The following is a 72,089-nucleotide window of genomic DNA, read 5'->3' as shown; positions in this document are numbered from 1 at the left end:
GCAAGGAGTTTAAGGTTCGAGGCATGGCGTGCACAATTGTATGTTTATTTTGCTGCTTGAGCTGGAGAGGTGTTGGAACTGGACTGGAACTCTGTGGTTGAATTGGTCATAAGTATTTGAATTGAATTTGAATGGGGAGTTGGAGAAAATTCAGTGGAGTGTTTGAAGGATTTTGAAATGGGAGAAGTTGGAGCCGATTGGGGGGAGTTTTGTTTAGGAAAATTCGGCTAGGGAGTGCATTGGGTGCATTTTTCGGCAATTACTTTCTTTTATACCAATTTGTTTTTTTTCTCTTCTATCTATAGTGCCAAATATTGCCATAGACATTATTTTTTGTGTTTTTCCCGTTTCAATTTTTTTTATTCTCTTCTCCATGTTTCCTATTCTTCTTAATGTGAGTCGAATTCAACCTTACTCATTTTCTTTCTCTGCCTTCATTCTTTTTCCCTTCTGTATCGATCAAACGTTTCGACCTACAAGCGTTCTGGCGAATCATTTCTCCAGCCTCTGAAGTGCCGAATCTGTTCTTCTCTTGTGGGTTGATTGAGTTCAATTTATCTGGTTGGCCGATTGTTAGGGATAAACCACAAGGAGGTGATATTGATTCATAATCAAACGGCTTAGGAAGTATAAGCCGATTCAATCAAGGTTCTACGCTCATGGGCTATTGCATTTCTCTCCATCGAGGTGTGTACACACCCTGATCTGACTGTAACACGGTAAAAGCCGAAAAGCCAAAAATACAGCGATTGAGGCCACATGGGCGTGCGAACACTCGTGTGGTGAACCGAGCCCACGAAACATGGTGTTAGACTGTAGAAGCCACCACGAACGATCTCATGCTCTTAGGCCGTTATGGGCCTCGTTGGGCTGAAATGGGTCGTGTGGGCCCAATAGGCTTGTGGGCCCCACACGGATAAAGTCCACGTTAAGTGGCAAATACTGGACTGGGCTATAATGTTCGCATAACCGTGACTGAATTTGGCCTAAATGGGCCACACGAGCATGTGGGCCCACTTGGGCCAAATATGGGCCTTGGGCTCATTTCTACCTTTATGACCATTTAGGTTATCTGTGTTACTTGAGGCGACTGTAGACCTTCGAAAGAGTTGTTAAATGACCAAATTACCCTCGAAAGGTAAAATGACCAAAATACCCCTGAAAGGTAAAATGACCAAATTACCCCCTGTAGGGGATAAATGACCGTAATACCCCTATAGGGTAAAATAACTAAAATACCCCTGTAAGGTAAAATAAGCGTAATGCCCTTGGAGGGTAAATGACTATTTTGCCCTGCGAGGTTAAATGATTGATTTATCCGTGATGTAAATGACTGATTTATCTGTGATTTGAATGACTGATTTATATTTGCTAGAAATAGAACACGATTTTCCAAAATAATAACTATTTTTTTAATACTACGTTTCCGCAACTCAAATTTTAAATATCATGTTTTCGTAAATCATTTACTTTAAATTAAGCTTCCGTAACAATAAGGTTTTGAAGGTAATAAATTTTTAAAAGGGAATAGCTTTTTAAACCACGATAGGAAATAAAAAAAACGCAAACTGAGGTTTTGTACAAGTGTTAAATGGCAAGAAGTTTGAAATTTCAAGAAGGGTTTTCGATGAAAACATGGTTTTCGAAAAACACTTCAATGTGACACGCCAGATTCGGTAATAACGTATAGGCTGGGTTTTGGGTGTTACACTTTACTTTGGATTCTTTAGAGTAGAAGTAAAACGCCTTTGTTGCAACTAAGATTAATGTAGAAGTATGGCACAAAAGGCTTGGACATTTCAATCATGCTGCTATAATAAACTTATAAAAGAATAATAGTTCAGGGGCTATCTCACCTTGAAGCTAATATAACTAATTGCAGAACTTGTCAATTTGGTAAGCTAGCAAGGCTTCTTTTCAAAAAAAGAAACCTAGAGAGATACTGAAAAACTGAAATTAGTCCACATAAACCTAGCTAGACTTCAAAAAAACCTGTCACTTAAAGGGAGTACGTATCACATATTTTTCATTAATGACTATACTAGGATGTGTTGGATTTATTTCCACAAATTCAAGTCAGAGGTTGCTAGTGTGTTCTGGAAATTCAAGCATTGGGTTGAAGCTAAAAGTGGTTGTACGATCCAAGATTTAAGGTCTGATAATGGTGAGTACACATCTGATCAACTAAAATTGTTTTGTGAAGTTGGGATTGAACACCAACTCACTACTCCATATACTTTACCATGGAATGAAGTTAGTAAGAGGGAAGAATCATAAAATAAAGGAAACGAATAGATGTTTTTTGTTTAAGAAGTTCTTGACAAAAGAGTACTGAGCTTAAGCTATACATACTACAGTCTTTTTACTCAACAGACATCCAACAAAAGCAGTGGAAAGAAAGACATCGTTTGAAGTTTGGTATGGTTATAAACTTTTTTTTTTAAATCTCAAAGTGTTTGGACGCTTGTGTTTTATTTATGTGACACAGATCAAAACACAATAATGGAACATCTAAACACAATAACGGAATAGAGTCTTACCTTAAACCCTAAAGTTAGGTGCTGGGTTCTTGTTGTCTTAGAACTTGGTATCAAAATAATCATTGAAGAATTTAAAAGATTTGACTTTTTAAAAAAATATGAAATTTAATTAAATGAGCTTAATTTATAGGCTCTAAGTGTTTCAATGCTCTTAGGATACTCTAAACGTAGTAAAAGTAGGAAAGAGTTGTGTGCGCGAGTGGTGTTCTAAAAGAAAAAAAGTCAACTTCCTAATTCTTGTATAATTGTTCCTTAGCTATTCCTTCCTTGAATTTTGGCCTAAAAGAAAAATCATAGTTCGCTTGGCCCACTTGGCAACCCCAGCTCGCCAAGACCACTAGCGTGCCCTACTTTGTCAAACCTATTGGCATACTTAGCTTACCCAACTTACTGGCGAACCCTGCTTGACACATTTTTGGTGTACCCTATTTGCCATGCCTGCTGGTGACCTTTGCTTACCAAGCCTTTTGGTGGACACTAGTCTGCTAAACCTTCTTGTGAACTCCAATTGGTTAGACCCAAACTCTTAGACCCCTTTTTGGGATGTTACATCTATCAACTAGTACAAAGTTAGACTTGTTGTAAAAGGGTACACTCAAATATTTGGTATCATTTTTTTTATACTTTTGCTCATGTTGATATATTAGAAACCATTAGGTTATTACTAGCTATAGCTACATAGAAGGGTTGGAAAGTGTTTTAACTGGACATTAAATTTGCATTCTTAAATGACTTTCAATCAAAAGGCATAAAGATAAAGTGTATCAGCTTAAGAAAGCTTTGTATGGACTAAAGTAGGCGCCTAGAGCTTAGTACATCAAATTGATGAGCATCTGTTGCAACTGGGTATTTGAAAGAGCCTCGGTAAAGATATTCTCTATATTAAAGGTAACGAAATCAATTTTATTATTATTTCACTATATGTAGATGAATTGCTAGCTACTGGAAGCAATGATGAATTTGTTAATAAGTTCAATGAGATATGCAACATACTTTCGAGATGACAAACTTGGGAGAAATGGTTTATGTTCTAGGAATGAAAATCAAGCAAAAGAAAAATGAAATGCTCATCTATCAAAGAAATATGCAAGCGAGATTTTGAAAGGTTCAGAATGAATAATTGCAAAGAAACAACTACTCTAGTGTGTCAGAAGGAAAAGTTGAGCAAGAATGATGAAACTAAAAGAATGGATGAGACTCTTTCAAAATGGATGGTTGGCTCTCTCATGTATCTTACTACTACTAGACTTGGAATTTTACACACTATAAGTCTTCTATCTAGATTCACTAATTGTGCAACTAACACCCATCTTAGAACAATTAAAAGGGTGATGAGATATGTTAAAGGAACGCTAAATTTCAAAATCAAGTTCTATACAAGTCAAAAGTATATGCTACAAGGATATTCTAATTGTGATTGGGTTGGTTCGTCAGATGATATGAAGAGCAGTTCTGGTTATTGTTTTAATATTCGCTTAGGGGTATTTTCTTAGTGTTCTAAAAAGCAAGAAATTGTGGCACAATTTATAGCTGAAGTTGAGTTTATTGCAGCAACAACTATTGCAAATCAAACCTTATGGCTTAGAAAAATGTTAGTTGATCTGAATTTAAAGTAGGAAAAGTGTATATAAATGTTTATAGATAATCAAGCAACTATTTCTATCTTAAGAATCTCATTTTTCATGGGAAAACCAAGCATTTCAATATCAAATTATTCTTTCTCAAAGATATGCAAAACGAAGGCTTAGTTAAATTAATGTACTGCAATACTGATCTTCAATTAGCAAATATATTTATCAAAGATTTCCCTAAAAGAAATTTTGAATCTTTCAAAGAAATGCTTAGAATTTACAGTAGCTGAAGTAAGGAGGAGTGTAAAAGGTTTGCCTCAGCTACTTGAGTCAAATTAATTTAGCTATTTTAGCCATTTTCAATTTGTTGTTGATTTTTAAAGATTTATTGGTTATGAATCTTTTAGTTGCTTATTTTTAGTCATTGGTTGTTGAATTTACTCCTCGAGAAAGGATTGTATGAAACAGTGATGCCGCGTCATCTATATCTCTTTCCAATCATTTACTGACATGTAAGTTAATTTTTACATGTCATTTACACCTCATTTAATTAATTTTTAATCATAAATCCCTAAAATCCCAATTAAAAATTAATCAACCCTAATTAAAATATCCTTTTCATATCTCTGCAACCCCTGCTGCTACTTTTTTTTCGACAACTGCTTTGCTATTCAATTGCTACCTCTTCACGTCTCTGCAACCCCTTGCTGCAATTATCTTTTTTCCAGCAACTACTTCGCTATTCAATTGATGCCTTTTCACGTCTCTGCAACTGCTCATTGCTGCTATTTTTTTTTTTTTTGACAATCAGTGGCTGCTGCAATTGATTTTCATTTGTTTGGGATGCTATTAATATTATACTATCTTTACAGGTGAAGGTTTTTTTTCTCTTAGCAAAATGGAATTTATTGAAAAGATGATTTTAATCACTAGTAAAGAAACCTATTAGGGATTTGATTTTTATTTTAATGGGATTTGAATATTTGTATCCTAGAATTTCCTTAGTAGTTCAATTAAAACATTCGTAATTCGTTAATATCGTTTCCTATAATATTTTCTATGCACTAATAAGCCAATAAAGTAGGATTAGTAGCTTTCCACATGCTAGGGGAGAAGCAACTCTAGTATTATCAAATGAAATTGGAGGGGCGAATTGGTTAGGGTTTCATAATTATTTCTCTTTTACTTAGAAGATTTGGTTAGTCTAAAATATATAGGAACAATAGAGATCTATTAATATTTTTAGACAAAATTAGTGAACTCTAGCCATTATGCTCGACTGGATCAACTTGTTAGGTTCAACGTGTTAGGTTATTCTTTCCTGGGTCAATCTTGATCAGCAGCCAAGGATAGCAATACTCCTAATGTATCAAGCTTGGCAATAGGTGTAAAAGTTTCTTGATAATCGACTCCATAAGACTGTGTATATCTTTTTGCAACTAATCGTTCTTTGAACCTTCCAACCGTTCCATCTGCTTTATGTTTAACAATAAATATCCATCTACACCCCACTATTCTTTTTCCACAAGGAAGAGGCACCAAGTACCAAGTAGCATTTTTTTCTAGTGCTTCCATTTCTTCTACCATAGCTTGGGTCTACCTTGTGGCTCCTAAGGCTTCCTGTAATTTACTAGGAATAAAGATAGATGCTAATTGCAATACATAAGATGCATATAACTTTGATAAATAATAATAAGAAACATGATTAGCAATGGGATATTTTGTTTTGGTTTTAATATCAGGTTATCATAGTTAGCACGAGCTAGAATATGGTATTTAGAAGTTACCTCTGGTGAAGATTGACATGGTCGGTTTGGTGGTGTAGGAGGATCATTAATATCTATGAGAAGTTCATCTTTTAATTCATCACATCCACCCAGCTCAGTGTTTTCATTTTTATCACCTCTCTATACTTTCCAGATTAATATTTTCATTACCTCTCTCTGTAAGTTCTGGAATATGTGGTTGCGCTCTTAGTGCAGTATTTTTATCAGTACTCTTTTCATGCAATGGGAGAAATTCTTGCACTACATCATCAAGATTAATCACTTCATTATGTTTCTCCCCCTAAAGTGAAGAATCTATAGAGTAGAAAAACTCATTTTCATAGAAGACAACATCTATAGTGACAAGAAGCCTCTTAGAGGAAGGATCGTAGCATTTATACCCCTTTTGATAATTGTCATATCCCACAAAAATGCATTTTACAGCTCAAGGTGAAAGCGTATTTCTCTGATGAGGATACAAATGAACGTAAACAACACATCTAAAAATTTTGGGAGGCAGATGAACAACAGGTGGAAGACTGTAATGGTCAGACAATACATCTAGAGGTCATCAATAATCAAGAGTACTTGAAGGATTACGATTAATCATAAATTGCAGAACTTAAGGCTTCACCTCATAAGTAATATGGAACATGTCCTTCAATTAAAAAGGATCGAGTGACCTCTAAGAGCTGTCTATTTTTTCATTCTGTAACGCCATTTTACTGCGGTGTGTAAGGGCATGTCATTTGATGAATCATGCCAACAGAGCCCATGAATTATTTTAGTTCTTGGTTCAGCTATTCCCTTCCATTATATGATCTAAAACCCTTTATTGGCATACCAAATTAAGTTAAAATCATTTGATGAAAAAGGAAAACTATATAACTTACATCACTTTTCTTTTTTATTAGATAAATCCAAGTCATCTTAGTGCAATCATCAACAAAGGAAATATACCATTTCATTCCATTAAGAGTTGAAATGGGTGTTGGCCCCCAAACATCCGAGTGAACCAAGGAAAATGTCATACTTATTTTGTTTTCACTTAAAGGAAAGTGAGCACGATGACCTTTTGCTAGGGCACAAGTTTTATAAGAAAAACTTGAAACACTAAAACCAAAAAATATGAAGGAAATAATATTTTTAAATAGAAGAAAGATGGATGTCCCAAACATTTATGCCATAACCAGATCTATTCTTTTTTCTTGTCAACTGAATTCTCTTGTACCACATAAGCCTACCCTTTGCTGAAATATTGAAAACCATCTTCCAGATAGTATAACCCTCCTCTTTGATAGTGCAACCCTCCCTTTTCTCTACCACTGCAATCTTTACCTTGGTGTGAAGGTCTTGAAAAATACAGTGATTGGGAAAAATACAAGAAAGATTATGAGATTTGATTACTTTTGTATTGAAAGAAAGTTACAATTTAATGATGGCACAAATAAAACATTTTTTTATATCAAAGAAAGAGATAATGAGACAATACCAATACCAACAATTGGAGAAGAAACTCCACTAGCATTAGTGACAATATTCATAAAACAATTAGATAATTGATTGAATTTTTGTCTATCACAAGTAATAAGATATGTTGTACCTGAATCAATTATCCAATCGCTATTACTAGTAAGGGATGTACCTAAAATAAAACCCCAATGCTTTCTTCCATGAATCTTATTTTGGGCATTTAGGGGTCACTCAATATAATTGGTTCCATTAAGGCGTTCTGGGGTGATTAGAGAATTTTCACGTATTGGGAAAACAGTTGTGGGGTTTTTTTTCTCTCATGAGAACCATTGTCATCCTTTTTAGAATCAGACATAGTGACCGTGGTACAAGGAATAAGCTTACAACGAAAGCGTTAAACATAAATAGTAATTGTGTCTACTTTAATTTCAAAAGAAATTGAAGGAGGCTCTGATACCATTTAAATAAACACAATTATGAAATAATTTTTATATATTTTCAACAATAGAAGAGTTACAATATATATAACCTACAACACATGAAGCTTTACAAGGAAAGAGTTAAAGAATCTTTATAATCAAAGATTGACTCAATCTTAAAAAAAGAAAGAAACAAGATCTCATCAAATTATAATCAAGAATTGACTCAATCCTAAAGAAAGAAATAAATAAAATCTGATCAAATTTGTCTCAATAAACTCCTCGATTTCTATCATTGGTCATGCGTTTTGGAAACAAAGAGAAAGGAAGGTGAGTTGAGAGAATACGAGGAGAAAGAAGCCTATCGACAAAGGAAGTTGACTCATCTGTATAAATAATTCCTTCGAAGAAGATGACCAAGTCTCGAGGGTTTGCCTTGCAAAAATGATGGTAGCTAAATCAAAGGAATGTCTATTGATAATGGAGAAAAAAGAGGCTCTAAGCCAAGTAGTGTTGCTTTTAGGGGATGTTGCAACGATGATGTCAATGGGCTAATGCTTGAAGTGGTCATCGATCAACATGCTTCCTCTTAGGCCAAAACTAGTTAGCCAAAAGCCTTGGTATTGGGGAAGCTGGTCTAACCACCAACCTTTGCCTTTTGGGAGAGTCGGTAGTAGTTGATTGTAGTTTTTGAATGTCTTTTGGTAACCTTCTTCGTCTGGTTTTAATTCTTCATCAATGGGTCCAGAAAATATTGATTTTTCCATAGCGGTGGGAAAAGAAGATACTTAGAGGAGAGTAACAACTTTGATAGATATCATGCAAAAGGATTTACAAATGGTCGGTTTTATTTTTCGAAGTGATGCCATGTATATCACTATCATATGGTAGGTATTCTTAAATTAAAAATCCATTATTTAGGGAAACATAAAAAGAATGAATTACCCTTTATCACGTGGTATTATTAAAAAAAATCCTAGTTTTTTAATAAATTACATCAAAGGGCACTAAAATTTAACAAATTTACGTTTTGATCACTCAACTTTAAAAAGTTATAAAATGATCATTGAACTATTCGGAAGTTTTCATTTAATTCACTAAATTATTCAAAAGTTTTTATTTTAGTCACTGAGTTGTTAAGTCACCAAGCATCGATTCCACGGTCAGTATGATGGGTCAGTATCCATCGATGAGTATAAGAACATACCTTAGATCCAAATAAATATGATGGTCAGTATTGGAGATTGAAGAAGAAATTTGTTTGAATTTTGGTTTGTATATTCGTGACATCCAAAGATATTGTATGAAAAAATTGAATTGTAGAAGAGAAGGGAAATTAAAGCTTTCAATTGGTGCAGAAGGTGCGAATAGATAAAATCATACAACAATGATTTTAAAAACCAATGACTTAAAAAAAAATTTTCAAATCGTTCAGTGACCATTTTGAAACCTTTTGAAATTGAATGACTAAAACGGTGAGATTTATCTTTTTTTATAAAATGAAATGAAGTATTTCTTTTCAAATGCATGGTAGGTGATAATCATCAGTGAGAATTGACTTAAATAAAAACTTAACCCTTAAATTAAAACGTCTTTTCTATTTAGGTATATTTTTAGAAGTGGCACTTAAATTTTGATTTTGTTTCTACTTTAATCCAAATGTTACCTTTTGTTAAAAAATATCTCTCAACCTATCATGTTGTGCTATACGACATTTTAATTATATAAAAAATTTAAATTTAATATAAAATAAAATATTATATAACTAGTTTTCTTTCTCGTGTGATGCATGGGTTATTATATGTTTTAATTAAAATCGAATTTATTTATTGTAAATATTTTCAATATAATTATTCATAATTAATTTTAATATATTTTAAATAATTAATTGAAATTAATGAAATTTAGGTATTAAATAATTACACTAAAAATCGTTATTTAAATTAAATAATAAAACGTTAAAATAAATAATCTATTTTATGATAATTTTAAAATTTAATTAAATAATGAGAAATAAAATTTTAAACAAAATTATATATATAAAAATCATAATGTAGTAATATAAGAACATACATTCAAATACATTGACATTTAAAAGGAGTAGTATAATCATCTTTGTCATCATTAAACTTTTTTTAATCTTCGCCTTTCTTTTATCAATGCAAGATATATTATCCACGAAAGTAATACATAGAGCTACAATACATAGCATAGACCAATGACATAAACTATCTTAGTTTTATTAAAAAAATAAATTATCTTAATTTTTTAGTCTTTTAATTTGGTATTGTTGTTAATGTAGGAAGACGTAGGTTTGAGTGCGCTGAAGTACATTATCTTCCTATTTAAGGATTGAAGAAGAATTATAAATAGTGCTGGATATTGTATCGAAAACAAACAAATATAATAAAAATTTATAATAAGATTAATGTTTTAAAGAAATATTAGTCTTCTCATCTTCTCCTGTCATTTTTAAATCCTATTATTTTATCAACTTCTTTGTAGGAAACAAAACATTGTTTGCTAAAAGTAATCTTTTAGACCATGCACACATATTTTAGGTGTATATTGTTAATGAGGTTATAGATAGTGACTTTTCTTTTCCCTTTTTGATGTTTTAGAATATCATTTTTATTTAAGAATAAATATTTGGTTAAAATATATCATAAGTTTTTATACTTTTCATTAATTTAGAATTTAGTCTTTATATTTTTATTTTTAGAAATTTAAGGTCTCTACTTTTAATTTTTCAAAGTTTAGCTTCGACTATTAACACTATTAAAATTATTTTTTATGATTCAGGTTCACTACAACGTTTTTTTTTAATTACATTGCTTTAAAGTTTTTTTTTATTATTTCAAAATATTACTCCAATTAATTTAACCAAAAAAAATGTTAACAACAAACTTAAATTTTAAAATCTAAAAAATCGAAAGACTAATCTTTTGAAAATAATAATTTAAAAATTAAAATTAAATTTGTAAAGAGAGTCCTTATGACATATTTTAACCTAAACCTTTTAATGATTCACTGCAAAAGGATGAAACTTGTCCGTCAACCGATAGACCGAAAATCTCGATCATGCCTTTACCGATTAAAAACTACATTTTTCTAAAATCTGTCTTTTATTTCAATTTCCTTTATAAATCTAAGAATACAAATCATAAAAGGTCTTTTTCTAGCTAGGCTTTAAATGCCGATGACGCCATTACGGTTTACATGCATGTGTTGTAACTTCATTTTTTTTTTCTGTTTTAACTTTAGTTTTGTTTAGATTAACTATCATAGCGTATTATGAAATAAAATTATAAAAAAATAAAAGATAAAGATAAACAGGAGAATAAATGAGAATAAATTTTTAATAAATCTTTTCTAAAGTCTGTATTTATAGACATAATAAGTATAAATGAAATAAAACTTTACTTCTAATTAATATTAGAGTCCTAGAGTATATCAAACTTATTTTTATCTTGATGGACATCTACTTAATAATGAAATATTTATAACACTCACCCTTAGATATATATTAGTAGATGATGTGCCTCATTAAAACCTGGCTAAGATAAAATTCCTATGGGAAAAAAATTCTTAGTGTAGGACAAAGAGTACACAAATCTATAATACGCATAACATGCTGCCTCATTAAAAAACTTACTAGGAAAACTCAATGGGACAAAACCTCAGTTAAGGGAAAAAGAGTATATCGCATATTTACTCCCCCTCATGTCAGCATCACATATTATCTCATATTCTACTTATTCCATCCAAAATACTAGCATTTCAAATGATCGCTTGAATGGTGTTTGATCAACGTTTATATCATCATTCTTCTAAATGTCATGAGTGAGGAAGAATTTTGGAGAAATATATTTCGATCTCTTCAGGAGTTCTGGCAATAACCATAGCAAACTTTGATCATGATCCTTCTACAAAAATACATACAGGTATTTTGGATCATCTTATACTCTTCCTTCAACTACAATCCACTGAGTCTAATTTACTACATATGTTCAAATCATTTCAATTAATATATATATATTTACGCAAGCATATTGAAAAATTTCCTAGAAATTTCTATATCCTTCCAGCATTCTAAATCCTTCAAATATTTTAATATGAACTTCACTATATTCATATAAAAGGCTATAACAACACTCATTAGACACATGGCAAATTTTCATGAACTGCTAAACTAATAAGATATCTAAAGGTTATTGCATCTACCACAAAAGAGTATATTTCATAATCAATTCTAGGACTTAGTGAAAAAAACTATATTTTCCTTATTTCATTTTTCAAAGCTACTTAATTTATACCCTTATTGGCTTTATACCTTTAGATATTTGGTCCAAAAACTTAACAAATTTGATTATACTTGAGTTGAATCTTTCTGTTTTGGCCAATCTATTTCATGTATATATTTCTTGACAAATTTATTCAAGATCCTCATTTTCTTTTATTATTTCAATATTGCAAAATCATTGTCGACAACTTTTTATTTTCATGGTTTCACATTTTCTCGTATTGACATATCCTATTGATATCTCTTTATTTTCACTATTTTCATCATCATGTACCTAAATTTCTTCTTGAAGTGTTAATAATTAGTTATGCCTTGGGTCTCTTCAAGAGCACCCGCCTCCACTAAATGGTTATCTTGATTTTTTTTTACGAGAATTTTCATCTTTGAAATTGATGGATCTACCATGCTTTAAACATGCATTACTTTCAATTTATTCTAGCAGGTTGTCCGATTGTGACTTCAACGCATTAGCTGATATATAACTCTTGGTTTTTCTCTATAGGTCAATAAATACATCTGGCAGTTAACTTGAAATAAAATAAATTATCTCTTTGAACTTTTGGTTTAAATTAATTTTTGCGAGAATCTAGATAATGATAATTCATTCAATTTAATCATTTCATCTTGCTACTACCATATCTCTTCCCCTTATGTTAGGAAAACTTGTTAAATTAAAGTTGTAATCATTAAATCATATCATAATTGAATCTCCAATTCGAACAAAAACATCTAATAATACAAAGAGACTTATAATTAATATATATTCTCAACTTTCTTTAAATATCATTTTGTGCATTGTGATGGAGCGACTTGAACATATACGGCAACTCGAAAATTCTAAAATGAGTTATATTTGCCTCCAGACTAGAAATCAATTTTAATGGGGAGTATGTAACATAATTTATTGGCATGATGCATACAAGTGTTGATTCATGTAAAATATCATATCCTTATACATATATACAAAACCTTTCATTCTCAAAAGATATGGTTTAGCTACTGGTTGGAGGCATTTTATAACGCCTTCAACTCGACCCGAATTACCAGGTTCAGATCTTAGGTATTACCAAACAAATACGCTTAGTTAAAATTTTAAAATATTTGAATATCCCTTTAATAAAATATATTTCTTTTTATTTTATTAAGAATCAAAATTAAATAAACAAAGAAAAGTATTTAAAAATGCATCAGCCTTGTCATAACTTTTTACAACACAAAACTTTAATAAAGACAAACTCTTTAAGGCGTAGTCCTACTATATGTTGCTTTCCCAAGTTGTCCACTATATGCATAAGAACTCAGTTCGCCGCTTCCTTGGTGCATTCCTAGCTTCGTCCCTCCAGGTGCTCTCACTCATACAATAATACCTTAAACATAAACATGACGCTTGTAAGTTACGCAAACTTAGTGGGCTTTATTACAGAATACATTGGCGGGTACTTTTATAATATTGGATATACGACTGTACTTTAGTTTCCATCCTTAACATATCATTTTTTTGGGCGAATACTTTTATAATATCGAACTTGCATTTATACGCCAATTACCATACTTAATGTATCAACTTTCACTTCATTATTTGGTTGTCTCCAAATCTTACCAGATAATATCTATACCTTTTTTTACCTTAATAACACGAAAATTCTTCAAAAAGATATCTATACAAAACCCTCTTTCTACAAATTTACCCTTCAAATGAAACATCTCATTTATCTTAAAATGGACATCCACATATACTCTTTCTTGACGGATACAACAATTTGATCTTACGGTTGGCAGATTCACATACTGAGTTTGTTAACCTTCATCAGACTATCAATCCAATCATATTCTAACTCAAAACCAATACATGATCATATAGTTGAGGAAGGATTCCAAAAAATTAGAAGAATCTCATACGTCTATGATACATAACATAAGAACACCCATATAGACAAACGACTCATATTCCAATAAACCCCTGGACGATACATAATTCTATTCACATAAATGGATCTCAGATCTCATACTTTATTCACACATAGCATAGATAAAACTCAAACAAACAAATACTTGTACCTTTCAGATATATGAATATACCCATATCCTATACTGACAGATTGCTATAGTGGATTCTTTCTTAGAAATGCAGATACATACTTTCTATTCGAAACCATCCTTTTACAGTCATTCAAAAACAACACAAGACTAATCATACCAAGTTAATTTCAGATGTATCATACCACTATCGTAGAATCTTATTTTGAAGAAGTCATCAAACTTACCACAAGGGCAGATAGTATATTCTGCCTCACACACATATCATTGAATACGCCACATAAGCGCTACAAAATTTGCCACAATGGAAGTACAAAATATGCCAGTATGGCTTAGCAGATCACGCCACACAGGCCACATACAGAGTCACATTTTTACTGTACCAGTAGACTTTCACAGAAGGCGTCATGAGTTTCTCCCTCATGGGCTTATACATATCTTCATGTCATGATCTACCAGTTCGATTTATATATCATCAAAGGCATCACTATGAATATTCTTATCAACATATCATACTATGGGTCTCCGTCACATGGGCTTACACGCCTTCATGTCGTGATTTGTCTGTCTAGTCTTCATGTAATATCCCTAAACCAAGTCTAGAAGTTTCGGGTGTATTTTTCAGGTTTCGAGTGTGAAACTATGAAATTATAGGGTTTTTAGTGATTCTTAATTTAATTTAGGAGGTTAATTTCATTTAAAATCAATTAAAAAATAATTTAGAAAAATAAAATATTTTTGAAAAACTAATTTTAAAGTAATTAAATAATTATTAGTGAAAATAATTAATTTGGGTCCAAAAAGAATTTTAAAACAATTTTTATTGGGGGTTAAATTGAGTTAAATTTAAATATTAATTAAATTTGATTTAATTGTAAAATAAGGAAAATTTTGGGGGTATTTATTTGGCAAATGAACATTAAAATTTGAAATTTTTTAGGGAAAAGATTAAATGGTAAAACAAGGGAAATGTAGGAGTGGCCATTAGGTAAATTCCCCAGTTTTTAAGTTCTGGTGGGTTGTTTCAACTTTAGAAACAATGCATCTAGCCTATTTTTCACACCATTCACATCATATTATATATAAATTTGATTTTCTTTGCATGGATTTAAAGATCTATCATCAAATCATAGATCCAAACAATTTCCTTCTCAAAATACTCTCTCTTTTCACCCGAAATTATTCTCAAAAGTATCCAAAAATATTCTGAAAATTTTCAAGATTATTGAATGAAGAATTTCAATCAAAGGATTTAAAATGAATCAAAGGATTTAAAACGAATCAAAGGTAATTATCATTTCTAAACTTATTTTTATGATAATTAGAAACAATTTTACATGATTTGAGAGTCAATTGCATGATTTTTTTTATCAATGTCATCTTCTTCAAAAGCTTAAGGCGCTTTAATGGTGGGTCTTTAATTTTGAGAGGAGATCCACGAATCAATAGATTTTCCAACTCAATTGGATCTATTAGAAGGTTTTTGATCTTATTTATCAAGATTAAACATGATTTGTGAGGGAATTTGAAGAAATCTGAATTTCATCATCTTCTTGAATTAATTTTCTGGATTTTTGTGAAATTGATTCTTATTTTACGTGTAATTGTTTTAGTATTGATGTTTGGAAGTGATTAGGAGGGTTGGGGAGGTCGATTTTGTGAGGAATCGAGTTTTCGACTTGATGTTACAAATTCGGTAATGTATCTTTGTGAGTAAATTTCTATTAGCATAGTTAATTAAAAATTGTGTTTAATATAGCTTTGAAAAGGGGATAATGTCTACTTTACCTCTGTTTAAACTCTAAATCTTGAAGAGGACCGAGATAACCGGAATCGAAGCTCGAACTTGCCTAGTTGATCACTTGTTGTGGTAGAAAAAAATTGTGTGGTGAGTGTTTTTAGGGGTGATTTGGTAAATTGACCCTTAATTATGTTTAATTAGAAGCTTAATTAATTATCACAATTAATTAATTATGGTTGAATGGTTAATTTTTGATGGATTGGTTGTAAATGTGCAATATGCATAATCATTTTGTCACATTAAATTGAGCATAATAATAACTTATTATTTGCTATGTTTGATTGAATATATTGGCAACATGCATGGTGGATCCATTGGATATAGTTGTCATGCCATAGGATTTGTGAGTACTCACTATATTGAAATGTTATTTGTGAGCAATGAGGCTCTAGATGGACTGATTTCTTGGAGTAGATAAGGAAGTGTTGAACATAAGTCTCCATTCAATGGGTTATTTGAGGCGCTATAATGGAGCATGTGCTTCGGTCCACTTAACTCAGTGGACTTTATTTGATATTTGTGGGAGTTCAGAGATTCGTTTACCTGATGTATGATCACCCGATTAAGCCATGAGAAATGAATGCCAATATATATTTTTGTGTGATTGTTGCTATATCAATTGATGATTGAAAGCCATGAATAATTGATTTTCGGTATTAAAATGTTTATGAAAATTAAATTGACATGTTTAATTATTTTAGCTAACAATTGGTGAATGATTGGTTGTGAATTAAGCATGAATTTGATGTTAATTTACTTGTTGTTTTTTTTAACATTCACTGAGCTTACATTCGTGCAGATATTCATCAGGATTGAGGAGCTGAGGAGCCGAGCAAGAGAGTTCCAAGAGATTTAGGCTTGGTAGAGACTTTATTACGCATTTTAGAGACTGTAGTCTGGCATTGTGGTATATTGGGAATTAGTTTGATTTTGGCTGTAAATGGACTTCGGACATTGGACATTTATTTTGAATGGTTTTATAATAATTTTGAGGCATGTTTCAACCCGTGTGACAAACAAACAAAAGGACACACGGTCATGTCTCAACTTGTGTAACTCACTGAGTTGGGTCACACGACTGTGTCGTAGGCTGTGTGTTAGACTGTTTAACTCTTTGTCTTGATACACAAACAAATAACAAATGACACACGGTCGTGTCACCAGGCCATGTGACAGCCCTTGTCCTAGGCCGTGTGATCCATAATTTGACCCTAAAATTAGGCCGTGTGTGACACAATTAGTCAACCATGCCATTTGTGCACACATTCAAGAGACTTAAACATTTTTCAAACACATTTAAACATACCATTTCAATTATCCTATTCCATCTAACCAATATGGAATTCAAATGCATCACATTTATACCATAACATCATTAACCACACAATTCAATATATTCATACTCAAGCACAAAACCTAGTTTATTTATTTACCAAATGGTATCACATATGAGCATTTACATGCCATTACAAACTTACCAAAAAGAGTCTTATATTTCAAGTACCTAAAAGTGGCCAAAAATGACCTAACTTGAGAAGGCATTAAAAGTCCATTAAACCAAACATGAACATCAAAGGCAAATACATACCAAATTGACCATTACGATATCCAAAAACTACCAATACACAAAGTCCTATATATACCAAATAACCATATCAAATATATCACACAAAATTTTCTTCTTTCTACTCACATGAGGGCATGCATAGTTACTAATATCTCATATGAATATACGTCATTTAAGCTTTCATTGAATGATACGAAAATGAATGAACTTGGCACCATTTAAAAACAAACCAATTACCAAGATTACATTTATAACCCTATTACATGCCATTTATAACCATTAACTAAAATAACTATAAATACCAATATTACAAATAGATAGTGTGACGATACTCCGACGAGATTCCAACCAACTGAACTTTTCGATAAACTACAAGATAGAGGAAACGATTACGTAAGCATTTAATGCTTAGTAAATTCGTATAGGCGACACTTAACTTACCAATCATATTAAATTAAACAACCAAACCTACTCTCATCAAGTCGTATGCCAAACTTCCTTTCCTATACACAACATTATAAGGTTAGGAAATAAATCATTACATATAAATCCCAACTAACTCTTGGCATATACATGATAAGTGTAAAAACACGTTTTCAGTGGTGTCAAAATAGTAGTTTCGAGACCAGAATTTTGAGAAGTAAGTTATTAATTTTTTATTCATTTATTTTCTATGGGATTATATTTAGGTCGTATTAAAATTTTGCTAAGAAATTTTGATGTTTAAAAGGTAAATTAAGTAAAAAGGACTAAATCATAAAAGGTGAAAAAGTTGAGTTCTATTAGTTAAAGGGGTCAACTGGCTATGGAAATGAAACTCAATGGACTTGAATGATAATTATAAAAATTAAAGAAGTTATTGGATGTTTATGGATAGGTTTTAATGAAAATTTTGGTTAATAATAAGGTTAAAATGGTAATTTAGAAATTAAATCTAAAACAAAAGAAATTAAAGCATGTATCATCTTTTATTTTCATCTTTAACCGATTTTAAGGGGAGAAGAACACCATTTTTGAATGCTTGGTTCAACTAGCTTGTTCTAGTGCATGGTATGTGTTTTTCAACTTGTTTTTCATGATTTTTATGTTTTTAAGCTTGCTTTAGCTTAATCTAGTTAGCTGGGGGTTAATTTGTAAAACTAGTAAAGGTTAAGGGACTTTCCATGAATGCTTTTGAATGTGTTTTGATGTTATTTTATGGATTATTTATCTTTGTTGTAAAATAAACAAGTTTTGTTAAGTTAATTTTGGTGAAATTGTATTTAGGGGTTTATTTGTGAAAATAGTAAAATTTCAAGTTAAAATTATGAAATGATGGTTTAAGTGAGTTGGTATAAGAAGCTATGAAAATTGGATAGTTAGTATGGAGGATTAAAATGGTTAAATTTCAAGTTATGAGCTTAAGGACTAAATTGTAAAAAGTTAAAATGTTAGGGGAAAATTTGTGATTTTTCATAAATATGAACTATGGATTAAATTGAATACTAAAAGTACTTAATTGATTGAAATTATCTATTTATATCAAGATAAACCATATTTGGACTTAAATAAAGGAAAAGCTAAAGCTTCGATTAATGTTCGTTTCTACTTCTACACCCTAGTTATCGAGGTAAGTTCGTAAGAATTATGATCATTTTAATGTTAGTTAAATTGATTATTTGCCATGTTGTTTTAATATAAATGACTCTCTATATAAATGTATCCATGCTATGTTGAACCGACGGATAACGAGTCCTAGTTGAACCTTAAGAATTCTTAGGATACGAATGACATGTCATTAGGGATTTCATGTTTCAGGTGCTGGTCTTGAATGTCCTACTGATGGCTAAGATCCAACATTTATTGCGGATTTTTCACAACTCGTGTGAGCAGCATTGTGTAGCTAACATTCCGACCCACAGCTCATGTGAGCAGGCCCATTTCACAGTTTTGAAGTTTATATTTGGTTTGGTGAATCTTAACACCTCACCAAGTTATGTTATTTTGGTCACTTTTATGTGCTTGTAAATAAGGATCTTTGGGGTATGTTTTGATGGCTTGCAAATGTTCATGTATGATAGTTAGTTGAACTAAGTTATTATGCTTAGGAATATGCAATATTGACTTGTGTTTGGTAAGTGATGTTTTGATACAATTGTGGTGCCTTTGAATGACATATTGGTTAGGTGATTTAAGCTGTTTGGAATTGCATGATTATGTATGTTTAAATATGTTTGAATCCCTTGAATATATGTCCGAATGGTTTGAATTATTAGGTATGAATTAGAATTGACATGACTTGATTTTAGGTAAATTTTTGGGATCACACGGCCTGGGACACGAGTTGTCACACTATCCTACGACACACACGACCTGGCGACACGGCCATGTGTCATTTGTAAAATTCTATTGTTTCAATTTAGTGAGTTACAAGGCCTAGCACATGGGCGTGTGTGACAACTCAGAGAGTTACACGGTCTGGCACATGGTCTGCCACACGGCTGTGTGACCCTACTCAGTAAGTTACACGGGTGACGACACGGGCTGTGATAGGGTCATGTAATAGCCCAATTTTGAGCCTAGTCGGAACGGTGGTTTCGAGACCATAAATCCAATGAGGAAAAAAATTATTTTTATTATATTTTTATGGTCTACAATTTCATGGAAAGATTTCGTGAAAATTTTGTTCGAAATTTTCGATCATTCTCCACAGGCGCTCCATAGAAACCTGTGAATCTCCATACACTATTTTCATTCCCTTCATCCACCTTCACACCAATATAAGATTTTGAAAAGTTTTTTAAAGTTAAATTCATTCCTTCTCTTCATCCCAACAATAATCCCCCCTCTTGTTCCTTCTGCTTCAACGTTAATTCCATGTTCAAATCTACACTTCCTCCTTATTTTCTCCATACGTTTACTAGCAACCTTTGTTTCCATAAGAAACAAAATATGGGGTTGAATGTGTCTCAACTTATTTTTGAGACGATAGACTGCTCGTGGCTGCCCCAAGCCATGAACATTCCAACTGAATATTTTTATTGTGCTCGGTCAGCCTGCTCGGTAGTGGCAGCCGATATTACATTTTCCAATCCTCCCTCCAGCAAGCCCCTCCTGTTATCAGGACCACCTACTTCAAGATTAAATCTTTTCCTTTTATTCCAATCCACAAATTTTACAGGCATATCTTTTAACTCTACTTCATCTCTCCTTCCCTCAATTTGTCCCATATTATATTCAATCCTCAAATCCATAGGCTTTCTTGTATATCGCATAAACCGCCCCACCAAACCCGTGCCTCATTTATGTTTTTACCGTATTCTCCCTATCGATATCCATATTTGCCTACCTTTCATTCTCAGATTCCTCCCGCAACCATTTGTTCATCAATCCCTTCCCTTCTTGGCGTAGCCCTTAAAGATAGGTCCTAGCCAAAATCCACTTGTTGATCCCGTAATGTTAATCGTACTAGGCAGAAACTCTCTCCATGACCAAGAAGACAACATAAAAAACAAAATAACGACAATTTTTCATATTGAAACAATGCATAGATGAATTTATTTTGCCCAATACCAATCCGTTTCTTCCTTTAAGTAGGATCCTGTATCCATTGTAACTCGAATCTGTATATATTTACTAATCCCTTTTGACCATCGATGCGTCATACTCCATAAATTTTCCAATAAAAATCCCTTAATTGTCGCTCCATCCTTTCTGTTATAAATTCAGCTGGTAAATTGTGGATTTGCACCTAGAAAGTTGTAGTCCATAATGAATCTATTGATGGATCCTCACCCCTTATTAGCCTATGAAATACTATCAGATGTCGATTGAAAAACCATGGCATGCCATCCACAACCCGTTTTAAATCAATTTTACTATAGAACCGAAATAAAATATGCTTATCTTTAATTTCCATAATAGATACTCCTCTTAGCGGGTGCCACAAATTTGCCAGCGTATTTTTTAGAGATGGGAAGTTCACAATACTATCTGTGAGAACTCACCCTACCAGACATAATCCATATTCTGGATCAGCAAACATATCATCCCCTACCACCACCAACGGATCTTTCTCCTCATCCATAATATTGAGATTTGCTAGATCTGCCCCCACCATATTAAGATTAGCCATAACACACACTTGAATATGAGATCTAACCTTTCTGCACACCACGAACCCTAACAAAATAAACTCAATACGTAAACTTGTGCAACAACGCAAACAAAAAACCCTAATTCGTGCCACAAGGCAGACTCAATTTTGTTACTATTTTAGATGGTTGATAGTCAAGTTCCTAATAGAGTTTGTGTTTATGAATTAATTGAATACCAACTCAGTTGGAAAAAAAAACTAAAAATATCCTCATTTTACAAAGTAAATTATATTATTTTGAGAGTATTTGTATCATGTTATACCTTTTATATAAAAGTTAGAAAATAAATACATAATAAAATTTAAATTCATGCTACTTTAGGTTTTCACCTTTTTATTTATATAAATTTTTTATAAATATATTTATCATATAATTTTATTTTTCACTTACATCTTGAATATGCTATAATTTAATATACACAATATTTTGACCATACAAAATAAATTGTCGCATTTCACTAAATGTAAGCTTGATTTTCAATATACAAAAAAAATTTATTTATCAAAATATACTAAAAAAATAGAAAAAACACAAAAAAAAACTGACACAGCCTGATCACGCCAATGCCATTGGCGGCACCCCAATGCCATTGGTGGCACCAATGGTGCCAATGTCATTGGCGGCACCAATGTGCCAAAGGACTAAAATGTGACCACTTGTAGTTTCAAGGACCTGATATGCAAATTTATCATTTTAAATTTTGAAAGTGAATTACGTGCGCATTAAAATTGAAATGTGGCTAATTGTCTTCTAAGCCCTCCTTATTTATTATTTACTTTTTATTCCCTTCAACTCACTTTTTTATTTAATAAACAAGCCCTTAACCTATTTTTGTAGTTAAATAAGCTCTTAATCTATGATTTTTACTCATAAAAGCCATTTATTTTATTATTAAAGTAAATATATTTTACCTAAAGTAAAGCTATTTAAAAAAAATATAAACTAATTCGCATTTTATGTATTATTTTCGTAATTTGATGAGAATAGTTTATTTAAAAAATTTACTAAATTTGATGAGAATAGTTTATAATTATACTTTATTTTTTCTATTTGGGTTACATTTATAGGTGATCAGTTTTATTATTACTTCTGGTTTTTCAATAAGGCATGTCTGATATTTCTATTAATTTAAAATATAGTTATTAAATGAGAATAGTTTATTAAATTAAAATAGAGTTATTACTTAATTAGAATTCTAAGTATCTTAATTATCACTTAACTATAAGTAATAATAAAATTGATCACCTATAAATGTAACCCAAATAGAAAAAATAAAGTATAATTATAAACTATTCTCATCAAATTTAGTAAATTTTTTAAATAAACTATTCTCATCAAATTACGAAAATAATACATAAAATGCGAATTAGTTTATACTTTTTTAAATAGCTTTACTTTAGGTAAAACATATTTACTTTAATAATAAAATAAATTACTTTTATGAGTAAAAATCATAGATTAAGAGCTTATTTAACTACAAAAATAGGTTGAGGGCTTGCTTATTAAATAAAAAAGTGAGTTGAAGGGAATAAAAAGTAAATAATAAATAAGGAGGGCTTAGAAGGCAATTAGCCACATTTCACTTTTAGTGCGCACAACAACAGCAATCCACTTTCAAAATTTAAAATGGTAAATTTGCATGTCAGGTCCTTGAAACTACAAGTGGTCACATTTTAGTCCTTTGGCACATTGGTGCCGCCAATGGCATTGGCACCATTGGTGCCACCAATGACATTGGCGTGATCAGGCTGTGTCAGTTTTTTTGTGTTTTTTTAGTATATTTTGGTAAATAAAATTTTTTTATAATATTTTAGTAAATAAAAAAAAATTATATTTTGGTAAATTTTTATTTTTTATAATATTTTTGTAAAAAACCCTTATTGGAGAGTTAAATTGTGGAGACATGTAAATATTAATTGTTGAGAATTTTCACAATTGATTTATACATAAAAGTGTTAGTGATTTGAGATGTCTTCAATTATTATAATTAATTTATCGGTTGAAGGAGAATATTTGTTATTAATGACCGGTTCGAAATCAGAACAACATCGAGCCTGAAGTTGGAGTTTCATCATATCAGTTTATTTATTTAAATTCCATTTCTGTCTATTTTTATTGTTATTTCGATTTCAATTATTTTATCATATTTAAATATTCTTTTTTTATGTTTTTGCACACATCTTAGACATGATAGCTGCCTAGATGCACAATTTGGTTGATGCCATTTATATATTGTTTAGGCATAGAAAAATTATTTTTGGTGGCTTCGAGAACCATCATTTTGAGTTCAAGTAATAACTTCATTTTAAAATTAACATAATTTTTAATTAATAATTATAAATTAAATTATAGTTATTTTTAAATGTATAATTATCACAAATTTATTTTTACTTTAATTTTTTTTATTTTTAAATATAAATTTAGTAATATAAATAAAAGATATTTACATTTTCCAAACTCTTCTTTATATATATATTAGATTATATAGATATAGATTTAACAATTTATGCTGCGTTGATAAAGTGGACCCATCTCCACGAATATGTGCTTCGAGAAAGTGGACCAAGTCTCGAGGGTTTGCCTTGCGCAAAGGATGGTCGCTGAAATCAAAAGAATTCCTGTTGATAATAGAGAAAACGAGGGCCCGAAGCCACGTGGTGCCGCATTTAGGTGATGTTGCGATGATGATGTCAGTGGGACGAGGGTTGAAGTGGTCATCGATCAACATACTTCCTCGAATGCCGTAAGTTGATAACCAGAACCCTTGGTATTGAAGAAGCTGGTCTAACCACCAGCCTTTACTTCGAGGGAGAGTGGGCAGCAGTTCATCGACGTTTTTGTATGTCTTTTGGTACCCTTCATCGAGCTTTAATTCTTTCTCAATGGCGAAAAAGTTTGAATTCTCCATGGGGAAGGGAAATTATGGAAAAAGGATTTGCAAATGATCGATTTTTATTTTACTCAAGTAACAGTAACAGGCAATTTTTAATTTCTGTATGCCATATGATGTGGTAGTTTTAAATTAAATATTGATTTGTTTAATGGCGGTAGGTATCTCAACATAGAATAAAAGCTAATTGCCGCCAGCTCATTCAAACATCAACTAATTAAGTTGTCCTCATATCAATATCGTATTCTGAAAACAAGAATCATGAATACCATATTAATCATTTTCCTTTTTACAATTTCAACACCAATTCTAATATAATGCAAAATATAAACACGTGTATTTTCTTGAATAATTATTTTAATTTAAATTTAGATATATTCTAATTTTTAGTTTATTGGTGTTTTGTATTGATTTGACTGTATTTTTAGTTTATTCTAATTTAACTTCGGATACATTTCGATTTTTAGTTTAATGTTGTTCTAATCTATTCTAGTTCGAAAAATTAAATAAAAGTAACAAATAGTAATAGTAGCATAAGGTGTATGGTTTTTTAAACTAGATTTATGATTTATGGTATGGTCAGTTAGAATTTAAAATTTTAAGATTTATAATTTTAGAGGAAGTGTTAAATTAAGGTCTAGTGTCTAAAAAAAGGTCTAGGATTTAAGTTTTAAAGTATAGAATTTTAAAACGTAGGGTTCTAGAATTTTATAAAAATATATTAATTTTAGAGTTAAAATAATAATGTATAATTTGATATTCTTGATGTATTATATTATTTTTGAAGATACAAAAAAGATTACATAGAAAAAGACGCATAATACGCAAATCACGTAATTAAAAAGAAAATCTTCATTCAAATATGAATCAAATTCAGTGAGATACTTTGGAGTCAATGAAAGATGAATCCAGTATCTTGAAGTTTTTGTTCAGTAATCTGATCCAATTTCTCAGCCATTTGAGGTGACAAATGGTTAACCCAGTCTCCAACTTCACCTTTCCTGAAGAAATCAGAGTTGCTAACAGGACGTTGCTGATATCTTTTGTCAAGTTTGTTAACATCTTGATTGCTCATGCTCTCAAAACTGCACAGCTTCACTATTTGTTCCACAATCTCTTTGTTTTCTTCCTCTGGTGTAAAGGGTACTCCTAAGAACTCTGCAACTTTCCTCACACAACCCAAAGGCTCCTTCTTTACATCTTCATACTTCAAGAACAACACCTTCTTCGGTGACTCCACACTAGCTTTCCAGTACCCCAATACGTGATCCCAAAACGGTCCATAGTGAGAAACCCCTTTGCAAAACAAGTCAAAGGTTTCCTCTAGTGAAAGTGGTGGCAGTTCTTTGGGTCTCAACTTGTTCGCGAAATGCCACTTTGAAACGAAAACGTCTTTGGGGTCCCGGTAGATGTATACGAAACGGCAAGCCGAGGTATCATCGGTCATGCGTGTTGGGAACAAAGAGTAAGGAAGGTGAGTTGAAAGAAGGCGAGGTGAAGGAATCCCATCGACGAAGGAAGTTGACCCATCTTTATGAATAATTTTTTCGAAGAATGGGACTAAGTCTTGTGGGTTTGCTTTGCGCAAAGGATGGTCGCTGAAATCAAAGGAAGCTCTGTTGATAATGGAGAAAACGAGGGCTCTGAGCCAGGTGGTGCCACATTTAGGGGATGTTGCGACGACGATGTCTGTGGATCGAGGCTTGAAGTGGTCATGGTTCAACATGCTTCCTCTTATACAAAAACCTGATATCCAAAAGCCATGGTATTGGAAAAGCTGGCCGAACCACCAACCTTTGGTTTGAGGGAGAGTTGGCAGCAGTTCATCGCAGTTTTTGAATGTCTTTTGGTAACCTTCATCTAGTGTCTCTACGCTCGGAAAATATTTTGAAGTCTCCATTGGGAAGATGGTAGAGTAGAGCAACTAATTTTCTTGAGATCTTGCAAGAAGGATCTGCAAATTATCGTTTTAATTGAGAAAAGTGGGAATCGCAAAGCTGCACGTTGCGTATACCAACATCACGTGGTATTTTTAAATTAACAAACCATTATTTTAAACCTCGCGAGTCCCACGCTACACAAAGCCAGTAGCTGGCTCCAACAAAAACGATGAAATTGAAATAAAAAAAAAATTGTCAATTTGAATTTTAAGATACAATAAATGGTTAAAATATGATGTTAGTCCCCGTACTTTCATAAAATTTGACATTTAATCTGTATACTTAAAAATTTAGTCTTGTAATTGTTTAGATTTAAAATATCAATTCAATCGTTAAAATCTTTAATCTTTTTTGACAAAATTTGTCAATTTGGCATGTTAATTAAGTTACTCTCATGTGATGTATCATATGATTGAGGAAAAATAAACATGTTAAGTTAACAATTTTTAATAAAAACTACTAACGACAATAATGATTGAAATGAGATTTTTTAAATTAAAAAAAATAAAAGGATTGAATTTTTATCTTTCAAAGTGTAGGGACTAAATATCAAATTCTCCTCCAACATGGTTAACGTCTTTGTTAATCTCTGCCTCCATGAATGGAACACTGTGCAATTCATTATCCCCTGAGTAGTCTTCATCCTAATTTTTTATTTTAGGAATAACCATTGGTTCTGTTTCAATGACACTAATTTTGAAAAAAAAATTACTGACTTTGAGATCCAGTTCTTCATGAATTCAGCTCAGATGCTCCGTGATAATCATGAAAATTCTTCTGGTAAAAGAATTGCAATTTAAAATCTTACTGTCTGTAGCAATTAACTCACCGCATTTTGCTGCAATACTTTTAAAAGTTTGGAGGCACAAGTAGGTGATCAAGAAAAAGAGGTGAAACACTCTAAACTCAGCACTCTAAACTCAGCCTAGACATTATAACTAAATCTGGAAGTGCTATTTAAGTTCATTCAAAAATTCAAAATCTATTTTGAAATTGCAAAATAATTAAAACTTCAGTTTATTTAAGGAAATCTTCCTTTTAAAATAATTTATTAGCTTTGCCGATGATCACTTATTAAATCACTTAGTTTTGTAGTAGAATTTTTTAGTTAAATAAAATTTTGGAAATACGATTTGATTTTGAAATCCAACATTTGCAGATAGGTTTGGTATTATAAAAAAAAAAAACGTTTAACGGTTCTAAATGAGAAATAAAAATAAAACCGGAATTAAAAACAATCCAAAAATCCAAAATAGTCCAACGGAACGAAATTAAGTTAAACTGGACAAAAGGAAATGTAAAGCAAAAATGTAAAATCGAGCTCCCGTCACACCAATCCGTCCTCCGTCTGAGAATTACCTGATAACCAAACAAACAGAAAGTGAGCTTATGAACTCAGTGTGTAATTCATTACATACAATAAATCAGATACACATACTTAAACAGATCTTACAGAACTAATACAAACATCGATGCATAGCAGATACATATTTAGATGCATAAAAAATATAGATTCAGATCCTACCTCCATCTGCTACACACCATCTCCGACATCCCTACATACGAATTAGAGTATTAAATACTCATCCAACCCTACACACCGCTAAGTGATCATAAGTCACTTTACAGAATATATGCAAATTAGCTGCCAAATCAAAATGCAGTAACCCACCTAAAACAGATATACATGGCCGAGCCACCAAATATAGCAGATAAATTAAATTGTCCACAGTTCCTCTATAGTTATAATCCCACCCCAATACACATGCAATGCTAAATAGATATCAGATACATGTATGACATTCATGCTTTACACATCAGATACAAATAATATTAGCATATAACAGAACATGCTATCACAAACATCATACTACTTATGCATTCCTAGGTTGTTTTTAACATTAACAGAACATTAGAAATTATGATTTGTGAACAAATTTATACCATATGAACCCTACGGAAGTGTTACATTTGATTCGCATAACGAATACGACACTAGAAAAAATTGAAGAATTTAGGCTCACACGCCCATGCGGCCCACACAGCCTGGCACACAGGCGTGTGGTGTAGATAATCTATTTTTTTTTACTTTCAGCTGTTAGCAGATTTTTGAGTTTTTATTACACACCTTGTCAAAATCTGATGTAGGATCAAAAATTATGTATTCTAATACCTAAATTAACAAATCACACGAACTAATAACTAATACCTTATCAAACCAAATCGATCAATTAGGTGAAATCAACAATAATCGAAACTATTTTCAGCAACCAGTAGTCCCAAAATGATATTAACCACTTACCCTAGAATATAAACAGCACCCTCATCACAAGCCTCAATCCACAAGTGGATTAACCATTTCGTGTGTTGGAACATTGGCAGCAGCAAAAAAAGATAACAAGACAGAGAACAAATGAGAAAGAAACAAAAACAATTTACTTGCTCACAAACGTGCAGCAAGGGAGCTAATGGCTGACAGCTCATTCAGCTCATTCATTCAACTAGAAAAACAACATATATATAGTCAAATACATCACCAAATACTACCTACTACCACTAGTTTTACTTTGAAACAAGTAAAACTTAACTTGCACACAAGCTGATTATGTCAATCAGCACCTAAAAACATCAAAACAATACCAACTTAGTTCATTTTCAACTAAGTAGCTTAACAAAGAAACTAAAGAGAAAACCTTGCTGTTACAGCAAGTATACGTGCTGCAGCATGTCATCAAGCTGCATGCACTTCAAACAGCAGCATGGTTGGCCAATTTCAACACTCCTCCTTGGACTCCATGCTGCAAATACATATCATTCATCAAGTTTTTGAACTTGGCAGCCCTTAGATGCTTTGTTTCAAGCTGACCAATTCATTTTCAACATTGGCTTCATTCACAAACAACAAATCTGACTTACACACTTGACTATCCCAGTCTTTTGTGCCAAAGATTTGTTCACCAAATGGAGTCTTCTCCTCCTTCACAGCCTTGGTTGACAACACATCTTGCCTTGTTTCTTTGCTTCTTCTTGCACAAACAGTTCGTGAGTATAGTTTGCTTGCCTTCATTCTGCCATTTTGGCTTGCAATTCGATAGGCTCACACTTTGCTTACTGTCTTCAATAGGCTTGCAACTATACAACACACATTGAGCTTCCACATGTTGCTGAACTCACACCTTTGACAGACTCACATATTTGCATATTGTCTTCAACAGGTGTCTTCAACAAGCTCGCATTTTGCTAAGCTTGCAGCTTTGACATCTTGCTAAGCTTGCACATTTGGAAAGCTCACACCTTTCCTTGAAACTCCTCCTTCAGGTTATTCAAGCTTGTTTGGGGGTCTTATAAGTTTGAGCCGATGTTGAGCAAGGGAAGCAAAATCAATGGTCCCTTAAGACTTAGGCTCATAATACCATTTGTTGGAACATTGGCAGCAGCAAAAAAAGATAACAAGACAGAGAACAAATGAGGAAGAAACAAAAACAATTTACTTGCTCACAAACGTGCAGCAATGGAGCTAATGGCTGATAGCTCATTCAGCTCATTCATTCAACTAGAAAAACAACATATATATAGTCAAATACATCACCAAATACTACCTACTACCACTAGTTTTACTTTGAAACAAGTAAAACTTAACTTGCACACAAGCTGATTATGTCAATCAGCACCTAAAAACATCAAAACAATACCAACTTAGTTCATTTTCAACTAAGTAGCTTAACAAAGAAACTAAAGAGAAAACCTTGCTGTTACAGCAAGTATACATGCTGCAGCATGTCATCAAGCTGCATGCACTTCAAACAGCAACATGGTTGGCCAATTTCAACATCGTGACCTTCAACTCAAAAACCCACACGATTAACAACAGAAAATGCAGCACAAGAATCCCAACTTAGCCAAGGATAACGAAAGGGAAACTCAGTAACAGAAGGAACGAACATAGACAATACTTACGCAAGAGTCAGGTTGCAAACAATTCAATCACACGTGCACCAAAGAAATTGAATAACACAAGAGACCTCAATCAAGAAACCAATGAAGTTTGGAGAGAAAAGGGGAGAACGAAAGAAAGAAATATTGGGAAAACTTTACTGAAGACCAAAGTGAAAAAACACGTGTGGGAAAAATTGGGGAGAAAGATAGGGAACGTGATTAGTGGATCAAAAATTTGGGATTATTCTTTCTTTTTCTAATTTCAAAATAAAAGAAAATAAGTTAAAAATAGAATAGAATAAAATAAAATAAATATTTCCATTATCCCAACAAACCTAATCCTTATCTAACATATTTTCTAGAGACTTCATTTCGAATCCAAATTCCACTAGCTGTACTACTCACAAGACCATTAATAAAAATAAAAATAATTCTAATTGCTCAAGCAATGATTCGGACATAAGATTAAAGAGTACATTAAAGTTTAACCACTAAATTGAAAGGCTCATTAGAGTACATTAAAGTTTAACCACTAAATTGAAAGGCTCATTCTATTACAAAATGAGCGAAAATAACATTCAAGTCTAATGAACAAAGATAGGGATATGAATAAAAATAGCAAAATTTTTTAAAAGTAAGATTCGAACCCATGTCCTCATACACATATCTAAAATACTTAACAATTAAAGTAAATCACTTAAAATAATAAAAATTAACAAATTAAAAACTCAAATTTTAAGGTATTACAGGAGGAACAACTTTTTGTAGCAACTCATTTTACAACTAGCAGCTCTAGTGACAAGTGGTTTATTGATAATGGTTACATAAATCATATGGCATTTGATCGTGATCTCTTTAGGGAAATAGATACTTCAATAATTTCCAAAGTGAAGATTATATTGTTGTTAAAGGCAAAGGAATATTGGCAATAAGATGCCCTTCAGATTCAAAGCTAATCAATGATATCTAATATAACAAATAGGTAATGAGACTATATTTCATCGACGTTTTTGTTTCATCGAGCTTTAATTCTTTCTCAATGGCAAAAAAGTTTGAATTCTCCATGGGGAAGGGAAATCATGGAAAAAGGATTTGCAAATGATCCATTTTTATTGTACTCAAGTAACAGTAACAGGCAATTTTTATTTGCAATTAAATGTTGATTTGTTAAATGGCGGTGGGTATCTCAACATAGAATAAAAGCTAATTGCCGCCGGCTCATTCAAACATCAACTAATTAAGTTGTCCTCTTATCAATCTCGTATTCTGAAAAAAAGAATCATGAAAATCATATTAATCATTTTCCTTTTTACAAATTCAACACCAATTCTAATATAATGCAAAATATAACTTGAATAATTATTTTGATTTAAATTTATTTAATTCATTGTGTTTTGTACTGATTTGATTGTATTTCTAGTTTATTCTGATTTAGGATAAGATATACATTGATTTTTAGTCCATTTTAGTTCTAATTTATTCCAGTTAGAAAAATTAAATAAAAGTAACAAATAGTAATAGTAGCGGAAGGTTTATGGTTTTTTTTCAACTAGATTTATAATTTATGGTATGGTTGGTTGAAATTTAGAATTTTAAGATTTATGATTTTAGAGAAAGTGTTAAATTAGGGTCTAATGTCTAAAGACATCTAGAGTTTAAGTTTTAAGGTCTGGATTTTGAAAATGTAGGGTTTTAGAATTTTATAAAAATATATTAATTTTAGAGTAAAAATAATAATAATGTATAATTTGCTATTTCTTGATGTATTATATTATTTATGTAGATAAAGAAAAGATTACATAGTTGATCATGAAAATTAAAAAAGACACATAATACGCAAATCACGTAATTAAAAAGAAAACATTCAAATATAAATCAAATTCAGTGAGATACTTTGAACTCAATGAAAGTTGAATCTAGTATCTTGAAGTTTTTGTTCAGTAATCTGATCCAATTTCTCAGCCATTTCAGGTGACAAATGGTTAACCCAGTCTCCAACTTCACCTTTCCTGAAGAAATCAGAGTTGCTAACAAGACGTTGCTGATATCTTTTGTCAAGTTTGTTAACATCTTGATTGCTCATGCTCTCAAAACAGCACAGCTTCACTATTTGTTCCACAATCTCTTTGTTTTCTTCCTCTAGTGTAAAGGGTACTCCTAAGAACTCTGCAACTTTCCTCACACAACCCAAAGGCTCCTTCTTTACATCTTCATACTTCAAGAACAACACCTTCTTCGATAACTCCACACTAGCTTTCCAGTACCCCAATACGTGATCCCAAAACAGTCCATAGTGAGTGTTAGGGATCGACCCGATTAAGCAACAAGTAACAAAAATAGTGAAATAAATTGAGAAATTAAACATACAAATTTAACATGGAAAAACCCCTCCAAAGAGGATAAAAAACCACGGGCAAAGATAATTTTACTATGATGGCAAAAGAACGAAGAGTACAAAAGATGGAGATAAAACTAAACCAAAAACCCCAAAAAAACAAAGAACCCTCAAAACGTAAACACAAAATTCTCTAAATGTTTAATGAGTTCTAATCTCTAAATGGGGTTTTTTTTCTAAGGTTGTAAAAGAGCCTATTTATAGGCTAAATTCATATGTCAAATAATAATAAAATAATCTAAACTAATCAGTGTTTGATTGAAACAAATAAACAGAGTTTAGCTAGAAGATTATTTCTCAAATTTGACTGAAAATAGGAGTCATACTTAACAAATCTCCACATTGACTCATATTTCTACAACGCCATCTTTACCAAAGCCCACCACGAGCCTATCTTGAACTATGCAGGGAATTAACTGAGTCGAATCTGTGCTTAGAAACTGGAAGACTTCTAACCTCCGACTTGTACACTGCCAAATCAAAACTAACCCAGGTCTAATTTTCACGAACACAGTGCTTTAACTTTTCAAAACCTGTATCCAAAAGAGAACCTCTCTTCAATGAAACGGTCATACATTTTTCCCTCCTATGATCAAGTTGCCTCCACTCCAAATGAGTTGACTTCAACTCTGTAACGGACAAGGGACGTCTGATTTCACCGGTCACTATAGAACCTTCTAGAATATAAAGACTGCCAGTTCTTTTACCTTTTAATAAAACAAGAGCTCCACGAGATACTTTAATGCCGCTTGACTCGATGTTGATTTTGCATCCTTTCAAGTCTAAAATACTCAAGGAGATGAGATTCTTTCGTAAATCAGGTACATACCTGACATCTGAGAGTGTCCTAATCGTCCCATGATGTATCCTAATTTTAACAGTACCAATACCAATTACCTTACTAGATGAATCGTTTCCCATACGCACAACTCCACCTTCAATCGAAATGTATGTGGAGAACCATTCTCCATTGGGACATATGTGGAAAGAACATCTCGAATCTATGATCCACTCGGACGTGAGCTTGAAGTTATCGCTCGTTGACACTAACAATAAATCATCACTGCTTTCATCGATCAAATTAACACCAACTACATCTTCCTCGTCACTCTCAGCAGCTCTTTTATTTCGTAATTTATAACAATCTGCTTTGACGTGACTTAACTTTTTACAATAGTGACATCTTTTGTCTCGTTTCTTTGATGCCATCAAAACGGAAGCTTGCCTATCTGCCTTGCTATCCAAATGAAGCTCATTGTTGAGTTTTTCTCTACTCTACAAATGACCCTTCGCATCTTCGAACGAGAGTTTGTCTCTGCCATAAATCAGGGTCTCCCTGAAAGACTTGTATGAAGGGGGTAAAGAGCACAATAATAGCATAGCTTGATCTTCATCATCAATATGAACCTCAACGTTCTTTAAATCATTTAAAAGAGTAATGAATTGACTGATGTGATCTCTAAGAAGCTCACCTTCGTTCATGCGAAACGTAAATAGATGTTGTTTCAACACTAAACGGTCAGCTAGAGACTTAGTCGCATAAAGAGTTTCTAACATTTTTCACAAGGCCGATGAGGTCTTCTCCATCAATACCTCCTGCAATACCATATTCGTGACGCACAACTGGATTGCAGATAAGGCCTTTTCATCAAGCTTTTCCTATTCTGTTTTATTTATATTCTCAGGCTTTTTCTCGATAACAACTTTTTTCAAACCAGATTGAACTAGAATTGTCATCATCCGAACTTGCCACAGATTGAAATTTGTCTCACCATTGAACTTCTCAATTTCAAACATTGTTGTTGCCATATCTGAATGGGCTGATATATAAAAACTGAACTAGCTCTGATACCACTTGTTAGAGACCGACCCGATTAAGCAACAAGTAACAAAATAGCGGAATAATTTAAGAAATTAAACACACAAATTTAACGTGGAAAAACCCTTTCAAAGAGGATAAAAAACCACGGGCAAATATAATTTTACTATAATGGAAAAAGAAAGAAGAGTACAAAAGATAGAGATAAAACTAAACCCCAAACCTCGAAAAAACAAAGAACCCTCAAAATGTAAATGCAAAATTCTCGAAATGTGTTATGAGTTCTAATCTCTAAATAGGGTTTTTTTTAAGGTTGTAAACTAATCAATGTTTGATTGAAATAAATAATCTAAACTAATCAGTGTTTAACTGAAATAAATAAACAGAGTTTAACTAAAAGATTATTTCTCAAATTTGACTGAAAATAGGAGTCATACTTAACAGTGAGAAACCCCTTTGCAAAACAAGTCAAAGGTTTCCTCTAGTGAAAGTGGTGGCATTTTTTTGGGTCTCAACTTGTTGACGAAATACCACTTTGAAACGAGAACATCTTTGGGGTTCCTACAAACGTATAGGAAACGGCAAGCCATGGTATTATCAGTCATGCGTGTTGGGAACAAAGAGTAAAGAAGGTGAGTTGAAAGAAGGCGAGGTGAAGGAATCCCATCGACGAAGGAAATTGACCCATCTTTACAAGTAATTCATTCGAAGAAAGGGACTAATTCTTGAGGGTTTGCTTTGTACAAAGGATGGTCGCTAAAATCAAAGGAAGCTTTGTTGATAATGGAGAAAACGAAGGCTTTGAGCCAGGTGGTGCCATATTTAGGGTATGTTGCGACGATGATGTCAGTGGATCGAGGCTTGAAGTGGTCATGGATCAACAAGCTTCCTTTTATGCCAAAACTTGATATCCAAAAGCCATGGTATTGGAAAAGCTGGCCTAACCACCAACCTTTGGTTTGAGGGAGAGTTGGCAGCAGTTCATCGAAGTTTTTAAGTGTCTTTTGGTAACCTTCATCTGGTGTCTCTACGCTCGGAAAAGTTTTTGAAGTCTCCATTGGGAAGATGGTAGAGTAGAGCAACTAATTTTCTTGAGATCTTGCAAGAATGATTTGCAAATGATCATTTTATTTGACAAAAGTGGGAATTGCAAAGCTGCACGTTGTGTATACCAACATCACGTGGTATTTTTAAATTAACAAACCATTATTTTAAACCTCATGAGTCCCACGCTATACAAAGCCAGTAGCTGGCTCAAACAAAAACGATGAAGTTGAAATAAAAAAAATTGTCAATTTGAATTTTAAGATACAATAAAAGATTTGCAAATGATCGTTTTCTTTGACAAAAGTGGGAATTACAACGCTGCACCTCGGTTATGACAACATCGTGTTTTTAAATTAAGAACCACGACATACAAGCCAATAGCCGGCTGATGACTCACACAAGAAGGGATAAAAGATGAAATAGAAAATTGTAAAGTGGAGGATAAAAGAAACAAGAAATATAGGGGTGAAGATTTTCTTTTAATTGTTTAATTTGCTTAGAAAATTAAATATAAGGATTTCTTTGGATTTTTGAATCTATCATTGTAACCATTTTATTTGCATATTACTTTAATTTGTGTTAAACTAAATCTTATTGGATAATATGGTTTGATATAACAAATTAAAGTGTTTTTGAATAAAAGTAAAGTTCAGGAATTTCATAAAATCAAGTTGAAATGGTTTCAATTGAGTCAAACATTTTTAAATATATTTTAATCATTTTCAAATAAGTTAGAATTGCTCCAGGACGAAAAGTATCGATACTTTTTTTCTGAGCATCGATATTCTACAAGGTATCGATACTCCTCTGTTATTCGATACCAAATTTACATTTTGAAATTTGTAACCTCTACTAGGTATCGATACTTTTCATAAAAGTATCGATAATTCTCTTAGGTATCGATATTCTTACTCCAACTGTCACTAAAATCAACATTAATTATAAAAAATATCGATACCCTTTTAGTAGGTATCGATACTCGTTGCTGAAGGTGAAGTTAATGACCTGGTATTTTATCCCTAACGGCTATATTCACTTCTACATCAACCACAACGGTTGGAAATCATTTAGAGGGTATAAATATCCTCTTCCAAAGGTTTAGCAACATGTAGAGCAATGTGCAAAGCTTAAAGATAAATCAAAACAACCTAGAGCTTAATTCTTTCATAACTCTTCTTGTAAACACTTGTGAGCTTTCATTGTATTCATTTAACTCAAGTGTTCTTCTTTGTATTTGTGCTTAATAGGAAAATATCTTGATCTTGTAAGGATTGTTTCTTTATTTACATATTTGTTTCTTTTTGAGAGAGGGTTAATTCTTAAGGTTTGGGTAGAAACCTTAAGAGAGTTGTATCTTAAGATTTTGGGGTATAAATCTTAAGGGAGATTATAAGGCTAACCATATCCTCAAAAGTTGTCAAATTAGTGGCTTTGAGAAAATCCATAGTTGTGGTAAGCTAAGATAGTGGAGAAAGCAATTGGGGTCGAACCACTATAAATCATTGTGTTCTTTGTTGCACAATTTTTATTACTTCCACCACAACTTCCCTATCGGTGTTCTCGAGTTGGTCCTTCTGAGCTAATAATTTGAATGATACTTCTCTGAATCTATAAAATAAATAGACACCGATTAAAAAAGAGAGAGTTAATTTAAGTTTTAAATGTTTTTAACTTATATTTAATTAATATTTTAATGGTTTAATTTAAAAAAATACCCCCTAAACTATACCTTATTTTCAAAATGATACTTAAATTTTTTTTAGTCAAATATGTTACTCAAACTTAATTTTCGTTACTCATTTTACCCTAAAAGTTAATACCATTTGGGAAAAAAAATTTAATCAATTAGGTACTGCCACGTCAATAGTATTTTTAAATTAAGAACCACCGCATACAAGTCAACAACTGTTAAGTGAATTGAATAATTAAACATTTAAAATAGTTAAACATTTAAAATTAAGCGAGTTGATATATAATTAAAGAATATTATTTTAATATTTATTTTAATATTAATTAAAAATAATTATATTAATATTAAAAAATATTTCTTTCCCTCACCATCCTCTCTGCTACTCTTAGGGGTGAGCAAAACTCGATTTAGTTAGAAAAAATCGAAAAAAATTTAAATTTCAAATTAATCGAATCAAATTATTTAAAATTTTCTAGTAAAACGAATATGAAAGATAATTTAACCACACAAAAATTAATTATATTAAGTTGAATCAAAATTTCAGACAAGAATGATAATATTTTAAACATCATATATTCTACATAATAGTTTACATTTTCATTAGAAACCACAAGCACCATTTATAATTTTATATGATGCTTAAAACTATTTAATTTGTGAATTTTTTCCCTTTTCTTTTATGATTTTAAATTATTTATTTTTGGTTTATAATTTTATATGTTGCTTAAAATTATTTAATTGAATCACATCTATTCGAGTCAAGTAAATTTTGAGATCAAAATTTCTTTAAGAGGAGAAAGTTGTAATGCCCCAAAATTGTAGTTTTTGAATTGTTAAAATTTATAAAGTGAATTGATTTGGTTTAGTGGTTAACTATTGTGTTTGTGTGTGAGATGTCTTGTGTTCAAATCTCTTCCCTTGAAGTTATTATTGTCCCAACCCCTATCTTTGAACATCTAGTTTGTATATTATTTTTGTCCAATTGATGAAAAAAAATTAAAGACTTTTGTGTAGTTTAAATTGACGTTCTGACACTCTATTCTTCCGTTTCTAAGTTTTGGCAGCCATACATCATTCCAGATGTTCATTAATTCCCCCATTTCCAATTTTCCACCCCATTCATATTTCCAATAGGCTACGGGCTCCCCAAATACTGCGTTAGGTAAACGAAGGGTAAGAACCCAACCTTGCACTCATAAAATCCCCTATGGGTAATATTTCATTTTCATTGCTTGTGCAAGTAGACAATCGGGATTTGTAATTAGCTTCCACCTTTATTTTGCCAACAGGGCTATGTTAAATTTTGATAGATCTCTAAACTCAATTCAACCTTCCGTTTTTGGGGTGCACATATCCCTCCAACAACTCCAATGTATGCTTTTATTGGTCTTTTGATTTTGCCACCAAAATCTGCACATTATATTTTCTAACTCGCCACATAAAGAAACATTGCATCATATAAATCACTTATAGATCTCAAATATAACATTATTTGTTAACAGTATTATTTTTATCTAATTTATTAATAAATACCCACAATGCAAGCATTAAAATAATCATGGGAGTTTTTTTTTTAAAAAATTATATGATATAATTAAATTAATCATTGCCAGAACCAATTTTCATAGGTAATATATTAGAATTGCTCAAGATATTCGTTGGCTTTGTTTTTTGGACATGATATTCGATGGCATTACTAGCAATAAGATACCATTATTGCTTATCGGTTTTGAATTAATTAGTCGTAACTTGTTTAACTCTATCATTTTAAAATTTTATGTACCAATTAATGATTTTATGGTTAAGGTGGAAGTTTTGGGTTTTTTACTAAGTTTGACTTTTATTATGATTTGCGACTTTTATTTTTGTGATGTGTATGAAATATATAAGGTTATTTTTTTCGATTCATTATTCGTTATATTTTATACTTGTTCAATTTTTCATTATAACTAATTGAACCGAAAACGCTGCAAAAGTTATACATTAGTGGCGCTAATAGGAAAACGCCGCAAAATGTTAGAGCGATAGTGGCGTTTATGATAAAAATGCCGCAAAAGGTCAAGCAGTAGCGGCGTTTATGATAAAAATGCTGCAAAAGGTCAAGTAGTAGCGGCGTTTTTTATCATAAACGCTGCAAAAGATCTAGTAGTAGCGAAAACGCCGCAAAAAATCATTTTATTTTAGGGTTTATGATTTAAGATTTAAGATTTAGGGTTTAGGGTTTATGGTTTTAGGGTTTATGGTTTTAGGGTTTATGTTTTGGGGTTTGGGGTTTGGGTTTAGTTTTTTATAGTTTAGGGTTTAAAGATTTAGGGTTTTAGGATTTAGTGTTTATGTTTTAGGGTTAGGGATTTTGATAAAAATGATAAAAAATCAATTTATTTTAGGGTTTAGGTAAGCAATAAGGTTCTTTTTTTAATTACTTTTGTACCTTTAATATATATTATTAAATTAATATCAAAAGCATAATAAAGTAAAAAGGAGAGAGAAATTCATTATTTTCATATTTCCGTATACAAAAATCCACCTCTTGGTAATTTAGAATTTGGGAAGTTAAGCAGATTGAGTCTTAGCTCAATTAGTGTGAGCATTGTTGTCAATATATGAGAACATGAGTTTGAGTGTGTTGAAATGCATTATCCTCCTGTTTATGAGTTGAGGAGGAATTATGAGTAATTGTAGACATAATATCAAAAAAGAATTTGAGAAGTTAAATTTTATCAAAATCAATTTGGATAAATTCTATCAGCTACACAAAAAATTAAACTCGTGGATACAAACTCTTCGTAAGGAAGTTTAGTTTCATTTTTTAAAATTATTTTCGTACACAATTATAAAATTTTACAAATTAAATATATTGTTTGAAACAAAACAAACTTAATTTAAAGGAATTTAAGAAATAATTAAACTATAAATATTTATTAGTATCAAAGGCATTAGCTGCATTTATGATTAAAATGCAGTAAAAAAACATTTTACTTTAAACAAAACGGCGCCGTTTTAAGTGGCATCTTTAGTGGCATTAGCGGTGCTAGGTGAAAAATGCTGCAATAGATCGAGCATTAGCGGCGCTAGGTAAAAGAATCGCAAACAAACATTTTACTTTAAACAAAACGACGCCGTTTTTAGTGGCATTAGTAGCACTAGGTGAAAAACGCCGCAATAGATCGAGCATTAGTGGCGCTAAGTGAAAAAAACCTAGCGTTACTGGCGCTAGGTAAAAAACGTCGCAAAAAAACATTTTACTTTAAACAAAATGGCATCATTTTAAGTGGCGTCTTTAGTGGCATTAGCGATGCTAGGTGAAAGACGCTGCAATAGATCAAGCATTAGCGGCGCTAGGTTAAAAACGTTGCAAAAAAATAGTTTACTTTAAACAAAAAGGCGTTGTTTTAAGTGGTGTCTTTAGTGGCATTAGCGGCGCTAGGTGAAAAACTCCGCAATAGATCGAGCATTAGCGACGCTAGGTAAAAAACGCTGTAAAAAATTTACTTTAAACAAAACAGTGCCATTTTAAGTGGCGTCTTTAGTGGCATTAGCGGTATTAGGTGAAAAAAACCACAATAGATCGAGCGTTAGCGGCGCTAGGTAAAAAACACCACAAAAAACATTTTACTTTAAAAAAATGACGCCGTTTTAAGTGGCGTCTTTAATGGCATTAGCGGCACTAGGTGAAAAACGCCGCAATAGATCAAGCATTAGCGGCACTAAGTAAAAAACGCCGCAAAAAAAAACATTTTACTTTAAACAAAACGGCGCCATTTTAAGTAGCGTCTTTAGTGGCATTGGCGGCGCTAGGTGAAAAACGCTACAATAGATAGAGCATTAGCGACGCTAGGTAAAAAACGCTGTAAAAAATTTACTTTAAACAAAATAGTGCCATTTTAAGTGGCGTCTTTAGTGGCATTAGCGGTACTAGGTGAAAACGCCGCAATAGATCGAGCATTAGTGGCGCTAGGTAAAAAACACTACAAACGATCATTTTATTTTATACGAACTACATCGTTTTGCTCTCCTCTGCCGCAACCAATCGGTAAATTTCACTCCTCTGCTGTCGCTTTTCCAAGATTTAACATGTCTAGATTTTTTATTTAATTAAAATTTGACTTATAAAAGGAGAGGCTTATTCTATTTTCATCAAGTAGAGTCGGTTAGGAGAAGCGTAATGCCAAGAGAAGAAACTGTAAGTCTCTTTGCTGGTTTTCTTGAATTTTAAATGAAACTTAATTATCAAATGGTCACGTATATATATTGGCCATCCAATAGGAAATTCGATTGTGAGTTGTTGAAGAACCTAAGTAATATTTCTTAAGGAGAAAGAGGTAAGAAAATTGGGTTCATTCATAGCATTCATGAGTTCAAGTATAACGTTTGGGTTTTTATAAATGCTAGTTTTAGAGTAACTTTTTATCATGGAAAATGGTTGTATATGCTTGAAGCTAGAGAAGAGAACAAGGGTGAAAGGAGTATCAAAGGTGAAGAGAAGTTAGTGGATTGAAGCTTGGTGTTGAACCTAGTGTTTTGGGAAGATTATTAAGGTTACTGTTCTCTTGAATTTTAGCATGCTTGTGCGAAATAAAATTTAAATATTTACCGGGCATGATTGTAAATGTAAATAATATAGAAAAGAATCAAAAGAATGGCTTGCGATAGTTTGTTGATCATTTAGAAAGATTAGCAAATGAATTTGACTAGGCAAGTCATAACCGAATATAGTATGGTATATTTTTGCTAAATGAACATAGCAAGATAATATAGAATAATTTGAGAAACATGTTGTATGTTACTCGATAAGTTACGAAAGAGTATGGTTAAAGAGTTTAATTTGTAATTTTTTGAAGTATTATAGATAAAAAAAGATATTTCAATTTATATCTTAGAAAGACGGTTGTTCAAACTTAAATACAAGAAGGACACGAACATCTATGACTGTGCCACTATACAAACACTAGGAATTAGGTATGATCCAAAAAATAGCAATTTTTATTGTTTTATGCTGCACATTTTTTTTTCATTTTCTGTAAGAAAGATAAATCATCAAAAAAAATTTCTCGAGCCTAAAAAATACATCACTTGGACTCGGTTGTTAGTGTTGGACACGAGTAGGTGCCCGGGCACAACTATGTTCAATTCCTTTTCCAAGATTTTTATGTATTTGAAGAGTCCTTAAAGGGTGATTAACCAATTTCCCCACTACACCAAAACAGGCTTTTAGCGGTGTTTGGACAAAAAACGCCGATAAAAATCAAGCATTAGCGGCACTTTATGGAAATCACCACTAAAGATTGAGCATTAGCGGCGTTTTTTGGAAAAACGCCGCAAAAAACCTAAGCCCAACGGCGTCGTTTTCTGATCTTTCGGGGCTTTAGCGGCGTTTTTGGAAAAGCGTCGCTAATGCTAGGGGCTTTAGCAGCATTTTTGAGAAAGCGCCGCTAAAAACATTTTATCTTAATTGGTTTATTTATATTAATTGAATAAAATTCAATTTATTTCTGGTTGAATATTTAAAATCTTCAAAAAAATAATGACACGTAGAAATAATTTGAAAATAAAACACTTGGAAAAATTAAAATACTATTATTTTAAATAATTTTAATTTTTTTTGGGTATATGATTACTGATTGTTTTTTAAATTTATGTATTAATTTTTTTTATATAATCATAAAAGAAATAGTATTAATTTTAAAATATTGAATTAATTATCACTATAGTTTAGGGTTTTTGGTTTAGGGCATATGATTAATTTAAGATTTAAGGCCGGTTTAGGAATTACTATTTTAAGGTTTAGGGAGTATGGGTTTAAGAATTAGAGATTATGGTTTAAGGGTTGGGATTTAAGGTTTAGGGGTTAGGGGTTTAAGAGTTAGACGTTATGAGGTTAAGAGTTAAGGATTTAGGGTTTAAGGATTCAGGGGTCAGGTTAGGGTTTTGGGTTTAGATTAATTAGTTTTTTTAATTTATATTTTAAATATGTTCTTATATAATTGTAAAAGAGATAATAATAAATTTGTTTAGGGTTTTTAGTTTAGGGTATATGATTAATTTAAGATTTAAGGTCGGTTTAGGAGTTACTATTTTAAGGTTTAAGGAGTATGGATTTAGGGATTATGGATCAGGGATTATGGTTTAAGGGTTGGGATTTAAAGTTTAGGGGTTAGGGGTTTAGGGGTTAGATGTTTTAGGGTTAAAAGTTAAAGGTTTAGGGTTTAGGGATTTAAGGGTCGGGTTAGGGTTTTGGGTTTAGATTAATTAGTTTTTTTAATTTATATTTTAAATATGTTCTTATATAATTGTAAAAGAGATAATAATAAATTTAATATATTGAAATTATGAATTTAGTTTAAATTATTTAATAGATATATAATAGATGGGCTTTATATGTATTGAATGGTTAATTTAGGGTTTAAGGTTAAGGTTTACTTGGGATTTGTTAAATTCGTTGAGCTTGCTGCCAGGTAATAAATTCGTTGATGTTTTTTCTGTTTGTAATGCAAATATGCAATTATATTTTCAAGTCACAATATGGAAGACCAGAAACCTGTAATGTTGTGGCTATGCCTTGTTTGTCTCTTAATTATGGAATATTGATCTTAACTTTGGTCCTTAAATTATTGTACTCGATTCATTCCAACAGATATTTGATCCATGATGAGAATATTTCTTAATATGCGTAATATGTATTTTGTATAGTCGAATTAGTTGAAGAGATTGATTGTATTTTTCGTGTTCCAATGTTTGGAAGCCGAGTATTGGATTATAGCTTGGCTTTTATAAATTATATGACAAAATAATGTTTCTGGTGCAAGAGCTTAATTATTGATATTTTGGATCTCAAGCACTTTGGTGTGAAGTGCATTCATACAATAAGATTTCAGTTTAAATCCGAATGCAATTGTTTATTATTGTTAACGAATATGTCTTGTTTTTCCGTGAACAGCATGGGAGCTTTTCTTCTTAGTGCGGGAACTAAAGGTATATAAATAGATTTCTACCGTTCATAGCTCCGTTGATTGGTGTAGTTTCTCGTTCTGTCTGCTAAACGTGCATATTCCTTTGTTCTCTTCAAAACTTTAGGAAAATGGTATAGTTTACCTAATTCACGGATAATGATACATCAGCCTCTTGGTGGAGCTCAAGGAGGTCAAACTGATATTGATATTCAGGTATTATGCTTTTTTTCTTAACAAGCCTCGTGTTTAAATTTTGTACTTCCTTCCTTACCCTCTGTATGAATATTAAACATGCTTCTCAGGCAAATGAAATGCTGCAACATAAGGCTGACTTAAATTTAAACATTTGCCTGACACACGCTGCATTATCGTTGAAGTCAGCATGTTTTGTTTTGTTTTGTTTTTGCCATTACAGCTGCTGTAGTTATGTAAAGAGAATGGGGCCTGCCAATAATAATGAGCATGTAGGCACTAAATCTGCAGTTCAAATTCGAAGCCATGCTCAAAAGTTTTTCTCTAAGGCTCATTGCTTTGAGTTCATTACAAGATTTCCTTGATTAAGCAAATGTATTATATCTTTTATTACCCAGATTTACTTGATTAAGAAAATGCATTGTATTCGTTATTACCTTGCAATGTGTATAGTCATAGCAGGTTCAACTAGTCAGTCTGTTTCTCATATGTATTATTTATTTTAGTTTTGATTCTAAATTTTTATTTTTACTTTTATTATGACAACTTGAGTTCTAACTTTTGGATTTTAATTGTGTTATTAATTTATTCTTTTAAATTCTAAAACTAAATTCATTAATTTTTATATTTAGTTTTAAATTTAAAATTTTCATAGAAAATTTAATTTAATAATATTTTTTATTTATCCTTAAAAGTATATTTAAAGTTCAAATTTAAAAAATAAAACATAATATAATATTTATCATAAAAATAAATATTATTTGATTAAAATAATTTTTTTAAATGTTATGTTTTTAGCGGCGTTTTTGTGAGAAGCGTCGCTAAAGGTTTGTTTTATAGCGGCGTTTGTGATAGAAGCGCTGCTAAAGGTTATGGTCTTTAGCGGCATTTGTGATAAAAGCGTCGCTAAAGGTCATGGTCTTTAGCGGCGTTTGTGATAAAAGCGCCGCTAAAGGTCATGGTCTTTAGCGGCATTTTTCTTTGGGCCAGAGCTAAAAGTAGCACAAAACAAAACGGACAAAAATATATTAGGCTGTAACTAATCAGCCTAGCAAAGTAAAAAAAGAAGGTAATGTTAGGTATCCAACAAATAAAAGGAATATTAGAGAAATAAAGCTAAGAATCAAAGAACTTTTGAGAAATTATCAAGAAACTATTCACTAATATAAATGAACCAGATCTTTTCAACAACTGCTTTAGAGATAAAAAGTATTTTATAATATGATATTTGTTTACTTATAAATTTTAATAGTTTCAATTATAAAAACTAACGGTCTAATTAATATTATCAGATTTTAGATCTTTTAACTTTTTTTTTTGCTTTAATGTATTTCAATATTTATCAATTTTAAAATGATTTACTTATATTAGTGTAAAACTCTAATTTTACATATTTTATCACTTTTTTTGTAAGGCTAGTATTTTTACAATCCAACCGTTAAAATTATTAATATAATTTCATTTATCATATAAGGTTAGTATGTTTGATATTATATTTTGTCTCAATTCATATGATACTCTTGTATACTTGGTTGTATACTTAATGAAATTGCATTGCTTGGTTGTCAACTACACAATGACCTTAAATCTCCTATTAGGGTTTGGGATTGCTTTTATATTAAGGGTAGATAATTGGAATTTTAAATAAAATTTATAAATTTATATTATTTATTAAAAAACACAAATTTATAAATTGAAAGAGTATAATTAAAGGGTTAAAACTTAATGTTAAAATTTAAAGATGATAATCATAACTTACATAACTTACATAAATATATATCATATCATAACTTACATAACTTTCATAATTTACATAACTTACATAAATATATATCATATCATAACTTACATAACTTACATAATACATAAATATATACTTATAAATAAATAACTTACCTGAATTAGTTTAAACCCATTAGATACTTGATATTTGATATGTATTATCTATTTTAGTACAATAACATGATTTAAATCAATTGAGAACATTTAAGTAACCATAATTTATTGTCAACTTTAGACTTCAAGAACTACGAAATGGATAAGAGTTGGATGAATTTGTCAAGGTAAGCAATGACTATCGAAATGGAGTAATGACTATCGAAATGGAGTACAAACTTTTCTAAATTTTGCATTTCAAAATGCAAGCCAAGAGAATATGATTATTTGCCCGTGTAAAAAGTGTGACAACATCAATTGACAATTTCATGAAGTTTTCTACGAACATCTAATTGTTGATCGCTTTATTTGAGGGTATAAAAAATGGATTTTCCATGGAGAGTGTACACCTCGTAGAACCTTTTCAACGATTAATCCTGCTTATCCTCATAATGCTTACCATTAGTCTGTTAGAGAAGATGACATGGAAGGTATGTTGCAAGATGCATTTAGTATGCGCAGTCATGGTTTGCAATCGTTTCCACTTGACGTTATTGCATCTGATGATTGTAATATTGATGGAAATGCTTTTACCGAAACAAGAAGAAGTGTACCTGATGAAGAGCCAAATGGAGAAGCGGCGAAGTTCTACAAGTTATTTAATGAAATGAATGAAGAACTTTATGAGGGATCAAAATTTTCAAAAATGTCCTTCTGCATTCGTCTTTTTCACTTAAAATGTTTGGGAGGAAAATGTTTAGGAGGGTGGACCAGAAACTCTTTTACAATGCTGTTAGAGTTTTTGAAAGATATGTTTTCGTTTGCAAAAATCCCTCATTCATACAGAGATATGAAGAAACTGATAAAAGATTTAGGCCTTGGGTACGACAAAATTCATAGTTGCCCAAATGATTGCATGTTGTATTGGGGTGATCGGAAAAACCAACAGCCTTGTCATGTTTGCGGTAAATCTCATTGGATGAATATGAATATGTCATGTTTGCGATAAATCTCGTTGGATGAATATGAATACAGAATATATGAATGAGGATGAAGGTGAGGCATAGTCAAGAAAGAAGCCAATAAAGATTTTGCGATATTTTCCACTAATACCAAGGCTTCAAAGGTTTTTCATGTCGTTAAAGACAGCAGAGCCCATGAGGTGGCATCATGGTCAACGAACCGATGATGGATTATTAAAGCATCCTGCGGATTCTTTAGCTTGGAAATCATTTAACAGTAAATTTCCAAGCTTTGCAAGTGGTCCTCAGAATGTGAGGTTTGGGCTAGCATCTAATGGATTTAATCCTTATAAAATCATGAGTACTTCATACAGTACTTGGCTTGTAGTGCTTGTTCCTTACAATTTCCTCCTTGGATTTGCACAAAGCAATCTTTTTTTATCTTATCTATGATTATCCCTGGAGAAAAAAGTCCCGGAAATGATATTGACATTTATATGCAACCACTTATTGAAGATTTGGAACAGTTATGGACGGGTGTTGAAACATATGATGTCTTGAGAAATGAGAACTTTTATTTACGTGCAGCTTTGTTGTAGATTATTAATGATTTCCCGGCTTATGCCAATTTATCTGGTTGGAGTACCAAAGGACGTTATGTTTGTCCTTGTTGTGCGACACAAACATGTTCGAAGTGGTTATATAATGGGAATAAGTTCTCTTATATGGGTCATCATCGGTGGTTAGATGAAAATCATAGATTTAGATTTCAAATGACTCTATTTGATGGTACTGAAGAGTTCAGAGAAGCTCCTGAGTAGACCATTGGATCGAAATCTTGTTCATGTTAAAAGATATCAATTTCAGTTATGGAAAGATGAATCAACACCCAACATGCAAACAAAGAAAATATCGAGAGAGGCGTATGTTGGCGATGTTAACCTGCAGATTGATAATTAATCTGATGAAGAGGATGATCCTAATGAGGTGGACTTGTGGAGAAAAAGAAGCATTTTTTTAGTTGCCTTATTGGGAGCATCACATTTTGCGACACAATTTTGATGTCATGCATACTGAAAAGAATGTTTGTGAGAACGTCATTAGGACAATTCTGAATGTCGATAGAAAATCAAAAGACAATCTTTAGAGTCGACTTTATCTAGTTGACATGGGAATTCGACGCGATCTTCATCCCCAAGTACTTCTGAATGGGAAATATCAGTTGTCGCCTTCTATTTTTACAATGTTGAAGAAAGAAAAAGAAGCGTTCTGCACGGTGTTGAAAGATATAAAGGTCCCAGATGTGTATACATCAAATATATCTCGATGTGTGAGTCTTAAAGATCAAACACTATATTCCATAAAATTACATGATTATCACATCTTAATGTAGGATTTACTGTCAATTGCTTTACAATGTTGTATGTCAAAAAAGGTGACGTCTTGTATAATTGAAATATCCAATATAATGAAAGCTATTAGTGGAAAAGTTTTAAATGTTGAAGAACTTGAGAAAGTACAAAATTGAGCCGCCTTGACTTTATGCAATTTGGAGAAGATCTTTCCACCTTCCTTCTTCACTATTATGGTGCACTTGCTAATCCATCTCCCTTATAAAGCAAAACTTGATGGACCGGTTTTCTATCGGTGGATGTATCCTATAGAGAGGTGCTAATTTATTTGTAAAGTTTTCATTCATTCGTGAATATACCGTTAGTTACAACTTTTGATAATGTTGTATATCGTGTTTAGGTTCTTATGCAAATTGAAGTCTTATTGTTGTAATAAGCGTTATCTAGAAGGATAAATTGCTGAAGGCTAATTGGCAGAGGAGTGTATGACTTTCTGTTCTAGATATTTAGAAGATGTTGAAACAAGACTGAATAGACCAAGTAGAAATGCTGGGCTCACTAATCATAACTTAGTCGAAACTTATTTATTTCGAAGTTATGGAGTACCAATCGGTAAATTTGAAATTGCACACTTAGATGATAAATCTTAGGTACAAGCACATCGAAATGTTCTTTTTCACCATGATTCAATTAAACCATTACGCAAGTAAGTTTTAGAATTTGATAAATATTCATCTTTTTAATTTGTTTATATTCTAACCAAGTAATCCACTTTTTAACTTATTGAGTACAAACAAGTCTTGAGATCTCGTTCACGCTCCCGAAGATTACAACACCGAGAGATTCATAAGTATTTTACAGAATCTTTTTATGAATGGTTAAGGCAAATGGTATGCAACTAAGCTTTCATTGACAAATAATAATGTTTTCTCATAACATTTATAATTAATCAATTTACTTTCAATTCAATAGGTTTGGAGTGGAAAAGACGTCAATGACGAAGTTAAATGGCTTTCCCAAGGTCTGAATAGAGTAGTAAAAAGATATAGTGCCTTCCCCATCAATGGATTCAGGTTTCATACAAAATCTCGAAAAAGATTAAGGAGGACTCAAAATTGTGGAATAGTTGTTAATTCTTCAATTACAAGTTATGCTAGTGCTAGAGACAGTAATCCTGTTAAGGGAAATGTAGAGTATTACGGACTTCTTACTAACATTATTGAGTTGGATTACTATGACAAACGGAAGGTTGTCTTATTTTGATGTGATTGGGCTGATATTAATACTGCTCGCGGAATTAAAAAAGATCAATTTGGTTTTACAATGGTGAACTTCTCTCGATTAATTCACACTGGACAACAATTGATAGACGAGTCGTATGTATTTTCTTCTCAAGTGAAACAAGTTTTTTACTTGAAAGATCCAACTGATGAGGATTGGTACGTTGTACTCCGTAACACCTCTAGAGACTTGTTTAACATGGGCAATGGAAGTAGAGATGAAATCGATGAAAGATCAAAAACTTTGTCTTTTCCAGAACAAAACTTAAATGAAAATATCCCTAGTACTAGTACACAATTTCAATAGGTTTGCCGAGATGTGGATAAAGATATTTACGAATTATGATGTAGTAAGATTTTACGATTTTTTAATTATATGTAATATTATAATTTAAATCTTGATCTTGTTAAATATTTCAACTATTTTATTTGTACTATTATTGTTGTAATTAGTTACAAAAATTTCAACTATTTTATTTGTATTGCAGATAAAATGCCTAGAAAAAGATTGCGAGATCTAAGTATTGTTCAAAATCCTCCAAATTTGGAAGAAACAAATAGTGAACAACAGACTGTTATTGGATCTTCGAATGTTCCAAATATAGCTGACAAACCTGCAGAAATTCAAAGTAATGTTAACTTTAATTTACATGCGTGTTGACTTTTATTATTGATTTCTTTTTCAAATTCTTATATACCATTTTTCAGCTGAAAGTGGTGGGACGCACAAAACTCGGGGACGTATGCTACTAAAAGATTTATACAAGTTAAATTTCGCCGAGCATGTCAAAGTAGCTAGAACCAGTCTTGATCAGCCTGTTGGATTAGAAGCTCGACTTTTAGCAATATACTTGGGCATTATAGCACGAAATGTCAATCTATTGCCTATCAACTACGAGTCATGGCATCATATGCCTGATAGTAACAAAAATCAAGCTTTCTATAATATTAAGGTAATAACATGAATGTAATTTATAATACTTTGGTTTAAGTTTCATTTATATTTACTTTCTAAACTTGTGTTTTTTGCAGGAGAGATTTGATTTAGAGGTCTCGGATAATTATGTGAAGAAGGCATTAGGAAAAAATGGAGAGACCATAAAAGTGCTTTAAAGAAGGAATATTTTAAGACAAATATAAGCCTCGAAGAGAAATTGAGGAATGTCTCGCCAGGAATGCTTAGGTACCAACGAGAAGATGCAGTTAGATTTTGGAATTCAAAGAAAGGAGAGGTATTACGTACTTCCAAACTCTTATAATTATTTTGATTTATAGTATTTACTATATACGTAATAATAATTTCATAATGTAGGATCGTGAGCGAGTTGGAACTACAAGTAGGCAAAAACAAAAATTCAAGCACACAATTGGTTTTGCTTGTGTAGCTGAGGCCGAGGTATGTTGAATTTATTAATTGTGTCAAATATTAATTACTTTCTACTAAATAATATTTTTACTACTATATTGTAAGAATTGTCGTCTGGTCAAAAAGTTGGACGCCTTCAGCTTTTTTATATTACACATAGAAAGAAAGATGGATCTCCTATGACTACTGAAACTACATAAATTATGGTATATTTACTTAATAAAATTTGAATTATTTTAAATATTTATCATGTTTAATTATAATGGTTTAATTCGTCGTTTGTAATGCAAATAATGTTAAGTTATGTTGCATTTGTTTTTATTATATATTTCGTTTCTAACTCTTTGATTGATTTATTAATAGAAACTAAAGGATAAAAAGGCGGAGTATGAAGCGATTGCTTTAAGTGATAGTTCTGTTAATCTTGATGACATTGATAACCGAATTATTACTGAAGTTTTAGGTCCTGAAAGGTATGTTGGGTTTGATTTCAAGGATCTTTTGTTAACCCAACCCAATATTTTGGATCCATCTCGCAACAATACATGCCTTCGAGGAGTCAAGCTCAAGCTGAAGTTCAAAGGTTAAGAGACCAAATGGCTCAAATGCAAACAAGTACAGTTGAGCAAATTGCTCAAGTTAAAGCGGAGGCAGCATCGAGAGAAGCAGAGGCTCAAAGAAAATATGAAGAACTCCAGCTACAACTTAAAGCGGAGGCAGCAGCGAGGGAAACAGAGGCAGCAGCAAGGGAAGCAGAGCAAAGCAAAAAATATGACGCACTCTAGCTACAGCTTAAGAATATGATGAAGATGTTTCAGCAGTCACAGAATCCGCCATCTTAGACATTTTTTTTATTTTAATAATATTTTAACATTATAACTTATAACATTATTGTAAGAATATTTTGTTAATTCATTTATTAATTTAGATCATATATCTTTCGTTGGATTTGAAGTATCATTTAAATTTGTAATTTTTGGTTGGATTTGATGTTACAGGAAATTATGTTGACAATTCGGGTGTATATGAATGAAAATGGGATGTTAGAAATCTGCTAAAGGTAGTGGCGATTTTTCTACAGACGCCGCTAAAGAACATGACCTTTAGTGGCGTTTTTAGTAAAAGCGCAACTAAAAGTCTTGTTCTTTAACAGCATTTGTGGGGAAAGCACCGCTATGATCATGTTTTATAGCGGCATTTGTGGGAAAAGCGCCACTAAAGGTCATGTTCTATAGCGCCGTTTGTGGGAAAAGTGCCGTTAAAGGTCATTTCTTTAGTGGCGTTTGTGGAAAAAGCACCGCTAAAGGTCATGTCCTATAGCGGCGTCATAAAAACGCAGCAAAAGGTCATGTTCTATAGCGGCGTTTTTCCACATAAATGCCACAAAATTTAGTGGCGTTATCTATAACGGCATTTTTTGCGGCGCTTGTAAAATCGCCGCAAATAGTTTTAGCGGCGCCTATAAGCACCGTTATAGACCCAAAAAAACGTCGCTAAAAACCTGTTTTGCTATAGTGATTTGCATTTACATTGTACTTATAACTGTGTTGTTAAAGACAAAATTTTTAAAATAAATTAAATTCTATATATAAAAAGAAAATATATATCCTTATATTTCCTATAGAACATATAATACATATTTCTTGTACAAATATTAAAATATATCTAATAAAAAAATAATTAACACATGATTCATTACCCATAAGATAGAAATCACATGATACTTAAATTGTGTTATTTTTAAGTTTCAATATAGTACATTCAAAAATAAAATATAAATATATGTCGACAAATTATAGTGTAACATCAAATCAATACAAAATATATCAAACCACCACTCAGAAAACCTGAATCAAATCCATAACATACATATATTATGAAATTAAACACCCACGCATTATTATTCCCAAAATAAAATTTAAACCTAAGCAGATCCAAAATAACCACATATATAAAAATAAAGACTTCTTTTATTTAGTTTTAAAGGGTTTATGAAATATAAATCAGATCCGCTGAGACTGAGACGGTGAATTGATTTATAGGCTCCAGCAGTTTCATCATTCAAACAGCATGAAGTAGTAGGAGTCAATGAAAGTTGAATCCAATACCTTGAAGCTTTTGTTCTGTAATTTGATTCATTTTTTCAACCATTTCAGGTGACAAGTGGTTAACCCAATCTCCTACTTCACCTTTCCTGAAGAAATCAGAGTTGCTAACAGGACGTTCGGAACGTTTGGCAACACTTTGATTCACATCTAGATTGCTCAAGCTCTCGAAACTACACAACTTCACTATTTCTTCCACAGTCTTTCTGTTTTCTTCCTCTTGTGAAAAGGGTACCCCCAAGAACTCTGCAACTTTCCTCACACACCCCAAAGGCTCCTTCTTCACATCTTCATATGTCAAGAACAACACCTTCTTCGGTGACTCCACACTAGCTTTCCAATACCCCAAAACGTGATCCCAAAACGGTCCATAGTGCGAAACCCCTTTACAAAACAAGTCAAAGGCTTCCTCTAGTGAAAGTGGTGGTACTTCTTTGGGTCTCAACTTGTTGGAGAAATGCCACTTTGAGACCAAAACATCTTTGGGGTCTCGGCAGATGTAAACGAAACGGCAAGCTGAGGTATCATCGGTCATGCGTTTTGGGAACAAAGAGTAAGGAATGTGAGTTGAAAGAAGGCGAGGCGAAGGAAGCTCATCAAGGAAGGAAGTTGACCCATCTTTATGAATATGTCCTTCAAATAAGAGGACCAACTCTTGAGGGTTTAGTTTGCGTAAAGGATGGTCGTTGAAATCAAAGGCAGCTCTGTTGATAATGGAGAAAACAAGGGCTCTGAGCCAGGTGGTGCCGCATTTAGGGGAAGTTGCGACGATGATGTCAGTGGGTCGAGGCTTGAAGTGGTCATTGATCAACATGCTTCCTCTGATGGGAAAACTAGACATCCAGAAGCCTTGGTATTGGAAAAGCTCGTCTAACCACCAGCCTTTGCTTCGAGGGAGAGTTGGCACCAGTTCAGCGCAGTTTTTGAATGTCTTTTGGTAACCTTCATCTTGTGTCTCTACGATCGGAAAAAATTTTGAAGTCTCCATTGGGAAGATGGCAAAGTAGAGGAACTAATTTTGTAGAGATCTTGCAAGAAGGATTTGCAAATGATCCGTTATATTTGACTAAATGTGGGAATTGCGTATACCAACATCATGTGTGGTTTTTTTTAAATTAAGAAACCATTATTCTAAACCTCGCGAGTCCCACGCCATACAAAGCCAATAGCTGGCTCAAACAAATACGATAAAGATGAAATAAATAAAAAATAAAAAAATTTGTCAATTTGAATATTAAGATACAATAAGTACCTGCATTTTGATAAAATTTGATATTTAATCTCTATATTTAAAAAGTTAAAAATTTAATCCTCCAACTATTTTGATTTAAAATCTCAATCCAGTTATTAAAATCATTAATACTTGTTGTCAAAGTAGTAAATTTTACATGTTAATTAAGATACCCTCATGTGATGTTTCATATGATTGACGGAAAATAAACATGTTAAGTTAACATTTTTTAATAGAAACTATCACTGACAATAATTATTGAAATGAGATTTTTTATAACACTATTGACAAGCCCGAACTAACATATGAACTTTAAATTTTATCTAAATCTATTTATATTCATAAATGACTAATTCAAACTAATTTTAAATTTTTGCTCATATTATTATTTAAAATATTATATTATTTTAATTAATATTGAATACTTATATATTTTCTTATTTATTAAAATTTTTAATATAAACAATTTAACTTATTTTTTAATATTTTTATATGTTATTATATATAAAAATATATAATACAAAATATTACAAATTAAAAAACAGGTTCAACTCGTCTGGTACTAAGCAAAGCACAGAAGCCAACATGGCATATTTCTTAAGCAGAAAACGTAATAATCGAATACAGGGCTGTGGACCGTTCTTAGAAACTTTTGGGGATGAGGTAAATTCTAAATTGAAATCCAGGGGCCGTGGTCATAGACGTCTTTACAGTTTGGAATGCAGCTTGAGCACACAGGTTCCATATAAAAGCATTGTCCAACAACAAATCTGTTAAGGGCCTGTCAATAGTGTTATAATGCTAGATGAATCTTATGTAAAAATCACTATATTTTGATTGGCTACATAGATTGTTTGGATATCTGCTTTGAACCAAGTAAAAAACCCATTGTTGAGTTCAACAAAACCAGATAAAACTGTGGGATTCATTCGTGTCATTTTAAGTGAAACCCCTTTCTGTAGTTTGTGGTGTAAGAAATTTTGGAGATAACTGTGGGGAAAGATGCCCAATATGTTGGCAGCCAATAAAGTTTTTGCATTTACAAATATAATACAAGTAAGAAATTATAATGTAAAACTAAATCAGTATAAAATATATGAAAGGAAAACCCCAAAAAATTTGAACTAAACTAAAAAATTTACACAAAATTCACTCAGCATACACACATAATAAAATTACAGATACACATATATCATTCAACATAATTGTCGAAACCATTTTTTTGAAAACAAAAATTTAATGTCGACTTTTTAAAACACAAAAATTGGAGTCGCCACCGATCCTTAATTGAGGTGTGATTGGCTCACCTTAAAAACAATTTTGGTCTACGAAATTTGAGAAAACAGGTTCGGGAGTCAGTTATGTACGAGGAAGGGTTAGTGCCCTCGTAACGCCCAAAATCGGTACCAAATTGATTGTTTAATGTCTTGGTGTCGAAAATTTGAAAAAGATTTTAAAAGAAATCTTTTAACTCGTGAATGAATTAAAATAACAAAACATTCTTATTTCAAACAAATAAAACACCATACCCAGTGAGTTAGGGCACAATATTTTTAAATCTTCAAAATACCGAACATTGCCTTTTGTTTTAGAAATTCTTATTTCGAGATGACAAAATGTCACGACCAGTAAGTTAGGACCCAACATTTTTGAATTCCCAAGAATAAGCCTTTATTTGAAATTTGTGAATTTATTGCAAAATGAATACTTGGCTTTCTAAATTCATCGAAAAATAATCGCAATCCAGTAAGTTAGGACACGATCTTTCTCGAGAATTATGCATGCCAAATATTTTGAAAATTTATAAAATATGATGATTTTAATGCTTTGACGCAACCAAAATATATATTTTCTAAAAAGCATGTTAAAAAGCTAATGTATAACGTGAAACAAACACTTTAATTTAAATTATATATGTATATGTATTTACAAATATATATATATAAGTACAATATAAGTAAATTTAAAAATATGTGTATGCATATATAAAAAATACATATTGGTATACATGAAAAAGAATGAATTATATAAAGCAAAAACTTATAATAATTTTCTGAAAAAAATGTGTGTATATATATATGTGAAAATTGTGAAAATAGAATAGGAAAGTATGTATATGTGCATATTTACAAAATCAAAATGTATAGGTATATGTACATGTAAATCATGAAAATATGTATGTATTTAAATGTATGTATATATGTACAATATGTATAAAATAATAGAATATATAGAACAATAAAAAAAATGCTTGATAAGTTAAGAATATAAAAAAGGGATATATATATTATAGAAGATGAATGTATTTTTTGAATTGTAAAATATGGAAAATGTATGTGTACTTTGAAATGTGTATGTGTATATATAAAGTATAAAATATATATAAAAAACGTATGAATAAAATATGCATGTATTTATAAGAGCTTAATATATATATATATATTAAAAAAATGCATATATGTATGTTATATAAAAATATGCGTATATACTATATAAAAATGCATGTATATAAGTATAATAATAATAATGCTAATAAATGATATAATAATAATACAATGAAAATATCAATAAAAAAAACTAAAAAACTGATTAAGGATTAAATTAAAAAATAATCGGAGCTTAAAGGCCAAATTTAAAGATTGAAAGCACAAAAAGGACCAAATCAAAATTCACGCAACAAGAGGAGGACCCAAAGGGAAATATCCCCACACTATCTAACGGCGTCGTTTTAGCGGGATCCATGCGCTTGGTCTATGTACCGAATTGAAACAGGAAAGAAATTTTATGACAAAATTTAAAAGAAATAAAAAAGTAAATTTAAAACAACTGCAAAACCTGGGGGCCCAATTTCAAAAATTACCCATTTAGGGTAAAAATGCACGGACCCAACCTGTGGGTCGGGTTAACGCGCGGACTCTTTCCCCCCACAGAACGGCGTCGTTTTGTTCTTTATTTAAAGTTTAAAAAAAAGAAAAAATTTAGGGAAAATATTTTGCTCCCTTTTCCCTGAAGCAGAAGCAGCTTCCTTAGGGTTTTATCAACCCTTCAGCGTTGCCGTTCTCATGTTTTCCCCACCGTACGACGCCGCCGATCGAAAGGTAAACAAAACTCCTCCCTCTTCCCTTATTTTTGTCTCAAAAACATGAAATGGTGACTAAAACAGAAAGGAGACTCGAGGAAAAAAATAAAAACCTTCAAAATCGTATTCTGATCTTTCGTGTTTTCTGATGTTTTTCAATACGACGTTTGCCTTCCTTTTTTCTTTTTTATAATCTTTCATTTCCCCCATTTCAGTATACCAATTTGGCTTTATATAGCCCGATAAAATGCTTTATTTTTACAATATTTTCTTCTTGGACTCTTAGTCCGTGTTTGCAGGTATCGTGGGGAGTGGTCGGTTCCGAAATGTGCACTGATTAGAGTCTTGCTGGCGACGCTGGAGACTGCTGGGGGCGTTGAGCAGAATGCGGCTAGGGCTACTGCTTCTGAATACTTACGCTGGGCCATACTGAAATCGGGCTAGGGTAAAGCCTAGGCTTTGGGCCTGCATCTGGGTAGTTAGGTTTGGGCCATGAAAATGGGCCTTCGAATATTGGACTGGTTTTTATATTTGTTTTATTTGGATTTTAATCGAGCCCGGGCAAATTGTACTTATTACAATAATAATTTTTTTTCTGGTATGATGATGACATTTTCTTTGGTACATGGTATTCGGTGGCATTACTGTCTTGTAGTCTATCCTATTATTTTAAAAAAAGCTTTATCATACTAAAATTTGATGGACCGATTTGTTGGTTAAGATAGATTTATCCATAATTACAATATATGGTTTGTGCTTTCTTCACGTGTTTGTTAGACATTAATTTTGTATGATTCTTTATTCGTTATGTTTTATATTGGTTCAATTTTATATTATAACTAGTTGAATATATATTTATGTTTATATTGTACTTATAATTGTATTGATAGTGATACTCGTTTTTGAAAAGTAAATAAATTCCATACCAGAAAGAATATTTGCATCCTTATGATAAGTGTCAATAGTAATCTATTTTAGCCTCATTCTCAGTGCATTTTTGGGTGATTATATGACGTTAATGGTTAATTATATACTTCTAATTCTTTATATTCATGTTTTTATGCTTAATAGGGTACTTGCGAGAAATAAGAGTGAACAATGGTGAAAATTAAAACAATGGAACATTCCGGAAGTTGTACACATGCAGCAAAGTTTCATATGGGCAATCCACATGACCGTGTGGCCAAGGCGTGACGATTTTAGGAACCATGTGCGCTAACAGAAGGAAGTCAAGGTTTTTGACACTTTAAGAAGGCATAAATAAGGAATTAAAAGAGAAAAAAAAAAAGTGGACATCAAGAGATAGCACGAAAATTACCCAGCAAACACCATTGAAGTCAATTTTCAAACAATTCTCCATCAAGATACAAGAGTCTTTTCCAAGGGAATTATCATGAATTTCTTTTATTTTAGTGGTCATATTGTATTTTTGGTGTTTATTCTTGTAAGTATGAACTAATTCTCTTAATACCTAGGGGAGATAAACCCTAGGATGGATTTTATTATTTGATTTCTAGTTTTATGCAATAAAACCCTAATTTCTTTGTTTTCAATTATGAATGCTTAATTGTTCTGGGGTTGATAATTTTAGAGTGTTGATTCAAATTAGATGTGCATAAGTCTGAGGTTGAATAGACCCTTTTTGCGATTAGATCTTACATAATTGAATGGAGTTTTATGCAATCTTAGAAATAGGACGACATAAATCTACCGGATTAGAGTCAAATCTAATATGGGGATCCAAAGAGCAAATTAATGCAATAATAAGGGTTTTAAGTAGAAAGAAATTTCAATTAATCAACCTAGAGTTAGTTGCTCTTATGCTCGAAAGAGATATTAACATAAATTAGAGATTTTTATGGATCAAAAAGCTAATAAAAGAAATTGCATAAATTAGATTGAGAATTATAGATAAAATTTAGGTGGATCCTTACCTAGGTATTGTTTTGTCACTTGGTTGATATTTGACTATTTTTGTTGTGTTTTATTCTTTGGTGCATTCATTAGTTAATTTAGATAGTTTAATTTAATTTTAATTAAGCCCTTGAAGTATTAGATTAAATAATAGAAATGTGATAATTACTAGTAATTATAGTCCTAGAGGAAACGATATATGTGCTCACCATAGCTATACTATTAATTTATAGGTGCATTTGCCTTAGTCAATTAATTAATTAGTTTAGTGTACATCACCTTATATTTCCAATGGAACATATAATATATATTTATTGTAAAAATATTCAAGATATTTTTAATAATCATGAAAATAGTTAACACAATGATTCATTTATCCATAAGATAGAAATCACATGATACTTAAACTAAGCCTTTTTTGTAACAGCCCGATTTTGGGTCTAGATGGAACGATGGTTTCGGGACCACAAATCCGACAAGAAAAAATTTATTTTAAAATTATTACATGGGTTGCATTATGATAGGAATGTTGTATGAAAATACTGATATGGTAAAATAAGGAAATAAAGTGATAAAAATGGTAATTGAATTATGTTGACATTGGAAACTATATTATGACATATTAATTCAAGGAAGGATTAAATTGCAAAAGTGAGAAAAGTTTTATTACCCAAGAGTAAATACTCAAAATTTGAGGGGTTAAAGTGTAAATATAAAAAAGTTGAAGGACCAATAGTGTAAATAATTTAAGGGTGGAATAATCTAGAAACTAAGGAAGATGGATGAATTGGGACCAAATTGAATAGATGAAGGAATTATGAGGGACTAAATTGTAATTTTACCAAATTAAGTGATGACTCAATGATGGAATTTTAAAAGAACATAAAAGGCAAAATGGTCAATTAGAAGAGAGAGAAATCTAGAAGGCAATGATGATGTTGGTGATATTTTATATTAATTAATTAATTAATTATTAGTTTATTTATATTTTAATTTAATTTTTAAATGATATTTTATTATTTTATTATTAATTTATTTAGTATATATATGTGGAAAGAAAGATGAAAAGCAACCAACCCATCATCTTCTATGCATCCAACGTGAGGAGAAGAGAGAAAGAAGGAAAGTTTTGTTTTTTTACAATTTGGTTCTTTTACCAAAAATTCACCATTTTTACTTAGAAATTAAAAGAATTTTCATATTCATCAAGAGAGAAAGATAACAAGGAGACTATGGGGAGCTAGAATATCAAGTTAGATTCAAGAAATAGAAGCTGGAGGAGAGAGAAAATCAAGTTAAAGATTGAAATCAATAGCACAAGGTAAGAACATCAAGATTTTTATGTACTTTTGAGTTTGATATTATTGGAAATAGCATGGAAAAGATGTTATAGTAGAGTTTTCTTATATAAAGTCTTATGTTCTTGATATATTAGTGAAGAGAAATAAGTGAAAGTGATGGGAAATATTATAGAGAAAGGGAATAAGGAAGTTATAAACTTAGTAATTAACATGTTGCACTAAAACAGTTTTGGGCAGCAGCAGTAGGTTAACTTTGAAAAATCACCATAAATTTTAAAAATGAAATTAGAGGATGAACCAAATATTAAATTAAAGCTTATTGAGTCTAGTTTCTCATAGAAAAAACAGTGTAAGAAATGGAATTGTAAATTATGAGATATAATAGGTTTTGTGAGATAAGGTCAGAATGATTTCGGGTTCCTCTATTCTGATTTTGGAAAATCATCAAAAATTGGAGAAATATAATTAGATGCTTAAATTTATATGTTTAAATCCTTAATGAGTCTATTTTCAATAACAAAATGGTAACATCATTTGAATTCTGTATGAGGAGATAATTAAGTTTTAGTGAAGAAGGGTCGGAACTGTCAGACAGCAGAACAGGGATGACTTTAAAGAATAAACTGTACTTATTGGGTTAACCAAAAATTCTGAAAATTTTATGGTAAAAATATATGTGAGTATATTTTCAGATAAAATTGACGGATCTCAATTTGGAGTTCTGTAGCTCAAGATATAAATAATTTAGTGACTATGACTCAAGTGGACAGCTTTGAATGAATATAAATAAATGTGAAATTATAGATAATGTTACATATAAGTATGTTATATATATTAAGGATGTGGAATGGAGAGGAGGAGGAGAAAAATATATAATTATTCAACTAGCATGAGTTTTCATTAAAAATGACAAATTTATATGTTTCAGGGACTAAATTGAACAAATGTGAAAATTTAAGGGTAAATTTGTAAAAATGTCAAAAAGTGACCAAATTGCATGAAATGAATTATTTTATTATTTAAATTAGTAAATTGAATGAAATATTAATTTATATCAAGATTGGGTGAAAATTCGAGAAAAATAGAAAATTTTCAAAATGTCCCTAAATTTTGGTATTTCTGTAATTTAGCCTGGTAAGTTCGTATGAACTATATTTTGTTTAATTTCAATTGAAGTGAATGCTATTCGGTAATGAATATTATATATATGTGTGTTTTATATTGGAACTGAATTATTATTGGTAATATGTATAATTATTAGATGCTTTGAAATGATTATCGGAAGTTTGTTGGAGATATATCATATTATGAATTTGTTCTATCGGTAATTTTGGATGATTTGATTCTGATTATATGGCATGTATAAGTTAAATTGGTTAACGTTAGCTCATTAATGTTTTGATTTTGATTGGTTATAAATATGAATGTTAGATAAAAATGAAATGTCTGTAAATTAATTTGTAAATTCCGGTAATACCTCGTACCCTATTTCGGTGTCGAATACGGGTAAGGGGTGTTACATTTTTTTTATTCTTTTTTTTTGGAAAATCTTAATATATTACATTCACAAATATAATACATTCACAAATATAATACAAGTATAAATATATGTTTAATAAAATTTGAAGCTGCCACTCAAAGACCCAAACAACTAACAACCAAAAGCATTATCAGCCACTCAAACCACATAACTACAAACAAAGACTTCTTTTATTTAGTTCTATAAACCAGATTCACTGAGACGGTGAACAAATAATTTATAGACTCTAATATCATTATAACATCATAAAGTAGTAGGAGTCAATCAAAGTTGAATCCAGTACCTTGAATTAAGCTTTTGTTCTGTAATTTGATTCAATTTTTCAACCATTTTAGGTGACAAATGGTTGACCCAATCTCCTACTTCTCCTTTTCTAAAGAAATCAGAGTTACCAACAGGTCGTTCTCCACTGCTGGTTTGACTTTTATTAACATTTTGATTGCTCAAGCTCTCGAAACTGCACAACTTCACTATTTCTGCCACAGTCTCGTTGTTTTCTTCCTCTGGTGTAAAGGGTACCCCCAAGAACCCTGCAAGTTTCCTCACACACCCCAAAGGCTCCTTTTTCACATCTTCGTATTTCAAGAACAACACTTTCTTCCGTGACTCCACACTAGCTTCCCAGTACCCCAAACCGTGATCCCAAAACGGTCCATATTCCGATATCCCTTTGCAGAACAAGTCAAAGGCTTCCTCTAGTGAAAGTGGTGGCAGTTCCTTGGGTCTCAACTTGTTGGCGAAATGCCATTTTGAGACAAAAACATCTTTGGGGTCCCGGCAGATGTAAACGAAACGGCAAGCCGAGGTGTCATCGGTCATGCGTGTTGGGAACAAAGAGTAAGGAAGGTGAGTTGAAAGAAGGCGAGGTGAAGGAAGCCCATCGACGAAGGAAGTTGACCCATACTTATGAAGATATCCTTCGAAGAAGAGGACCAATTCTTGAGGGTTCGCTTTGCGCAAAGGATGGTCGCTGAAATCAAAGGAATTTCTGTTGATAATGGAGAAAACAAGGGCTCTGAGCCAGGTGGTGCCACATTTAGGGAATGTTGCGACGATGATGTCAGTGGATCGAGGCTTGAAGTGATCATTGATCAACATGCTTCCTCTTATGCCAAAACTAGGTATCCAGAAGCCTTGGTATTGGAAAAGCTGGTCAAGCCACCATGCTTTGCTTTGAGGGAGAGTTGGCAGCAGTTCATTGCAGTTTTTTAATGTCTTTTGGCAACCTTCATTCGGTATCTCTACGCTCGGAAAAAATTTTGAAGTCTCCATTGTGAAGATGGTAAAGTAGAGCAACTAATTTTCTAGAGATCTTGCAAGAAGGATTTGCAAATGACCCGTGACTAAAAGTCGGAATTGCAGCCATTATTTTAAACCTCGCGTGTCCCACGCGAATAGCTGGCTGAAATAATAAAAAAAATTGTCAATCTGAATATTCAGATAGAAAAATGGTTAAAATATGCTGTTAGTCCCTGCACTTTAATAAAATTTGAGATTTAATCTCTAAACTTAAAAAGTTAAAAATTTAGTCCTCTAATTGTGTTGATTTAAAATCTCAATCCAATCATTAAAATCGTAAATATTTTTATCAAAATTTGTCAATTCAGCATGCTGATGAAGCTACCCTCATGTAATGTGTAATATGATTGATGGAAATAAACATGTTATTTTAACAATTTTTAATAGAAACTACCAACGACAATAATGATTGGAATAAGATTTTTAAATTGAAAAAAATAAAAGGATTGAATTTTATCTTTTAAAGTATAGGGACTAAATAGGGGCGTAGCTAGGGCCTGGCAAAGGCTAAATTGAAAAAATATCCATTTAGGCCCTTTAAATTTTTAAAATTTTAAATTACTATAAGTAAAATTACACTTTAGCCCCCTAAAAATGATAAAAATTTGATTTAATCCTTGAAAAATTATGAAGACGTAAGCTATTAAAATGATGAAATTGTATTTTTACTATCGTAAAAATTACAATTTAATTTTAACCCCCTAAAAAAAATTTAAGTTCACCCGGAGACTAAATATCAAATTCTATAAAAAAAATACATGGAGTAATAGCTTGTTTTAACCTATAACATAAGGGTGATGAAATTTTGATTTTTTTTTAAAATTGTTTCGGTCCACGTTTTGCACGTTTTGCTGAGAGAGTTAATATTTAAAGAGAATTAGGTGCTATTTGATAATTAGAAAATTAACTATTAAATTTAAGTTATAATTTTTTTTTGGTATATTGCTTAAATTAAGTATGAAATATAATTAGATTGTTTGATAATTGTAAATTTTAAAATTTTAAAGGTAAAGTATGTAATATCCCTAACATTTCCTAGAAAGTGAATAATGTCAATTCGGGTTGACCCCGTGTTTAAAATTTCTGAATAATGCCATTTTTTCGGATTTTATTACTTTCCGTGAATATACAATTTTCGTTTTTTTCTTTTCGTATTTTATGTTTTCTTAAACATATTTTTTATCATTTTATTTTTAATGCTATTTTTCTAAAAAAACTAATTACAACATTCTAAATAAATTTCATAAAAAAAATTCCTAATCAACATACAATATACATAACATGAATTTTTTCATGCTAAATAAATTTCATAAAATTTATATGCTAAATAACATAATATAAGGAGAAGAGAAAAAATGGTATATTTAATAAATTTCAAACATAATGCACTTAAATAAAGTAAAAATATAAAATTAGAAATTATGATATTTTTTAAAGTAATAAAATGCAGAGAAAAAAATACGAAAAAATGGCCGAAGTAAGAGTATTTTACAATATTTTTTAAAAATTCGGAAATAATTAATACAAATATTTCAAACAAAATGTACTGAAATAATATAAAATAATAAAATACGAAAATAATATTTTTTATTGAAAGTAATAAAATTCGGGAAAATAATACGAGCAAAGGGCAGGGTTTTTTTACACTAAATTAATTTAAAAAACACACTAAATTAATAAATTTATAAAATTAGAAATTATGATATTTTTTAAAGTAATAAAATGCGAAGAAAAAAATACGAAGAAATAGTCGAAGTAAGAGTGTTTTACTAACTTTTTTTTCAACATGCAGGCATCGCAATGGCTCGATTGATTTGACCTGATAGACACATATCTGATGCGGCTAATCAGGCGGTATGATTTATGTTTTGTTAATCACGGGTTTTATTTATTTAAAAAGGATATACGTAATATATAGAAATAAATTATGTTATCGTAATATTTTTTCTATAATTTAACACTATCAGGACTCCTACCGAGTAATAAGGGGCCGTGTAAATGGTTTAAAGAAAGCTCCAGATGTCCGATGATGCCGTACTTGGAGCAAGCCGGATTTGGGTCAGCAGCATTGATCCGGACCTCTGACTTGCGCTATGATTTATTATCTGCGCTAGTGGAGCGGTGGCACCAAGAGACCCACACTTTTCATTTTCCATGTGGGGAGTACACGGTGACTTTGGAGGATGTTGCAATGCAGCTTGGGCTCCCAATTGACGAGAGTCCCGAAACGAGAGTATCTTCATTTACCGATCCGGCTGCACTTTGTTATCAGCTCCTAGGAGACTCGCCAGAGGACGATGAGTCGAATTTTTCGGGCTTAAAATTTACATGGTTGAAATCCAAATTTGGAAAATTATCAGCGACTGCCACTGAAGGTGAGTTGATGTGCGCTACTTGAGCGTACATCATGCATATCCTAAGGGGAGTACTCATGCCCGATGCCAACAATAACAAGGTGCATTTGATGTACTTGCCCCTGTTAGCTGATTTGTCCAGTGTTAGCTCGTATAGCTGGGGCTCCGCTATTCTAGCAGTGCTGTACTGGGAGCTTTGTCGGGTGACAAACCCGGATGTTGTAGACATGGGCAGATGCCTCACATTGCTGCAGTCCTGAGCGCTCTATTGGATGCCATTTGTGGCATCGGTTAGTCACCAACCGTATATTTATCCACTGGTGAACAGGTGATAAAATATAAATTGTCATTATTTGTAGTCATAATATATTGACTAATGTTACCAACCGTAAACCCTATATTTTTTTTGTAGGTGGAGTGTTCGTCCGGGTATCGGGAGGTCGCACACTGTCCCGATATACCGACTCATGATCGAACAGTATACCCGGGAAGAGGTAAGCTGCTATTCTAATATTCATGACATCTTACTTTTTATATCTTACTCACATGTTATGGCTAATTATAACAATGTTATTAATCATGCAGTTTATATGGATGCCATACCGTAGGCCGAAAATTATAGACGTGGTACCCTCGTCTGCATAAGTTCATTTCCACATATAGTGCACTAACGCAGCAATTATAAATTTCAACATAGTCAAGTGGTATCACGGAGATTGGGTGCTACGAAAGTTTGGCTGCATCCAACCTATCCCGGATCTGTTGTGCGAGGAGGGGGAAGTTCACGGCATGAATAAGAGAGGAAAACCGATGTTGGATTGGGGAATTAAGCACCAGAAATTTGTGGCACTGTGGAACGATCGATTGCATCGACAACCTCAAATGGTTATGGCTTCCGAATCACAACCATCATTAGAGTATATACAATGGTACTATAGTTGCGGGAAGCCATATATACTTGGAGGCCAGTTGACTGTAGTCCCCCCCAACGTGCAACAACCTAGGGGATCGGACACAGCGGCCCCGGTGGATCCAAATCCTATGGCATATTATTCTTCAAAACTAGAACCCGAGCAGGAGCCCCAGCCAGATCTCGAACAATCACAGTCACATAGGGGTTCACATAGCTATCATCCAGATTTGGCGGGCGGTGACTATTTTTTGAGCTTCTTAGGGGGCGAATACGCTTACGAGTTTGAACTCTTTGGATCCTACCCTCCGTAGTACGACATGCCCGACCCATTCGACCCGTATCTACAGCATCATGGGACTCCTTCTGGTTCAAGTTCGTCGGTGCTGAACGAGCCACAGGATTTTTCCACTATGTTTGCCACACCCCCACTTGCGCCGAATGATGATGTTGGTCGTTGCGAACACCCAGAACGTGAGCGTTGACCTCCGAATAGGTATACCCCTAGGACCACACCATCGAACCATCAATTTTAGGGGTTTAATGTACTTTTTGTACATTACGAAGTTTGTATTCTTTTTGTATAAATTTAATCTTTCTAATTTAATCTTTGCTTACTTCTGAATTTTTTTGTATAAATTTAATTATTTTATTTTTGCATTATATTAAAGCTAAATTTAAGGTTAAATGCCTACGGGTCGGACATATAATTCTAATAATTCCAAATGCGCACATGGTATTTTATAACTTAATTTGGATACAATTTAAGCATAAGCATAAGCTGAATAATAAAAAAGTACTTCAAATGAATTATACGTCTTATAATACTATACATACAAATTTTACATCATTAGGTCAATTCCGACCCGATCCGGATGACTGTCCAACATGAAAGTTCCGATGAGGGCATTTATTTCGACTATGACCACTTAACCTACATAATCCACAACGTTTACCGTCGGACTTAACCTACATAATCCACAACGCTTACCGTCGGATTTCTCCCTAATGTCCATTTCATTACGGATTCTGCTTGATTGCGGACAACCTCTTGGATTCCTCCGCAACCCTCTGTCTGGGATAAGCTCGAAAGTTGTCGGAGGCACCTCCCACATAGATAGGTCAAGCAGGATGGGGAACTCATTTTCCTAGACACGCAATGTGCGCTCGAGTATGTACACATCATCGACATATTGTTCAACATTAAGGTTGACTTTAGAACACGTTGCCACGACATGCGCACATGGATAATGAAGTGTGTCGAACCTCTTGCACTCGCACTGTCTGTTCCGGAGGTCAACTCTATAGGACCTAGTTGGTATACCAGGTAGATGACTGATGGTCTTAGTAACTCGAAACGTTTCCAATCACCATGAATATATTTCTACATTCATTGACCTCGCCATCCGACGGTTTGCAACCATTGCATCCCTAACATGTTCGACAAACACGTGTCCCGCCTCCATCTGGTCGACTTGTTGCTGACCCATTCTTGGCATCAAGGTAGCCAGCCTGTAAAAAGTAGTAGAAAAGACAGATGCAATCAGAAGATGATGTGTTTTCAACAAGACAGCATTGATCCCCTCGACTAAGTTTGTGGTCATTTGGCCATAACGAAAGCCCTCGTCAAAACTTTGAGCACATTGCCACGGCTCTATTGTGCCCAACCATTGTCGGAAAGATGTGTTTGTCTGCCCCTCCATATCACTCTCAAGTCGGATCATTCTTTGGCAGAAAATATGTAGCTCTAACTCGTATGCTGCAATGTGACAGATGAAAAAAATTAAGTTCTAGTAACTCGATAACATAAAACATTACAACTTATATTCAAAATATAAGGTTATCATTTACCCATTGCCACGACTTGTCTCTTCCAGTCTGCATTCTTATAATCTTTGTGGAAGCTAGCCGCAATGTGACGGATGCAGTAAACGGATCTTCATGGCACACCGGAACGCCTAATTGCTGCAATTAAACTTTTCCCTCTATCAGAGATGATGCAAATGTTATCGTTGTTAATAACATACCTTCGCAGGTTAGTGAGGAAGAATTTCCAAGACTCCAAGTTCTCTTAATCTACGATGGCAAATGCTATCGAGAGCACGTTTCTATTTCCGTCTTGAGCAACCGCAAGAAGTAGAATCTGTTTATATTTTCCATATAGTCAGGTCCCATCCACCTACACAAATGGCGTACAGTGGGGAAATACCCGCACACATGGATCAAAGGTCTAGAACATCCGATGGAAAATCTTTTTTGCCGGCTGTAACTGGTCGTCTAGCCCGTAATAAGGCCTTGTCTGTAACTCAATCACAGTCCCCGATACGTACTCCCGCATAGCACCTATCCATCCTTGTAGCTCATTATACGACGAATCGTAATCCCCATACAGTAGCTCCATTACCATCTATTTAGCTACCCATGCCTTTTAATATGATACTCGATAATGGAATCGTGCTTGCATTTCGGCAATCAGTACTAAAACTTTAATGGTCGACATGTCCTTCACCATTGGCATGATACATGTACAGATAGTTTTCGAAACAAGTTTTCCATGATCTTCTATCATACGTGTTAATGTGCATGTATGAGGACCAACAAATTTTCGTATCTCCCACATCTAAGAACTTTTAATGAATGCAGCTTGTACCCTCTAATTGCAGCCTTCCGCTGCCTTCCAACACTCTCCAATATATATTGTCGAAGTAGACACTGTGACTTTATAATCCACTGATATGTTTATGCTGTACCGTTTAATAGCAAATACGCACTATTTTTTACAGCTAAATCTCTGGCTTATGAATAACTCATCATGATCAGAATTTACGACCAGCCCGTGAGGATGAACTATTTCAAGGTACTCCGGGAACTCAGCTACATACGCTGCATCGGGGTCTATGAGTGACATGTGTGGCCCAGGATTATTGTGTATCAAAATACATCGCATCTGCTCCCTGACCGAAGAAGCGTTAATGTTTCTATCGTTGTTGACATCTTCATCGTCAATATCATCAGGTACATCGTCCACATCGGGATCACCGTCACTATTGACCTCTTCATCCCAATGATAGCTACCACCTTCTTTTTCACCACCATCCACATCAATATCGGGTGTAATATTCAGATCGATACCGATCCCACCCATAGTCGATTCACTATCAACGTATGATATTAGAGCCACCATCCATGGTTCTTGAGCTCCGTGTTCTTCATCGGATGCATTGACATCTTCATTCTGCTCCATACCAACTAACTCAGCAAATAAGTGAATCAGTGCATTCTTGTCACTCCCATTCCCACAGTAAAGAGCGACCATTGTCTCCACGTCTTCGTCGTCTACAACTTCCGTTTCGGTGAATTTGATCGGATTTGTCGAAACTGGAAACTTGTAGAAAATTTTTGATATCCTTCTCGTCTAAGAATTTTTGCATTAATCCTTGCCTTCATTTCATCCAACGAGACATTTCTATTAAATCTCATTGCTATTTGTTGCCGACATTCAAATACACATTTAACACTTGTTGTCAAGATGACTCCATCGAAATAAACGCATACAAAAAACTTATCATCCATCTTTAATATTCAATCTGTCAAAAAATAAACAAAATCTCAAAAAAAATCTCCAACGTTTCAATATGTAATTTTTCATCCTTAAGCTCATACTTTTTCAATTATCATTTTGTAAATGAACATCATTTAACCACTAATCCTAATAACTAACACAATAAAAATAATAATAGTTTTATACTCAAAATAATAATAGTAATCAATTATTTTTTAAAAAATACTTTTTTTTCCTCTTCTCTCTCTCTCTTTTTCTCTCTTTTTTTGCAGCACCTCCTCTTTCTCTTATTTTTCTTCTTATTTTTCTCCTTCAGCTGGACGGATCTCGTGTTTATAACACGAGTGGTGCCGCCCATGGGAATAGCACCTTTGGTGCTGCCTATCAGTCTCCTTTCACATCACGCAGCCTTTTTTTTCTGTTTTTTTTGTAATATTTTCGTAAATAAAAAATATAATATTTTGGTTTTTTTTGTAATATTTAGGTAAAAATCCTCAAAAGATGATACATATTAGGCTATTTTACCAAAATAATCTAAAAAAATATTATATTTACAAAAATAACCCAGGTTTAAAAATAATCACTAAAATAACCCGAAATGAACAATAAAATAGAGTTGTGGCCTGCAATGGCCAGAATCACCTCGTATTTTGGACCCATGATTGCCTGATAATTGTGTCAGACTTAAAAAAATGAATTTTTTGGTTCTAGCCTGTCAATGGCCGGAACCAGTGTATTTTTTTTTAAATTATATAATGCTAGTAAACAGAAAAAAAAGGAAAAAAAATTTTGGGTGCTAGCCTACGAAAAAAAAAATTTCGGGTACTGGTCTGTCAATAGCTGGCACCAGAATTTTTTTTTACTTTTTTTCGTGTTAATGGTCGGCACCAATATAAGAAAAAAGTTAAAAAAAAATTTTTGTGGTGGCCTGCCAATGGCCAGCACCACCTTTATGAGAATTTTTTTTTACTTTTTTGTGTCAATGGCAGGCACCATTATACGAAAAAAGTTAAAAAGAAAAAAAAAAATTTGGCGGTGGCCTGCCAATGGTCGGCACCACCTTTATGGGAATTTTTTTTACTTTTTTCGTGTCAATGGCAAGCACCAGTATACGAAAAAAGTTAAAAAAAAGTAAAAAAAAAATTTGGTGGTGGCCTGCTAATGGCCGGCACCACCTTTCTGGAAATTTTTTTTTTACTTTTTTCATGTCAATGGTCGGCACTAGTGTTCGAAAAAAGTTAAAAAAAAATTCAAAAAGGTGGTGCAGGCCATTGGTAGGCCATCACAAAAAAAATTTACTTTTTTTGTATTCTGGTGCCGGCCATTGACAGACCAATACCTAAAAAAAAATTCGTATACTGGGGGTGCCGGCCATTGACAAGCCAGCACCCAAAAAAAAATTTCCTTTTTTTTCTTTTCTGTATACCAATATTATACAATTTAAAAAATACACTGGTTCCTGCCATTGACAGGCCAGAACCAAAAAA

General features: G+C 32.3%; 5 protein-coding genes and 2 long non-coding RNA genes across 7 annotated transcripts; 2 read left to right on the top strand and 5 right to left on the bottom strand.

The window, feature by feature from the left end:
• Positions 1-21,459: 21,459 nt before the first annotated feature.
• Positions 21,460-24,521, bottom strand: LOC107949998 (cytosolic sulfotransferase 16-like). The gene is made up of 2 exons (XM_016884751.1): positions 24,142-24,521; positions 21,460-21,622 (listed from the first exon to the last, which is right to left on the bottom strand). The coding sequence occupies exons 1-2, from the start codon at positions 24,519-24,521 to the stop codon at positions 21,460-21,462; spliced, it is 543 nt and encodes a 180-aa protein (XP_016740240.1).
• Positions 24,522-25,250: 729 nt separating this feature from the next.
• LOC107950418 (cytosolic sulfotransferase 16) lies at positions 25,251-26,490 on the bottom strand. Its single transcript, XM_016885261.2, has one exon. It carries the CDS (start codon positions 26,401-26,403, stop codon positions 25,396-25,398), a length of 1,008 nt encoding a protein of 335 aa, XP_016740750.2. The 5' UTR covers positions 26,404-26,490; the 3' UTR covers positions 25,251-25,395.
• Positions 26,491-32,279: 5,789 nt separating this feature from the next.
• Positions 32,280-35,651, bottom strand: LOC107949999 (cytosolic sulfotransferase 16-like). Its single transcript, XM_041089846.1, has 3 exons — positions 35,546-35,651; positions 35,046-35,281; positions 32,280-32,672 (listed from the first exon to the last, which is right to left on the bottom strand). The coding sequence occupies exons 1-3, from the start codon at positions 35,649-35,651 to the stop codon at positions 32,280-32,282; spliced, it is 735 nt and encodes a 244-aa protein (XP_040945780.1).
• An 8,123-nt stretch (positions 35,652-43,774) lies between these two features.
• LOC107950894 (uncharacterized) lies at positions 43,775-44,600 on the top strand. Its single transcript, XR_005911089.1, has 4 exons — positions 43,775-43,785; positions 44,268-44,302; positions 44,405-44,493; positions 44,583-44,600. It is a non-coding gene; the product is annotated as an uncharacterized lncRNA (long non-coding RNA).
• An 8,503-nt stretch (positions 44,601-53,103) lies between these two features.
• LOC107950419 (cytosolic sulfotransferase 16) lies at positions 53,104-54,496 on the bottom strand. Its single transcript, XM_016885262.2, has one exon. The coding sequence runs from the start codon at positions 54,398-54,400 to the stop codon at positions 53,393-53,395; it is 1,008 nt and encodes a 335-aa protein (XP_016740751.2). The 5' UTR covers positions 54,401-54,496; the 3' UTR covers positions 53,104-53,392.
• A 3,123-nt stretch (positions 54,497-57,619) lies between these two features.
• LOC107950420 (uncharacterized) lies at positions 57,620-58,346 on the top strand. The gene is made up of 2 exons (XR_001698044.2): positions 57,620-57,741; positions 58,009-58,346. It is a non-coding gene; the product is annotated as an uncharacterized lncRNA (long non-coding RNA).
• Positions 58,347-62,625: 4,279 nt separating this feature from the next.
• Positions 62,626-63,850, bottom strand: LOC107950421 (cytosolic sulfotransferase 13). The gene has a single exon (XM_016885263.2). The coding sequence runs from the start codon at positions 63,747-63,749 to the stop codon at positions 62,742-62,744; it is 1,008 nt and encodes a 335-aa protein (XP_016740752.1). The 5' UTR covers positions 63,750-63,850; the 3' UTR covers positions 62,626-62,741.
• Between the last annotated feature and the right edge of the window lie 8,239 nt (positions 63,851-72,089).

Source organism: Gossypium hirsutum, chromosome D03 (genome assembly GCF_007990345.1).
Source record: "Gossypium hirsutum isolate 1008001.06 chromosome D03, Gossypium_hirsutum_v2.1, whole genome shotgun sequence".
NCBI lineage: Eukaryota > Viridiplantae > Streptophyta > Magnoliopsida > Malvales > Malvaceae > Gossypium > Gossypium hirsutum.
The sequence above is the reverse complement of the archived record's forward strand: the minus strand, read 5'-3'. Positions and strand labels throughout refer to the sequence as shown.

Bases quoted from the DNA above. Each gene is read 5' to 3' on its own strand.
- LOC107949999 (XM_041089846.1), bottom strand. From the start codon at position 35,651: ATGGAGACTTCAAAAACTTTTCCGAGCGTAGAGACACCAGATGAAGGT. The intron at 35,282-35,545 runs GTTGGTGGTTAG...TTACTTGTAAAG, and splicing joins AACTCTCCCTCAAACCAAAG to ATGGGTCAATTTCCTTCGTC. The intron at 32,673-35,045 runs GTTTCTCACTGT...CCTAACACTCAC, and splicing joins TTGACTTGTTTTGCAAAGGG to TATGGACTGTTTTGGGATCA.
- LOC107950418 (XM_016885261.2), bottom strand. From the start codon at position 26,403: ATGGAGACTTCAAAATATTTTCCGAGCGTAGAGACACTAGATGAAGGT.
- LOC107950421 (XM_016885263.2), bottom strand. From the start codon at position 63,749: ATGGAGACTTCAAAATTTTTTCCGAGCGTAGAGATACCGAATGAAGGT.
- LOC107949998 (XM_016884751.1), bottom strand. From the start codon at position 24,521: ATGGAGAATTCAAACTTTTTCGCCATTGAGAAAGAATTAAAGCTCGAT. The intron at 21,623-24,141 runs GTCCACTTTATC...CGTGGTGTGCAG, and splicing joins GCACATATTCGTGGAGATGG to AAAGGTTAGATCTCATATTC.
- LOC107950419 (XM_016885262.2), bottom strand. From the start codon at position 54,400: ATGGAGACTTCAAAATTTTTTCCGATCGTAGAGACACAAGATGAAGGT.